We start from the raw sequence: 72,089 nt of genomic DNA on the forward strand, positions 1-72,089 counted from the left end.
AAGTCTACTAGACCCCCTCCCATGCTCATTTTTTTTCCCAAAGTCACCCGATAAAATTTTTGGGATAGTCATTTTGTTCAGCATGGTCGAAAAATACAATAACTATGTCTTTGAGGATTGCTTAATCCCCCACAGCTCCCGGGGGAAGGTCTGCAAGCTATTAACTTTACCCAATGTTTACACATAGTGGGAGGATCTTCCCATGGAGGAAGTTTTCATGGGGGAAGGGCATTGCTACGAACGGGGTTCTGGATTCCCCAGCATTATTTTAAAAAACGATCAGAAATTAAATAAAAAAAAACAATTTTTCAACTGAAAGTAAGGAGCAACATCAAAACTTAAAACGAACAACAATTATTACGTATATTTTTATTTTCTTCAGATGTACCTATTCTAATTAACTGCCTTTGTGATTGAGGGATCATTCTTAAAGAATCGGAACAAAATTTGAATTTAGCATACAGAGCGAGGTATTGACTACGGGGCGAACCCTTAATATATGTAATAAAAATAAACAAATATAGAAGTTCGTTACGTAAGTTAATTCGTAAGTTACGTCAGAACAAAATTTTGAAAAAGCCATTTAGCCAAAAAAAGTAAAATTAATATGCAAATATCGTTTTAATTATTCATGTACGGTGAGCCAAAATCAAAGCTGCATTAATTCAAAAACCTTCAGAAATTAAATAGAAAAAACAAGCTTTTTTAAACTGAAAGCTTAAACATTAAAACTTAAAACGAAAAGAAATTATTCCATATATGAAAGGGGCTGTCCCCTCCTCAACGCCTTGCTCTTTACTCTGAAGTTTGACACTGTCACAGAATTTTATGTCTTAAAACAATAAAAAACTTCAGCGTAGAGAGCGAGGCGTTGAGAAAGGGACAGTCTCTTTCATATACAGAATAATTTCTGTTCTCTTTAAGTTTCAATGTTGCTCCTTACTTTCAGTTAAAGAACTTGTTTTTTTCATTCAATCACTAAATAGGTAGTAATTCTTGACACTTATAACTGATTTTGCATTGTAAATCATTTAGGATTACGAGTTCCAGTTGCCTTTGCGAGTTTGAGTTGTGAGTTTGAAACCCCTATGCCTTGGGAAGGCATAGGTGTTTTGAGCCCAACTTATGTTAATTTCTGCTCGTTTTGAGTTTGACTCGGTTATTTATTGTAATATCTGTTCGTTTTGGGTTTTATTTATTTATCGATCCTGATTTGCGGTAGTTTCACGCTTGGTAGATTATTATTTTTCATTTTTGCTCATTTTTTGTTTAATGGAGTTCTTTACTTTTCTTTGAAAAACTTATTTTGTGGAAAAAGTTTCTTGAATTAATTTCTGTTCGGTTTATATTGACATAGTATTTTAAGGGAAAAAGAAAATAATACTTTAAATCTTTTGGTTGTTTTAAGATTTTATTGTTTGGCTTGCTATTTGTATGCTATAGAAAAATTTTCAGCAATTTTTAAAAACATACACCCTTTTAAAAATCTGGACACAAATAGTAGTGTTTAGTTTCGTTTCATACCTCCTCTAGTTGACCTGAATTGGAAAAATTGATACCATTCGGAACAAAATCTGCTTACTTTTTTTGATAGCTTGGATATACTTACGCTATTTTAACTTGGTTAAATTTTAAGAGCAGAAGTAGCCCCGAAAGTTTGAACATAATACCGTCAGTCGTTCTTGGGATAATGCTGAGATGCCTTATTGGGAATTAGCATTAACACAGTGCATTTTGATTTAATCTTAAGCCATTATTTAGTTTTTAAACATAAAGAAAAATGGAAGGGTGTGCGTGGGAGAGCGATTAGTTGCCCTCCAATCACTTTTGACTATTAAAAAGGGAATCAGCCCTATCTATTTTCAATCGAATGAGCCCCTTTCGAAGCTCTTACGACAACTCCTTCGATACGAAGTGACCTGGTCTAAACAACAACAACAACAACAAAAAGAAAATCATGCATTGTACCCACATCGATCTTTACTATAAAAATTTCAAGCCTTTCAATCACTTTCGACTATTAAAAAGGGCACTAGGCCTTTCGATTTCCAGTCGAATGAGCCCTTTTCGAAGTTCTTACGACAACTCCTTCGATACGAACTGCTCTTTTTTGAGTTTCTACGACAACGCTTTCTATAAACACGTTATATGCTCCAAGGGCATAAATTACAACCCTTACCCTAAGGGCTGTGAGGGTGGTTGTCATCCTCTAAGACATAATTTCCAGAACTTTCAACTATCTTAAGCAATCTGGCTATCTAAAAATTTTGATTGGATGTCTTTGGGATAATGGTGGGCGTGGGAGGGGCGTTAGTCGCTCTCCCATCACTTTCAACTATTAAAAAAGGCGCTAGCCCTTTCAATTTCCAATCAACTGAGCCTTTTTGAAGTTTCTACGACAACGCTTTTAATAAAAACCTTATATGACCCCAGGGCATAACTTACAAACCCATGCCATGAGGGCTGAGGGGGGGGGGTTCACCGTCAAAGACCTAATTTCCAGAACTTTCTACTACGTTGAACAAAATGGCTATCTGACAATTTTGGTTGGATGTGTTAGGGGGAACTGTGGGCGTGAGATGGTGGTTAGTTACCCTCCAATCACTTTCGATTATTAAAAAGGGCACTAGCCCTCTCAATTTCCAATTAAATGAGCCCCTTTTGAAGTTTTAGCGACAACTCTATCTATAAAAGCCTTATATGCCCCCAGGGCATAACTTACGACCTTTGTCCTGGGGGCTCTGGGGTTTTTTCATCCTTAAATAAATAATGTCCAGAACTTTCAACTACGTTGAACAAAATGTCTATCTCTAAACTTTAATTGAATGTGTTTGGGGAAATAGAGGACGTTAGAGGGGGTCAATTACTCTCCACTCCCTTTCGACTATTAAAAAGGGCAATTTCAATTTCCGAACAAATGAGCCCTTTTTGAAATTTCTACAAAAATTTATATATAAACCTAATATGCCCCCAGGGCATAACTTAAAACCCTTGCACTGAGGGCTCTGAGGGGGTTATCATCCTAATAAACCTAATTTCCAGAACTTTTGACAACGTTGAACATAATGGATATCTCAAAATTTTGATTGGATGTTTGGGGAAACGGTGGGCGTGAGGAGGGGGGTTAGTTGCCCTTCAATCACTTCCGGCTATTAAAAGGGCACTAGCCCTTTCAGTTTTCAATTGAAAGAACCTTTTTTGATGTTTTTACAACGTTGCTTTCTATAAAAACCTTACATGTCCCATGGCATAACTTACAACCCTTGCCCTGAGGGTTGTGGAAGGGAGGGGCTGTCATCCTTAAAGACCTAATTTCCAAAACTTTCAACTACGTTGAATAAAATGGCTATCTAAAAATTTTGATTGGATTTATTTGGGGAAAAGATGGGCGTGAGAGGGGGGTTAGTTGCCCTCAAATCATTTTGACTATTAAACAGGGCACTAACTCTTTGAATTTCTAATCGAAAGAGCTCTTTTTCAAGTTTTTACAACAAAGATTGTAATAAAAACTTATGTGCCCCCAGGTCATAACTTATAACCCCTGCCCTGAAGAGTGTGGGGAAATTGTCCTGATCAAAGGTATAATTTTTTGAACTATCAACTTCGTGAAACAAAATGGCTATCTCAAAATTTTGATTGGATGTGTTTGGGAAAAGGTGGGCGTGAGAGGGAGTTAGTTGCCCTCAAATCACTTTCGACTATTAAAAAGGGCAGTATCCCTTTGAATTTCCATTCGAGTGAGCCCTCTTTCAAGTTTCTATGACAGAAATCTCAATAAAAACCTTATAAGCCCCCAGGGTATAAGTTATAACCCGTGCCCTGAAGAGTGTGTGTGGGGGGGTGTCCTACTCAAATGTATAATTTTCTGAACTTTAAACTGCGTGGAACAAAATGGCTATCTCGAAATTTTGATTGGATGTGTTTGGGGAAACGGTGGGCATGGAAAGTGTGGTAGTTGCCTTCCAATCACTTTAAACTATTAAAAGGGCACTAGCCATTTCAATTTCCAATCGAATGAGCCCCTTTTGAAGTCTCTACGACAACGCGTTCTATAAAAACCTTATAGGCCCCCAGGGCATAACTTACAACCCTTACCTTAAGGGCTGTGGGGGAGTGTCCTATCCAAAACATAATTTCTATCTGGAAATCAACTACGCTAAACAAAACGGCTATCTAAAAATTTTGATTGGATGTGTTTGGGGAAAAGGTGGGCGTGAGAGGGGGGTTAGTTGCCCTCAAACCATTTTATACAATTAAAAAGGGCATTAGACCTTTGAACTTCCAATCGAATGAGCCCTTTTTCAAGTTTCTACAGCATAGATTTCAATAAAAACTTATATGCCCCCAGGGCATAATTTATAACCCTTGCCCTGAAGACTGTGGGGGGGTCTCCTGCTCAAAGGTGTAATTTCCTGAACTTTAAACTCTGTGAAACAAAATGGCTATCTCAAAATTTTGATTGGATGTGTCTGGGAAAATCGTTGGTGTGGAAGGGGTGTTAGTTGCCTTCTAATCACTTTCAACTATTAAAAAGGGCACTAGCCATTTCAATTTGCAATTGAATGAGCCCTTTTTGAAGTTTCTACGACAACGCGTTCTATAAAAACCTTATATGCCCCAAGGGCATAACTTACAACCCTTACCCTGAGCGCTGTGGAAGGGGGGGGGTTGTCTTCCTCAAAGACCTAATTTCCGGAACTAAAAACTACGATGAGTAAAATGGCTATCTCAAAATTTTGATTGAATGTGTTTGGGGAAGTTGGGCGTGAGAGGGGGGTTAGTTGCCCTCCAATCACTTTTGACTATTAAAAAGGGCACTTTGAATTTCCAATCGAATGAGCATTTTTTGAAGTTTCTACGACAACACCTTTCTATAAAAACCTTATATGCCACCAGGGCATAACTTACAACCCTTGCCCTGAAGGCTGTGGGGGAGTGTCCTCCTCAAAAACATAATTTCTCTCAGAAAATCAACTACGCTGAACAAAATGGCTATCTCAAAATTTTGATTGGATATGTTTCGGGAAATGGTGGTCGTGGAAACGGCGTTAGTCGCTATCCAATCACTTTCAACTATTAAAAAGGGCACAAGGCACTCCAATTTCCAATTGAATGAGCCCTTTTCGAAGTTTCTACGACAAATTCGATACGAAGTGCCCTGGTATGGAAACCAAAAAAAAAAAAATATAATACATTGTGCCTACATTGTTCTTATATGCCCCCAGGGCATGACTTAAAACCCTTGCCCTGAGGGTTGTGGGGGAGTGTCCTCCTCAAAAAAAATTTTCTATTTAGTAATTAACTTCGCTGAACAAAATGGCTGCCTCAAAATTTTGATTGGATGTGTTTGGTGGAATGATGTTTTTTTGGGGGGTGGCTAGTTGCCTTCTAATCACTATTGACTATTAAATAGGGCACTAGCCACTCCAATTTCCAATTGAATCAGCCCTTTTTGAAATTTCTACGACAACTTCGATGCGAAGTGCCCTGGTATGGAAACCAAAAAAAAAAAAAATAATAATAATACATTGTGCCAACATCATTCTTTACTTAGGCAGCGCTAATGCACTGCCTGTGATATCAAGGCACTTCGTATGGAAGGAATTATCATACAAACTTCGGAAGGGGCTTATTCGATTGGAAATTAAAAGTTCTATTGCCATTATTAAGAGTCAAAAATGATTCAAGGGCAAGCGGTCCCACACACATCATTTCCTCCTAGACATCAGTTATAAATTTCGAGATAGCCATTTTGCTCAGCATAGTTGGAAGGTCCAATTAATGTGCCTCTAGGGATAAACCTCCTCCCCGCATTGCTCTTTGAGATAGGACTGTAAGTTATGCAATTCGCTCATTGTATAGATATACCATTTATTATTGAGATTAATTAAAAAACAAATTTGACAAAATAAGTTTTTCAAAAAAATTCCCTTGAACCAAACAAAAAGAATTCCCTTGAACCAAACAAAAATTTAAATAAATAATCTACCAAACATACAACTACCACAAATCAGTATCAATAAATAAATGAAACCCGAAACAAACCGAAAGCAAAATAAATAACAGAGTCAACCTCAAAACAAGCAGAAATTACAACGAGTAGGGTTGTAAAACCCTATACTTTCTAAAAGTCAGAATATAATTTGTACTTTACTGAAAAAAATTCTTTTAAATATTTTTCCTCTTATAACTTTGAGAAATCAAAAATTAGCTAAGCTTCTGAGGAATAGATATCAATGTATGTATATTAAATGGACAATGCACATTTTTTTCAGTAAATTCATTTAATTTTTTTTCAGTAGAGTACAAATTATATTCTGGCTTTTAGAAGGCATAGGGGTTAGAAAAAATTCTTGTAAATGTTTTCATTTTCATAACTTTAAGAACTCAAAATTAATTAAGATTTTAACGAATAAATATTAGCAAATGTATATTAAACTGACAATGTACATTTTTTTCAGTAAATTCACTTGATTTTTTTTCAGCAAAGTACAAATTGTATTCTGGCTTATACAAAGCATAGGGGTTTAAAAACCCTACTCATATTAATTTCTGCTCGTTTTTTAGTTTGACTCTATTATTTTTTTTAATTTCTGTTTGTTTTGGGTTTCATTGATACTGATTTGTGGTAGTGGTATGCTTGGTAGATTATTTGAATCTATTTTTATTCATTTTTGGTTTAATGGAGTTCTTTACTTTTTTTTGAAAAACAATTTTTGTGGAAAAAGTTTTTTTTTAACCAATTTCTGTTCGTTTTATATTGATATGGTCTTTTCAAACAGTTTGTGGTAACAAACTGTAAGTAAGGAGCGACCCGGCTCAATGGTAACCGAAAGTCTAAAAAACGGAACTTTAATACCAATAGATACATCAAAAGAATCAGATTTTAATTCTGATTTCATATATATAAGTTTCAAAAGTTACGCGCCTGAGGAAATTTGGCTGATTTTCGAAAAAAGGAGGAAAGACCCCATAAAATTATAGAACCTTAATAAAAATGACACCATCAGATTCAGCGTATCAGAGAACCATACTGAAGAGGTTTCAAGCTCCTATCTGCAAAAACGTGGAATTTTGTATTTTTTGCCAGAAATAAGATCACGGATGCGCGTTTATTTGTTTGTTTATTGTTTTTTTTTTCCCAGGGGTGATCGTATGGACCCAGTAGTCCTAGAATATCGCGGGAGGGCTCACTCAAGTGGAAATTAAAAGTTCTAGTGCCCTTTTTAAGTGACCAAACAAATGGAGGGCAACTAGGCCCCCTCCTACGCTCATTTTATTCCCAAAGTCACCCGATCAAAATTTTGAGATAGCCATTTTGTTCAGCATAGTCGAAAATATTATAACTATGTCTTTTAGGATGACTTAATCCCTCAAAGCCCCCAGGGGGAGGGCTGAAAGTTATGAACTTTACCCAATGTTAACATATAGTATTGGTTATTAGAAAGTATACAGACATTTTCAGGGGGAATTTTTTCTGGTAGTGGGTGGTGGGGGGGGGGTCCGGGGGTTATATGGGAGGATCTTTTCATGAAGGAAGTTTTCATGGGGGAAGGGACATTGCTATGAAGGGGCCTCAGATTTCCCATCATTATTTTAAAAAAAATCACAAATTAAATATAAAAAACAAGTTTTTCAACTGAAAGTAAGTAGCAACATCAAAACTTAAAACGAACAAAAAAATATTAGCTATATGATTGGGTTCATCTTCTAGTCAATGCCTCGCTCTTTAAGCCAGAGATTTTTTAGTACTTTCATAAGAGCTATTTATTCTAATTAACGGCCTTTATGATTAAGGGGTCATTTTTAAAGAATTGGAACAAAATTCGAACTTTAGCGTAAAGAGCAAGGTATTGACTAGGGGGCAAACCCCCTAAGATACGTATTAAATATATATGTATATAGAAGTTCGTTACGTAATTTAATTCGTAAGTTACGTATATTTATACTAATAAAAACGTTCGTAAATAAAATTCAGCAAGTTTCGAGAAAGCCATTTAACCAAATAAAAGTAAAATGAATATGCAAATTTCGTTTTAATTATTCATGCACGGTGAGCCAAAATCAAAACCTGCATTAATTCAAAAACGTTCACAAATGAAATAAAAAAAAGTTTTTTTTAATTGAGAGTAAGGAACGACGTTAAAACTTAAAACGAACAGAAATTATTCCGTATATGAAAGGGGCTGTCCCCTCCTCAACGCATCGCTTTTTACGCTAAGGTTTGACTTTCTCAAAACTCAATTTTTTTTAAACAATAAAATTTTGTTTTAATTGCAAATTTTTTAATTAACTTTAACGAAAATCACACCATCAGATTCAGCTTATCAAAGAACGCTATTAAAGAAGCTTCAAACTCCTATCTGCAAAAATGTGGAATTTTGCATTTTAAATTAACTTTAACGAAAATTACACCATCACATTCAGCTTATCAGAGAACCCTATTAAAGAAGTTTCACGCTCCTATCTGCAATTAAATAAAAAAAACAAGTTTTTTTAACTGAAAGTAAGGAACGACGTTAAAACTTAAAACGAACAGAAATTATTCCGTATATGAAGGGGGCTGTCCCCTCCTCAACGCCTCGCTCTTTACGCTAAAGTTTTTTTATTGTTTAAAAAAATAGAGTTGTGAGAAAGTCAAACTTTAGCGTAAAGAGCGAGGCGTTGAGGAGGGAAAGCCCCTTCATATACGGAATAATTTCTGTTCGTTTTAAGTTTTAACGTCGTTCCTTACTTTCAGTTAAAAAAACTTGTTTTTTTTATTTAATTTTTGAACGTTTTTGAATTAATGAAGGTTTTGATTTTGTCTAAAAGTAAATTAAAAATTAAAAAAAAATTTTAATATTATATTTGGTTAAATTGATTTAACGAAAATTGTTTAATTTTATTTACGAACGTTTTTATTAGTAATAAATATACGTAACTTAGAATTAACTTACGTAACGAACTTCTATATTCATAAATTTTTAACACGTATATTAGGGGGTTCGCCCCCTAGTCAATACCCTGCTCTTTAAACTATAGTTCGAATTTTTTTTCCAGTTCTTTAAAAATGACCTCTTAATCACAATCAGTTGATCAGTTGAAAAACTTGTTTTTTTTTATTTAATTCCTGATTTTTTTTTTTTTAATAATGCTGGGAAATCCGGCGCCCCCTTCATAGCAATGTCCCTTCCCCCATGAAAACTTCCATCATGGAAAGATCCTTCCATATAGCCCCCCACCCTCTCCTTCCCCCACCTACCAGAAAAAATCTCCTCTGAAAAAGTCTGTATACTTCCCAATAACCAATACTATATGTTAACATTGAGTAAAGTTCATAACTTTCAGCCCTCCCCCTGGAGACTTTGGGGGATCAAGTCATCCTAAAAGACATTTTTATCATATTTTCGACCTTGCTGAACAAAATGGCTATCTCAAAATTTTGATCGGGTGACTGGGAAAAAAATGAGCGTGGGAGGGGGCCTTGTTGCCCTCCGTTTTTTTTGGTCAATTAAAAAAGTCAATATAACTTTTAATTTCCATTCCAATGAGCCCTCTAATGTTTTTCTATGACCAATTGGTCGATACGATCACCCATGGGGAAAAAAAAACAAAAAAAAAACAAAAACACAAACACACACGCACCCGTGATCTTTCTTCTGGCAAAAAATGCAAAATTCCACATTTTTGTAGATAGGAGCTTGAAACCTCTACAGTAGGGTTCTCTGATACGCTGAATATGATGGTGTGATTTTCATTAAGGTTCTATAACTTTTAGGGGGTCTTTCCTCCTTTTTTCGAAAATCAGCCAAATTTTCTCAGGCATGTAACTTTTGATTGGTAAGCTTAAACTTAATGAAACTTATATATTTGAAATCAGAATTAAAATCTGATTCTTTTGATGTATCTATTGGTATCAAAATCCTGTTTTTTAGAGTTTCGGTTACCATTGAGCCGGGTCGCTCCTTACTTACAGTTCGTTACCACGAACTGTTTGATCAAATAAAAAAACAAACAAGTTTTTTAAACTGAAAGTAAGGAGCGACATTAAAACTTAAAACGAACAGAAATTATTCCGTAAATGAAAGGGGCTGTCCCCTCCTCAGCACCTCGCTCTTTACGCTAAAGTTTTTTTGTTTAAAAAACGATCAGAAATTAAATAAAAAAACAAGTTTTTTAAACTGAAAGTAAAGAGCGACATTAAAACTTAAAACGAACAAAAATTAGTCAGTATATGAAAGGGGCTGTCCCCTCCTCAACGCCTCGCTCTTTACGCTAAAGTTTTTCATTGTTTAAAAAAATAGAGTCGTGAGAAAGTCAAACTTTAGCGTAAAGAGCGAGGCTTCGAGGAGGGGACAGCCCCTTTCATATACGGAATAATTTCTGTTCGTTTTTAGTTTTAATGTCGCTCCTTACTTTCAGTTTAAAAAACTTGTTTTTTTTATTTAATTCAGGGAAAGAGACAGAGCCACTTCTGTCTTAGGGAAAGAGACAGAGCCACATAAAAACCTTAAATACCCCCTGGGCGTAAATAATTTCTTGCTTAATTTTTGTACCCCCTGGGAATAACTTACAACCCTTGCCCCTAATATCTGGGGTTTGTTTCAACTCCAAAAGTCTTGTTGTATGATATTTAGACTATTTTGGATAGAATGGTTATCTCAAAATTTCTATTAGATTCATTTCGGGACAATACGACGTGTTTGTGTTGAGGGGGGGGGTAGCTGCCCTCCTATTACTTTGAATATTAAAAAGAGCATTAGAGTGTCTTATTACCAATCCGATGAGCCCCCTCCAAAGTTCATATGACCATGCTTTCTATAACAACCTTACATGCCCCCAGGGCATAACTTACAACCCTTCCCCTGAGGGCTGAGGGATTTTTATCCTCAAAGACATAATTTCAAGACCTTTCAAATACTTTGAACATAACGGCTATCTCAAATTTTGATTGGAAATGTTTGGGGAAATGATGGGCGTGAGGGGCATTTCCCCTCTGATCACTTTCGACTAATAAAAAAGCACTAGTCCTCTCAATTTCCAATCAAATGAGCGCGTTTTGAAGCTTCTACGTTAACACCTTCTATAAAAACCATATATGCCCAAGGGCATATTTTACGACCCTTTTCCGGAGGGCTGTGGGGGGAGGGTTGTCATCCTCAAAGACATATTTTCCATGCCTTTCAACTATGTTGAGCAAAATGTCCATATGAAAATGTTGATCGTAAGTGCTTTGGGAAATGATGAGCGTGGGGATGGGAGGTTGATTCCCCTTCCGATTACATTCGACTAATAAAAAAGGCACTAGTCCTCTCAATCCTAGACAGCGCGCTAGCACTGCCTAAGTAAAGAACGATGTGGGCACAATGTGTTTTTTCTCCACCCGGGCACTTCGTATTGAAGGAGTTATTGCAGAAACTTCGAAAAGGGCTCATTCGATTGGAAATTGGAGTGGTAAGTTTCCTTTTTAATAGTCGAAAGTGATTGGAGGGCAACTAACCCCCCCCCCCCCCACGCCAATCATTCTCCCAAACACATCCAATGAAAATTTTGAGATAGCCATTTTGTTCAGCATAGTTGATTTCCAGATAGAAAATAGGTTTTTGAAGAGGACACTCCCCCACAACCCAGGGCAAGGGTTTTAAATTATGCCCTGTGGGCATATAAGGTTTTTATAAAAAGTGTTGTCGTAGAAACTTCAAAACAGGCTCATTCAATTGGAAATTTAAAGGGCTAGTGGCCTTTTTAATAGTCAAAAGTGATTGGAGGGTAATTAGCCCCCCCCCCACGCCCATCATTCCCCCAAAACACAACCAAACAAAATTTGAGATAGCCATTTTGTTAAGCGTAATTGATTTCCAGATAGAAAATATATGTTTTTGAGGAGGACACTCCCCCAGAGCCCTCAGGGCAAGGGTTTTAAGTTATGCCCTGGGGGCCTATAAGGTTTTTATAGAAGGCGTTGTCGTAAAAACCTCAAAACAGGCTCCTTCAATTGGAAATTCAAAAGGCTAGTCCCCTTTTTAATAGTCGAAAGTGATTGGAGGGAAAGTACCTCACCCTCCCACGCCCATCATTCCCCCAAACACATCCAATCAAAATTTTGAGATAGCCATTTTGTTCAGCGTAGTTGATTTCCAGATAGAAAATATGTTTTTGAGGAGGATACTCCCCCACAACCCTCAGGGCAAGGGTTTTAAGTTATGCCCTGGGGGCATATATGGTTTTTATAGAAGGCGTTGTCGTAGAAAATTCAAAACAGGCTCATTCGATTGAAAATTCAAAGGGCTAGTGCCCTTTTTAATTGTTGAAAGTGATTGGAGGGCAACTACCTCCCCCCCCACGCCCATCATTCCCCCAAACAGATCCAATCAAAATTTTTAGATAGCCTTTTTGTTCAGCGTAGTTGATTTTCAGATAGAAAATATGTTTATATGTTTTTGAGGAGTAAACTCCCGCACAACCCTCAGGGCAAGAGTTTTAAGTTATGCCCTGGGGGCATATAAGGTTTTTATAGAAGTCTTTGTTGTAGAAACTTAAAAACAGGCTCATTCAATGGGAAATTCAAAGGGCTAGTACCCTTTTTAATAGTCGAAAGTAATTGGAGGGCAACTAGCTTCCCCCCCCACACCCATCATTCCCCCAAACACATCCAATCAAAATTTTGAGATAGCCATTTTGTTCAGCGTAGTTAATTTCCTGATAGAAAAAAATGATTTTGAGGATGATACTCCCCCACAACCCTAAGGGCAAGGGTTTTAAGTTATGCTGTGGAGGCATTTAAGATTTCTATAGAAGGTGTTGTCGTAGAAACTTCAAAACAGGCTCATTCGATTGGAAATTCAAAGGGCTAGTGCCTTTTTTAATAGTCGAAAGTGATTGGAGGGCCACTAGCCCCCCATGCCCATCATTCCCCCAAACACATCCAATCAAAATTTTGAGATAGTCATTTTGTTCAGCGTAGTTGATTTCCAGATAGAAAATGTTTTTTTGAGGAGGACACTCTTCCACATCCCTCAGGGCAAGGGTTTTAAGTTATGCACTGGGGGTATATAAGGTTTTTAAAGAAGGCGTTGTCGTAGAAACTTCAATAAAAGCTCATTCGACTGGAAATTCAAAGGACTAGTACCTTTTTTAATAGTCGCAAGTGATTGGAGGGCGACTAGCGCCCCCCGCACCCATCAGTCCCCCAAACACATCCAATAAAAATTTTGAGATAACCATTTTGTTCAGGGTAGTTGATTTACAGATAGAAAACATATTTTCCAGGAGGACACTCCCCCACAACCCTAAGGGCAATGATTATAAGTTATGCCCTGTGGGCACATAAGGATTTTATTGAAATCTTTGTCGTAGAAACTTGAAAAAGGGCTCATTCGATTGGAAATTCAAAGGAATAGTACGCTTTTTAATAGTCAAAAGTGATTTGAGGGCAACTAACCCGCCTCTCACGCCCATCTTTTCCCCAAACACATCCAATCAAAGTTTTTAGATTGCCATTTTATTCAACGTAGTTAAAAGTTTTGGAAATTAGGTCTTTAAGGATGACAACCCCTCCACCCACAGCCCTCAGGGCAAGGGTTGTAAGTTATGCCCTGGGGGCATATAGTTCTGGAAATTTTGTCTTATAGGATGATAACCCCCTCAGAGCCCTTAGTGCAAGGGTTGTCAGTTATGCCCTGGGGGCATATAAAGTATTTATTGAAAGTGTTGTCGTAGAAACTTCAAAAGGGCTCATTCAATTGGAAATTAAAAGGGCTAGTGCCTTTTTTAATAGTTGAAAGTGATTGGATGGCGACTAACGCCCCTCTCACGCCCTCCATTTTCCCAAACACAAATCCAATCAAAATTTTGAGATATCCATTTTATTCAACGTAGTCGAAAGTTCTTGAAATTAGGTCTTTTAGGATGATAACCCCCTCAGAGCCCTCAGTGCAAGTGTTGTAAGTTATCCCCTGGGGGCATATAAGGTTTATATAGAAAATTGTTGTATATGATTTATAGAATGGATTTTAGTCTTCCTCAAATTTAATTTTTATTTACAAGATATTCTACCTATTCATCATGTAGAAACTTTGCGAGTCGCTGGCTGGACGCTGGTCGTATTCATTATTCATCAAGAGAAGTAGAAATCTGGTAAAAACGAAATATATACCTTTGAGCAGGACACTCCCCCCCCCCCACAGTCTTCAGGGCAAGGGTTATAAGTTATGCCCTGGGGGCATATAAGTTTGTATTGAAATCTTTGTCGTAGAAAATTGAAAAAGGGCTCATTCGATTGGAAATTCAAAGGTGTAGTGCCCTTTTTAATAGTCGAAAGTGATTCGAGGGCAGCTAGCCCCCCTCTCTTGCCCACCTTTCCCCCAAACACATCCAATTAAAATTTTTGGATAGCCATTTTATTCTGTGTTTTGGAGTTCCAGATAGGAATTATGTTTTTGAGGAGGAAACTCCCCCACAGCCCTCAGGGCAAGAGTTGTAAGTTATGCCCTAGGGGCATATAAGGCTTTTACTTTTTTTTGGAAATTGAAATGGCTACTGTCCTTTTTAATAGTCGAAAGTGATTGGAAGGCAACAAACATCCCTTCCACCCCCTCCATCTTCCGAAACGAATCCGATCAAAATTACTTTATAGCCATTTTGTTCAACGTACTATAAAGTTCAGGAAGTTATACCTTTAAGCAAGACACTCCCCACAGTCTTCAGGGCAAGAGTTATAAGTTATGCCCTGGGGGAATATAAGGTTTTTATTGAAATGGGCAACTAAACCCCCTCTCACGCCCACCATTTCCCCAAACACATCCAATCAAAATTTTGAGATATCCATTTTGTATCACTTAAGTTCTGGAAATTAGGTCTTTTAGGATAAAAACCCCATCAGCGCTTTCAGTGCAAGGGTTGTAATTTGTGCACTGGGGGCATATAAGGTTTATATAGAAAGTTGTTGTAGAAATTTGAAAAGGGGCTCATTTGATTGGAAATTGAAATTTCCCTTTTTAATAGTCCAAATGGAATGTAGAGTAATTAACCTCTCTTTTTCGTCTTTTACTTCCTCAAAGACGTTCAATCAAAGCTTAGAGATAGCCATTTTGTTCAACGTAGTTGAAAGTTCTCGAAATTATGTATTTAAGGATGACAAACCCCCGAGAGTCCCCAGGGCAAAGGTTGTACAATTCTATCATTAAAAACCTTATATACCCCCTGGGCATAACTATGCCCAGGGGGCATATAAGGTTTTTAATGATAGAGTTGTCGTAAAAACTTCAAAAAGGGCTCAGTCAATTGGAAATTGAGAGGGATAGTGCCTTTTTTAATAGTTGAAAGTTATTGGATGGTAACTAACCCCTCTCTCACGCCCACCATTCCCCAAACACATCGTATCAAAATTTTCAGATAGCAATTTTGTTCAACGTAGTAGAAAAGTCTTGAAATTAGGTCTGTGAGGATGACAACTCCCCCACCCGGCCCTCAGGGTCAATCAACGGTGTTAACTGTTTGAAGGCGAAGAATCAATATGTGTCCAATAAGGTTCTGGTGATAAGGAAGCTAGATTTGGCTGATGATCTAATGTTAACATTTTCCTGTGATAAGGATTATCGTGTCCCAAATTCACAAAAATTACAAGAAAATCCCCCCAAGGGCTACATGCCTGAGGGGCTTGTTTTTTTGATAATATACCCGCAGTAAAATTTGTCTTGTACGCAAATGACTTAGCCATTTGGACCAAGGGCACTTGTCCTGAAATTCACAAACCCAAGCTTCAGGGAGCTATTGATAAACTGTCGATATGGCTTAATCCAAAAAGTCTGATTTTTTCTATCCCTAAAACTACTGGCACAGTTTTCTATAAGAAAAGTGACCATAGGCAAGTTTGTCCCTCAACCAGTTTGACTCTGTATAATCAGGTCATTCACTTTGACAGGAATATGAAGTTCCTTGGAGTTTGGATCGATAATAAGTTAAATTGGAATGTTCATATTTCTTATCTGACTAATGCACTTGAAAGACGGCTAAATTTTATGTGTGCTGTTGCAGGGCAAAAGTGGGGTGCCAACCGAGATGGGCTTCAAAAACTACTCATTTCCATAATATATGGGAAAATTGAATATTGTCTTCCTGTGTACTTCTCAGCTTCAAAAAAGTACTTTCTAAAATAGAATCATAAGTACATTAGAGTATGAGACTTATCACTGGTGCTCTTAAAAGTACACCCACTGCAGCACTGTACAAGAAGGTGAATATTCCTTTTTAGAAGAAAGGTTCTTGAAATTATCCTCTAACTACTTTATGAAAGTTAACAAAAATCATTACCACCCCGTTTTTCAAGGAGTGTTCTGCAAATTTATCATTCTCATGCGAAAATTCGAAGACATATAGTAGTCCAGCCATTGTCAAGTTGAGCTCCTTACTGAATAGTATTGGTGTTCCTGAAAATTTAATATTTTGTTGCAAGACTCAGACCTCCTCCAACCCTCCCAATTGTATTGATAATGCCATAGACACTAATATCCCTGGCATGGATTGTCCTAAGACTAAGATGAACACTAAAATCCTTCGTCAACTAATATTAGCTAAAATGGCAGAATTTTGCTGTCGGAAAAAGATTTTTACTAATCGATCAGTTTCCAATGATGGAAGGGCTTCCATAGGTATTTTTTCTGAATGGAATGGTTCATCGATCGGAATTAGAGTTTCGATGGATCCTCAATTTTCCTTGTGGAATGCTTTTCTTTCCAGAAAGCTCTGGATGCTATGGTGGAAGCTGGATCAGGTTCCTTTGTTATCTTCTTTGATTTTAAAAGTGTTCTTTCTTATCTCAAAAATAGGCAAGGAAATGTAATTCCATTTTTGTTCGTCTAGAGAAAAAGAATAAAAAAATCAAGTTTTCCTAGGCTCTTCAACTGAAAATGATTTGGGTTCCTTCTCACATAATGATGAAGGGTAACAAAATTGCTGATAGTCTTGCTAAACAGGCAATTCACCGCCCAATTACTCACAAGGTCACTCTCTTGGTAAATTAATCCTCAAAGTTAATAACCTCGACTGGAAATGTTTTTAGAAGTAATAAAACCAGAATTGCAGCTACAAATACATATGTTTTGTCTTTTGCCGGGCAATGTATCCCCAATTCACATTATCCACCCAAATAGAAAACCAAAAAATAGCGTATTCTCTCTACAACAACAGGTGAAAAGGCTAGTTTTACATTAATTTAAGTCTTTGTGGGCTCAATTGCCAAATTGGAGAACTGATTCCACGGATGTAAAAGTGTACATTTAAGCTCATTTGGTAAGAAGAGTGTTGTGACAGAATTGAAAGATGCTTGATACTCTTAATTAGGTTTTAAACTAGTTTTCAACACTACCTTTTTTCCAGGCAATATGGATCGCAGAACCAGGCGAAAACTTGATCTTTCGAAACCTTCTGATCTAAATGCAATTGACGAAATTTTGATGGAGAGTGACCCAGAGGAGAATCTTTCTTCTGCAGAGTCGATGATTTCTGAGTTTGTTCCTTCCAGTAGTAGCAGCGACGAAGAAGACTCCATTGCTCTTGTTCTTAATCCTCCAAAGGTATATAAAAGCCTTCAGCCAGCTGAGGAAGTGGACTATGATGGCGAGACAACCCAGTCAGTTAGTGTTTTACAAACAGAAGAGAGTACTAGTGAAATTAATAATAATACAAGCCAACAAGAACAGAATGTGCCATCCCTTGAGTCAGGGAGTGTTGTTGAAGACCCGGTGACAGATTCTTTGCCTGACCAAGACATTGAAGTTACTGCGGAAGAAGCACATTCCGGACGAAAGCGTAGCCGAAGTGCGAAGTACATGACACGGAGAGAACGGACGGAAAGTAAATACAAAGGCGAAGAATATGTGAGCGCCAAAAGTATTGTTCACCCTGCTAGAAGACAGAATGAAGCTTTTAGAAGTTGCAGGCTGAGCTGTTCTGAAAAACTTTGTAGTGAAACGAAACCCAGTCTGTTTGAATCGTACTGGGCTACAGGTGAAAAGAAACAGCAGCAGCAATTTCTTCTGTACTGCATGAACAGAACTCGACCGAAACGAACCAGGAAGAGAAAAGATGATAGTAACAAGGAGCGCTATGCCTGGTACTATTATGTGACTGTTGAATCGGAGAAAGTTAAAATATGCAAGTCCTGTTTTATGTCTGTCTTTGCTCTAACCAAAGCAGAGCTTGCAACGGTTCAAGGAAAACATGGGATGTTCTCTATTATTAGCACTCCTGAGAGACGTCAAGCTTTCAACAGATCAGTCCCGGCTGACATTGAGCTCATAAAGCAGCACATTGAATCATTTCCTGCTTATAAATCCCACTATGGAAGGTCACAAACTTCCAGGAAATATCTTTCTTCTAATCTTAGCCTTCAGAAGATGTACGATCTTTACAAAGATTTTGCTGCAGAAAAGGGGTTGCCAGCAAAATCGATTGCAATATACAAGAAAGTTTTCCATCAAGAATACAATCTTGGATTTAAACCTCCTGTTAGGGACTCCTGTGGAACGTGTGAGAAGCTTAAGCAACAGATTAATTGTGCTGATCCTGAAGATTCCAAAAGAGTCTTATAAGCTGAGCTTGAGGCCCATGAGACAGCCTATAGATCGGTTTACAAGTCTAAACAGAAGGAAAAAGAGGTTGTAAAGAACGACCATTCTACTCTGTTGTGGGTTTTTGATCTTCAGCAGTGTCTTCCTACGCCCTTTGTACAGACTAAAATAGCTTTCTACAAAAGGCAACTGTGGATCTACAACCTTACCATTCACATAATAAGCAATTTGAAAGAGGGAAAGTCATACAATTACCTTTGGCACGAAGGAATGGGTGACAAGAGAGCCTCTGAGGTAGCCTCTTGTCTGTTTAAGCATCTGAATGCACTGCCGTCAAGAATAGCACAGTTAGTCTTGTACTCAGACACATGTGGTTCTCAGAATCGAAATATGTTTGTGACCGGAATGTTTTCGTATTCTGTTTCTAAAATTGCATCGGAGGATTTTGAATTGATAGATCAAAAGTTTCTCGAACCCGGACATACTCATCTCAAGTGCGACAGCGATAATGCCGGATTGAGAAGGCCAAAAAGTATAGAGACTTTGAAATCCGAGTTCCAGCTAACTGGACGAACTTAATGCGTCTTGCAAGGAAAAAAACTCCCAGGACCGCCACTGAGATGCTGAAGTAAGAAATGTTTGACTTTAACGAATTTTTCAGGAAAAGATGTTTCAAAAGGACACCGAAAATCAGCCATTCTCTTGGTTAGCTGTCCGTTGGTTGAGGTACAAAAAAGAATTTGGTATCATCAAGTTCAAAACTTGTCTAGATGAAGATGCACCGTTCAGAATAATGAATTTTAGAAAGAGACGATCCCACATTTGCAGGCATGAAGACAAAGTATCCCAATGGGAAGACGATTTCCAAAGCGAAATACGACAACTTGATGTCACTTCTTCCGTTTGTGCCTGAGGACTATCATGCCTTCTACAAAAATTTGCTTTATAACAATACAGCGGTGGAGTACCTGGAAAATGAAAATGAAGAAGAATGATCTATTATTCTCATGTTTTACGAAATTTTTTTTTACCATTTCTTACATAAACGAAGTTGACTTGGCTTGAATTTGCAATTTGTTTTTTGAAAGATTTTGAGAAAATTCAATTTGCAAAGACTGATTAAGTCCATTATCTCTAAATATACTCCATTTTAGCAAAATCTAATGGCAAATTTCAATTCCTTGATGTTTTTTTTCTGCATATATCATTTTTCCCCAGCAGTGTTCGTTCATAATCGGATTCAGGAGACGCTTTCAACCAGAAAAATCTCTCTCCTGTAAAATTTGGAAAATGTGACTTAGACGGTGAATTACAGTGAATTACAACCCGTGACTTGAGGGGTGTTGGGGGGTTTATCATCCTAAAAGACCTAATTTCTAGAACTTCCAACTACATTGAACAAAATGTCTATCTCAAACTTTTGATTGGATGTATTTGGGGAAATGGCGGGCGTGAGAGGAGGGTTAGTTGCCCTCCAATCAATTTCGACTATTAAAAAGGGCAATATCCCTTTCAATTTCCAATCATATGAGCTTTTTTGAAGTTTCTACGGCAATACTTTCTATAAAAACCCTATATGCCCCCAGGGCATAAGTTACAACCCTTGCCCTTAGGGCTGTGGGTGGGGGGGGGGGTTGTCATCCTCAAAGACCTAATTTTACAGAACTGTTTACTACGTTGAACAAAATGGCTATCTCAAAATTTTGATTGAATGTGTTTTGGGAAATGGTGGGTGTGAGAGGGGGATTAGATGTCCTCCAATCACTTTTGACTATTAAAAAGGGCACTAGCCCTTTAAATTTCCAATCGAATGAGCAGTTTTTGAAGTTTCTACGACAATTCTTTCTATAAGACCCTTATATGCCCCCAGGGCATAACTCACAACCCTTGCTCTGAGGGCTTTGGAGGAGGAGGTTAGCATCCTCTAATACATATTTTACAGGTCTTTCAACTACGCTGAATAAAATGGCTATTTCAAAATTTTGATTGGTTGTCTTTGGGGAAATAGTGGGCGTGGAAGTTTTTGTTAGTTGCCTTCCAATCACTTTTGGCTATGCACAATCCCTTCCAATTTCCAATTGAATAAGTCATTTTCGAAGTTTCTACCACAACTCCTTCGATATGAAGTGTCCTTGCCTAAAACAAAGAAAGAAAAAAACAAATAAATAATACATTGTGCCAACATCGTTCCTTACTTAGGCAGCACTATTGCGCTGCCTATGAAAAGGGGTATGTTTGACGCTTGATGACCAATTGAGGCTAATGATGCTAAGGTAAAGCTTTTAGGGAATGTTGGGAAGAGTCCTGAACTAGATCAAAATACACTATATCCATAAAAGGTGTTAAAAAGGTTTACCTCAGGAACGGCTGAGGGTTTTAAGTTTGAACTTTCAGGGAATGAGGAGGGGGGTGATTAATTGACTAAAAGGCAATATGTACACGCTGCTGCTATTGCTACTTTTACTACTACTAATATTACTTCTGCTTCTACTGCGACTACTACTAAAGCTGTGGGTATTAAGCTGAAATTTTCAGGGAATACTGAGGATGAAGTTGAACTAAATCGAAACACAAGATGTGCATACAGGTTGTCGAAAGAATTTATCAGCAATATTTTAGGAATGGCTTAGAATAATAAGTTGAAACTTTCATTGTGTGATGAAGGGGATTTCAGCAAATCAAAAGGCAAAATATGCAGCTAGGGTGAATGGTATTAAATATTTATGTGAAGGATACTAAGACGGAACTTTTAGGGATTGAGAAGGGGGATGTTGATTTAAATCATATCACAGTATTTGCTTACTGGCTATCAAAGGAGTGTATCAGCAATATCTCAGATACGGCCTAGATTATTTAGTTGAAACTATCAGCACATTTTAAGAGTATAACTAACTAAACGAAAGACGCTATGTGAACACTACTACTACTATTAGTATCATTACTGCTACTACCACTGCTACTACAATACCTGCTACCAGTGTCGTTACTAGCCATATTTTTTTTAGGGGGGGGGAGGGAGCACGAGATTTTACCGACTGGCTGATCATTTTTACCGACTGTTTTTTTGTCAATATAATTAGCATAATGTCCGTTTCGAATACAATACTTAAAATCAACGCACGAGTCAGTAAAACCGCTGCATTTACCAACCGAGATTTAGATTTCGGTAAATATCATGTCACTATTTTAATGCTGATTATTTAAGCAAATAGAAAGTTTTGGCACCATATGTTAAATCACGGCAGAAGCCGGTAAAACTGCTGCTTTTACCGATCGAGTTCGAAATTTCTGTAGATGACATGTCAGTATTTTCGCGGTCTTTGTTGAACTGAATAAAGAATTTTAGCGGTGTCGGAAAAATCAATTTTACCTATTTTTTTTACCGAGTGACCAAAAACATTGGGGGAGGGGGCGTCCTCCCCAATCGTAACAGCCTTGCCTGCTACTACGACTATTACTAGGGATGGTGTTTTTGACTATTACTAGGTAGGATTGGTTTTAGGGGATGTTGAGTGCGGTTTGAATTGTACCAAAACTAACCATGTGCATGCAGGCTGTCAAAAGGGCGTAGCATTATCACGGAACCAAGCTGCATGAGCTAAACACAGCTATGCACGCCCTTCGTCCATCCCAAACTTTTTAAAGCATTCCTCTTTACACCCTCTTAAGAAGTTCTAGCTTCCCTTAAATCCTTCCTTATGACCTCCCTCAACCCAATTTGGGGACAACCTGCTGTTTGTTCGGTCCTAGGTGGTTGGTCAAAAGGGAAGATGTTTGGTAATCCGTCATTTTTCATCTGCAGAACGTGTCCTATCCATCTCAATCTTTCTCTCATTTTAGCCATGGAAAAAGGGATAGATACTCATTTTTCGTACAGCATGACTGACGAAATGTGCTAGCCCTAAGAACCTTATAATTTTCAAACAAGCGACAGAAAAACAAGAAAATCCCGATTCTCAGGTATGAATAGGTCTAATATTGATCTAAAAGGGGGGAATATTTGCATTTTCATGTTCTTTTTGCTTCAAAGATATAACTGCTGGTATATTTTGTTGGCACGCCATGGGCAACCGGACTATCCTTCCGTATGATAAGAACGCTGAACCAAAAAATGAGAACTGAGCAAAAAAAGCTTACTATGGACCAATGTTTGATTCTTCATGTTTGCCTAAGGCAATAAAGATATGCCTAGCATATTCATGTGCAGCAGACTGTTTATCTCCTTGTCCTCTTGAAAAACTGCCCATTCAATTGCCCATCCTAGTCTTTCTATGAAGGTCTAGACTCCTAAAGAAAAATTTCTTTTGCATTTGGTGGTAACATAGAAGATGACAAAAGTATCCCAGAGTACAAAGACAAGGTTGAACTGAAAATAGTGATTGAACAGAGGAGCTTAGGGTTTATCACTAATACCATTCATAGTTGTGTCGCTTGTTAAGAATTATAGGTTGCATCAGACTCTTTATTTATCAACTATCACAAAACATGCTAAGTAAATATACTTAATTCAACATTATGCTTCAATGAAAACAACAAAAACTGTACCAGCTGATTCTCCATGGTATTCAAGAGAATCAGATGTTCCAAAAGACCAAATGATAGCTGTTGGGCCTGGTAAGATTGGCAGGTCAAAAGCTGCATCATCAGTTACCAATCTCCTTGAGAAAGTTGTGATTGTGTGAGTTTCGTCTTCGCTAGCATCTACAAGAACCCAATCAGAAGTACCTCCAAGTTCTGTGTCGAGGAAAGGGGCACCAAACTTCACTGCGTAGTAGTCCTAACATGAAAAATGATAATAAATGTGTCTGGTGTTCGAATAATACTCAGCTCTAAGACAGAAACATATTTCCTTGTCTTATTTCTTAGAAATTTAGAAATGTTGTAGGTATTTAAATTTGTTTGCCGTCATAGCAAATTTTCTGCAGCAGTCTGTTCAAACCTCTAAGGATTTGAAATGTGAACAGTAGCTTGTTAATTTTAGCACAAAAACTTCAAATCAGATTAGATTATTGTAAATACAAATAACTATTAATTATATACTTCTCTATGCTAAAACTCATGTTGAGACCCTTAAACTTAACAATTCCTCCTAATCATGTGTCCTGACGCTCGCTTCACTCTACAATTCAACCACGTCCCTCATCAAAACAATTCGACATGTAGAAAATTCCCCATTCCTCCCCGAAAGCATAGCCACCTTAACCTTAATTATTATAATAATAATAATAATAGTAATAGTGATAATAATAACAAAGACGGAGAAAATAATAATAATAATAATTGAATAAATAATGAAAAATCTTTTAATTTTTAATTGCCTCTGTTTAAGTAAAGTCAATCAGATATTTTGTTTTAATCATTTTTAAAAGACTGAAGGAAGCTTTCACATCTCAGCTCTTGCGGAAGTGTGTTCCTTACTCTCACTTATGTTAGATCCGGGGTCAAATCCGTCTGTAGACTAGGTGTTCATCTCACTAAAACGTTTGATCCAGATCTTGTATTGCTAGGATGTTGTTCTGATACCAGCTCGAACAGATTGTGGAATGCTGACAGAAGTAATCCGAGAAAAATTTTGGGGACGTTTTAAAAATTTTCAGAGCACGTTTATGGATTGAATCAAGCCTTTTCAGGGGATGTGAATGTGGACTGCAGAATTAACACATTATGGACTGCAGAATTGACAGCAGTAAAGAAAATTTGTGTGACTCGCTGCTATTTCCGTCTGGAGGATATAACATCATGAATGAAACTTGCACGTTCTACGTGACCAGTCTATTAAAAATATCTTCCCAATCTAAACAAAACTTAACAGCATTCATTATTTGTTGTGAACATTACTTCCTTCCTATGCACCCTTTCCTGTATAAGTAAATAAATTTTGCGTCTCAGAATCCCATTTTTCCAACCCCTTGGGTAAGGGTTCTGGAATTATTCACAAGTCTCGTCGTGCTGAATTTGGCACATGCTGAACTAAGCACCTGATCCAAAAGATTTCAGTGATAGTTGTTATTTAGTGTAGTGACCTTCTAAGTTATTGTTTTCATATTACTTAAATATAAAAAATATAATGGCCACAGAAAAATTATTAGGTCTAAACCCATGGCTGAACTTGGAAAAAAAACATCGTCAAGTTTACACGAAGCGTTTAAGCCGGCTTAAAACCGGACAGCAAGAAGTCCCTGGGACCTACGGTATTAATGAAGCCTCTGTGTAATCCAGGGTCCATCCTGGTCACAATTTTCCTTTTTTACACCGACAATACTCTTGTATCAATAAGAGTCAAAATCCTAAGCAAAGAATTTTAAATCTGCTATTTCTGACTCAGTATATATTTATGCCTACAAACATAATGCCATTATGGCGAGGTAGACCATAATAGACAGCTTAGTCAAGACGAGCGTTTTCACTCCAAATACACACACTAAAACAATCGAAACCCAGAAGAATTATCAAGTGATCAGAATCAAGAGAAAATGATGTTTCTTTAACTAGTCTATATTTTCCTCGAGGGGCATGGCTCCTCAAGTTCACCCTTCAAATCTGCAATACCGTTTGCAGTCACCGTTCTGGTTAGAAAAATTCGTGAAAGGTGTGCCCTTACGTCACTATGAGGTTATGCAAGCAGGAATTCCTTTTCGGAGACAGAGACAGAGGAAGGAGCTCATAGCAGAAGGGAGACTCCTAATCCCCAGACGACACTGGAATAACTTCAATCTTTATGGCAAACACATCTTCGTCATGGCTTTTGCCATACCAAACAAAGAAAATACTGATTTGATATTTTAATGATGCACTTTCAAAGACAGCCGGAATTTGGGCATAATTTTGAGGTTCAATGTTTTCTAAGGTTAAAAAAGCTTTAAGCTCAAACAACTATTTTAATTCAATTTCTTTGACTTGTCAAATCTTATTAGCACAATTTTCGGGCTGGTTTTTAAATTTTTGAATAAACCACGTATAATATAATGTTGCTGAATAAATCAACATCAAACCTTTGTAGGTGTTGAAAGAAACTGCTTTTAGTATGGAACAGCATTGTCAATCAATCACATTTGTTATATAACACCTGATATTTTTACCTTAATTACAAATATCTAAATCGTGAAAGAGGGGTGGATCAATTGTCTTGTGGAAAAAATTGTCTTATATTTCCTTGTAATTACTTTATAATGTTCATATAGAGGACTGTCAAGAAATTTTACCCATAAGCCTGAGAATAACTTGTATTTATTAACAAAGATAACTATAGGGTAGCTGAAATATAAGAATGATCTCACTTACATCAAGACAAATGAAACTCAGAGTGGAAAGAAAATAACAAAATGAAAAATAAAATAAAAGAAGGTGAAAAAACGTGGATTTTCTCAGCCAGTGACAAAATCAGTCAGTGAGGATTTTGTCAGTCAGTCTTAGAATGTATTTACTTACATCAAGGTATCCTACACCATCAAGAACCCCAAAAACAGCCATGTCTGTTTTAAATACATCAGTCCCATTCCAAACGCTGAAGTCCCATACAATTCCGAATCCAACATATCCTGTAGTGGCAGCCTAAAATAAAATATATAAGGGTGAATTTTTTTTTACGAAAAATAGCAACCAGGGAGGTGGACAAGGATTGGACAATGCAATGGATCTTGTTAATGGGGCTGTTAATCATAAGAATCGTGCACTTCTGGGATAAAACACGGAAATTGGTGGAAATATAGGTTAAAGTAGGGGAAATTTAACGGTGACGGGAAGCACAACGAGCGGGCGCTCTAAAGCACCTTTACGAGCACCCGAAGTGCTAAAAATGCGCAAGTTTACCAGCCTCTCACAGAAGCATCAAAACCTCTGGATATAAATTTTAAGATATGGCGATTCCAATGGCAGCTATATAAAAAGTAAAGGATGGCTCTGAAGCGCACAATAGAGTGCAAAAAAAGGCGCGTAAGGTACAAAGTAGGAGTGCCTTTACCATGTAATACCAAAACAGGCAAAATTATAGTTTAGAAGGTCTGTTTTTTCCCTCATCAATGTGCTAAGATCTTACATCTTTTGTCAGAAAACGCTTAACAGTGAAATCTTTGAACAAAGATCTTACATCTTTGGTCGTTTTTGTGCAAACGTCTTTCATCATTCTGCTCTGATCAGCGGTCTGAGAACAATGATGAGTAGATCATCAAAGTTCTCTCGTCATTGTTCTATATGGCAAAACTGTGGCGGTCTTCACACTTTTTGCTAACAGCAGTGAGCTGTAAGATCTTAGAGCAAAGATGAGCTAAAAAACGATAATCTTTGCAAAAAGATGTAAGATCTTACATCTTTCAAGAAACGTTTCAAGAAAGTCCGGGAAAAGTAGTAGTGTAGTACAAAGTATGGGGAACCCAGGAATCACAGGTAGAAAGTCGAATGATCGCTTTATAGCACCTTTGCAATCACTGAAAAGTGCGCTAGAAGCGCAACACTCATCTGGTTGTTATAGAAAGTTCAGATTTGGTAGAAACACGGTTTGAAATACCGCTAGTCAAGTGGTGCTCAGAAGAAAGTGAATCTGTAAGCCAGAATCTGGTCCTGGTATGTCTTAATGCCCGCTTCAAGCCCGAAAATATAAAAATAGTCTCTTAAAACAAGCGATAATTCGAAATGACATCGAACATGCGATACGAAGCACGATTTAGAGTGTCCTGCAGAGCCTACGACGCTTAATGACACGAAAAGAATGAAGGATTTCGAACACACATAGAGACATGGCACTTTTTCTGAGATGCGCAACCAAAAAAGCCATTTCTGTTTGCTAGTTTAGCTAACCTTTCTTGATTGTCATTGTCAGTTGAGAATGGAATACAAAATAAGGCAATAATTATCACAGAAAATAGTACTTCGCTGAGATATCAGATTACATGTTGAGCAACCGAGATTCTAAGTTTGGCTTGAGCCTTAAAAGGGACATCAAAATACATACTATATAAAAATTCATCATACTTGGCTGGACCCGTGGGAAGAACATAACTCGGTGCACTCAAGTGAGCTGCTCTTGCTGTTGCAGCGCCCAGAGCATTGCTTTTTGTAACTATATCGTATCATCTCTCGACAGGCGAAAGAAGCTTGGGGCAGGGTTGACTATCGGGGATCCCAAAGCCCATTGCTAGTCTTCCCATGATAATCGTTGGGGTTCTTTTCAGGAATGGTGCTAAGATAAGAACTGGACGATATCTGGGCTTGAAGGTAAGCGTGCCGAATGTGCTGGCTTAGCGCATCCTGAGTTGGTAGAAGTCTATTCATGGATGATCCTTTTTTTGTGAACAGATACTTCCTCAACCTGTTTACCGACTCTTTGCCACTGGATCTGTGATATATAAGGACAATGAACTTTACAATCGGTGGAAAGTTACTTACAGTGAGCTCTTGAAGAGAAAAAGACAGGCGGGTGAAGATCGGTATTATGGCAATGTGCGCTTCCCATGCTTTCTAAAACCCTTCCTTTGCCATGCCGCAGGAATACGGACACAGTATCGCAGCCACTTAGAGCATGGAAAAACGCCGTGACTGCACCTTTTCTGCACCAAGTGCAGTTGATATGTCATGAACAGGAATGTAGTGGAAACTCTTCCCTCGGCCGTATGTTAAGTGCAGTTGATCAACCCGAATAAGAAATTACTTTGTGATGAGCAGAACAACTACATATGAATCAACCGTTCTCACAGTGATGAATTTCATGTTGCAGCGTGCTTGATGAAGGACGTATAGGAATATCCTGCTATATCCCTCCTCGTGGTTGCTAGGATGAATTTCAGCCAAATGGAAATTGTACTTCTTGCACTGTCACTAGAAGTCACGACAACCAAATGATTGGTACCAGTGTCGCAATTCTTTTTCTGGCATGAACTCAAATAGGCTCTGCTTGTTGTCTGAACACTGAAGGAAACTAGTCCAGTTTTTTGGAATTGACGTTCTTTCTTCAATTTTTGTCAGATACACAGCCTTGCCACGTTTTTCTTATAGAAGTTTTCAAACTGTCGGACTTATAAACGTCAAAGACGACGTCAACTCGCTGTGTTTTATCTGTGAACTGCTAACGAAGGTGTTGACAGATTTCTTCTGTAACATATTCGCCAAACGTCTTACTTTTTGTCTTTACAAGGAGGACTGGACAGCACCATCAAAAACCTTGGAATTGGGGTGAGGTTTCTTGGTCAGAACTTCAGAAGAATAAGCTGTGAGCAGAGTTACAATATCAGACTTCGTGCCAAATCTCAGATTATCCTGATCATAGATTGAAGGAGGGAAAGGCAGGTTCTCGTGTTTGAAAAACTCTTCCAAGTCAGTGCCTCTGGTGTTGCAGCCAATATAGAGTTTTGCAAATGGGGCCGAACCTGACTTGGCCATCTGAAGGATCGATTTTGGCTTCGGTATCGATGATGGATGGGGAGTTGAAAATGCTGGAATCTTGTTTTGGCGTATCGATGAATCAACAGCCTTTGTACGTTTTACAAAACACTCTTCCACAAAAGCAGCATACTGGTATTAGCCAACAATTTCCAGACTGCGGTAACTATTGATGGCACTACAATAGGGTACTCTCCCGGAGTCGATGGAAACGAGACTGCCATACTTTCGAAAGGATTATCCTATTCTATTAGGGTATTCACAAGGTTTTTAGTGTTTGTCTGGAACATCTTCTGAAATACCGAGCCCATTTCGTGATCTTTTGCAGTCTGCTGTTCCTTCACATTTCGGAATTTCAGTTCGTTCGGAAAACAGAAGTTTTTATGCTGTTGTAGCGAGGCTGGTAAACTTACACTTTTTTAGCACTTTGGGTGCTGTATAAGACGCTAAAAACCAATTGCTCGACTTCTTACCGATCACCATTGGATTCCCCATATTTCATACTAAATTTCAACTTTTTCCAGGGTTTTTCAAAAGGTTCCATCAGTTTTACGCTTTTTGCGTGCTTTTCATCGCACAAATACGCGCTTGGACAGACAAACTGGATCTGTTTTTTTGTAATAGTGTAATTCTATTGAATAAACGCTTCCATTTTGCGCCTTATACCTTTTTTAGCGCTCTATTGCGCACTTCAGAGCAATCTGTTGCTTTTTATTTAGCTGCCATTGAAATCTCCATATCTTAAAACGTATTGTCAGGAGTTTTGATGCGTCTGTAGAGAAGCTGGTAAACTTGCGCTTTTTTAGCGTTTCGGATGCTCGTAAGGGCAGCTTTTGAGCCACCGCTCGATGTGCTTCTTGTCACCATTGAATTTTTCGTGCTTTAATTTATATCTTCACCAATTTTGGTGCTTTTTGACTGATGTGCACGATTCTACTGATGATTTCCGTTTAACAGCCCCACGATATGGAGAGCATAAGTTAAAGAATTTTTCTTAAGTTAATAGAAGAAATTAAGTTAAAGAAGAGAGTAAAAAAATGATGATAGGGAAATGCAACAACTATTAGAAAGAATAATTAAATCTTGATGTTATAGCATAATGTCATAAGCAGCGCAATAGAGCTGCCTAAATAAAGATTGATGTGGGCACAACGTATTATTATTTTTTTTTCATTTGTTTTAGACCAGGGCACTTCCTTTAGAAGGAGTTGTCGAGAAGCTTTGAAAGGAGCTCATTCGATTGGAAGTTAAATGTTCTAATGCCATTTTTAATAGTCTAAAGTTAAGTGGAGGGCAACCACCCCCCACGTCCATCATTTCCCCAGACACATCCAATCACCCTTCAGTCCTCGGGGTAAGGGTTATAAGTTAATTCCCAGGGCATATAATGTTTTTATGGAAAAGGTGGTCGTATAAACTTCGGAGGGGGATAATTGATTTCGAAATAAGAATTTCTAGTGACCTTTTTAAGATTCAAAGTGAATGGAGAGTAACTAGCCCCTTCCCCTTACGTCCTATTTTCCCCAGATGCATCTGATAGAAATTTTGATATATCTATTTGTTTTCAAAAGGACAAAGAGCCTTTCAGAGAAATATCATTAAAACTTTTAAAGGAGCTAATTTGATTTAAAATTAAAAGTTCAAGTTACGTTATTAAGCATAAAAAATTGTGAGACAGCCATTTTATTCAGCATAGTAGAATGGTCCAGCAGCTATGTCTCTAGGGATATTGGGTATGTCTACCCCCCACAATTATGCAATTGGCCCATTATCCTTTAAAAATAAGTGTTGTTTTAAAACTAAATCAAAAGGGCACTGTGCGTATGGTTGTCAATAAGAAACCTCAGCAATGTACGGATAACGACTGGGGGTATTAAGCTGAAAATGTCGGGGCTATTACTATTACTATTTTTGTTCTTAATTTTTAAACAAATCAAAAGAGTGTAAGCGTATCCAGGTTATCAAAGAGCATATATTTTTTTGGGAATGGCAGTAAGTCTTATTTTTCAGGTCAACTTGATAAGGTATGGAATTAATTTAAAAAATACAATTTGTGCCAGGATTAAAAATTATTCAGAAAGTTCTCAACACACAAAATAGCAAGCAAAACAATAGATTCTTATAGAAAAAAAAATATATGGTTTCTAATAAGAAACCTTAGCAATATATCGAGAATGGCTGGGAGTATTAAGCTGAAACTTTCGGGGCTATTACTATTACTACTTTTTATTACTACTATGTCTGCTTCTGTTTTCACAATTTAAACAAAACAAAAGAGGGTAAGTGGATCCAGGTTGTCAAAGAGCATAATTTTGTTTTGGAATGACAGTTAGTTTTATTTTTCAGGTCAACTTGATAGTAGGGAGGGGGTTCCAGGATCAATGATAGCCATCCCAGGATTCCCATGAGAGCCCCTGTTTCCATGACACAGCTGGCAAAAATCCCATGAGAGCCCCTGTGTCCGTGATTAGGTGCAATATGGATAACACAATCATGCGTAACTTAATAGATTTATTTAGGGTAATGTAATCATACATGGATTTATGCATGCCCACCTTATGCACTGACAGCGCACATCTTACGTAATGACAGCACACAAATCACTGTCACATAATACTTTTTTGAGATTTTTTTTTCTTCGACCTTTTGTAATGATGGCTTAAACGTTGCATAATGACAGCGCAAACGTGGGTAATGCATAATGACAGCGCACATCTTACGTAATGGCAGTTCACACATCACTGTCAAATAGTGCTTTTTGAGGTTTTATATTTTGTCAAGATGTTCAAAGCGTTTCTTTTTTTCTTTCAAAGCGTTTCTTTTTCTTTGTTTCAAGACGTTTTTTCTTTAGTTCTTTGTCCCTCGTTAGGACTCGAAAGATCAATTTATATTTAATAGAACAACGCCCAAGACACCAGGTCCGACAGGCTATTTCCAATATTTTGTTCTGGCTAATATATTCTAGAAATAGCCTATTGCGCGCAAGGAGAGTTCCCAAGTTTCACTTACTAGAATGACGTGTTTCGTACACCTGCGATAATTAACGCACAAAAGGAGAATATCCATTTTTAGAAATGAAATATCACCTGGTCATTTAGTAATAAAGGTGAAACGGGACCACAAGATGCTTAAATTGTGTAAATGCTTAGGTATTGAAGATTCGTCCTAAACAATAAATCTAAAAAACTCATACCTTTGTAAACAAAATTTCTATTAATTAAAACAAATTTATAACATTATTATACAAAGAAAGAGCAGTTGAAAACACGACAATCAAAAATCAAAACGTGAAAAAGCTTATAAAGAATAAAGTAAAAGCTAAAAGAACCATGTATTAAAGAAAAATACATCCTAGCAATAATTTCCAGAGGGGCAAGGTTGATATTAGAGCTAAATATAGGCCATATTGAGCTATTTCTGAAAGCTATTGACAAAAACACCACGTTTTCTTTTAGCTAAGAATATGCATATTCACCGACCATGACATTTCGCAAGCCAAGCCTTTCATGATACTCCACAAAACGCCTCACACCACCATGGCTTTATGCGCCTGCCCCCTGCCATCCACGTGGCAAACCCCGCATCACCTAGAGGTTTTTCAACCTTTTTCTCTCAAAAATGAATTTTGTAACTTAAAAAATGACCATTGTTTTTAATTGGACAGCAGAAACTTGCCATTAAAATAAAATAAAAGTTCAAAATAGGGATAAAATCAAGATTCAAGAAATCAAGAATCTTGCTTTGAAGCTGAAGAAATAGAATCTTTATGTTGTAATAATCTCATTTCCAAACTCTGGTTAGTACGTCCCATATATGAGCTTCCGCAAGTACATGGGATCTAAAGCTACCCTTAGACCATTACTCTGTAAAATTCTTTTAAGTTTTTCACTTAGCCCGGGTACATATGGTAAGGAACAAAAAAACATCCTTCTCCCGTGTTGTCTCCAAGACTTCCTTAGAAGTCCCTAGAAACCATTTTCTTCTTTTTGAGAAAGTCTGGTTAATTAGTCACTCTGGATACATGTTGCTTATTAGTATTTTCCTTAGAAAAGACAACTCCTCCTCAAAAAATTTTGGAGAGCAAATACTAAATATCCGGTCAGTTAAAGAAAATTAACTGACCGGTCAGTTTGTAATTACCATTACAAAAGCAGATAAGAGTAACACTTTAGTTGTCTTGAATACTGAGGACTACGAATCAAAATTAAGAAGTCTACTAAATGATGAAAAAACATACAAAAAGCTATCGTATAATCCGACAAACTCTTTTACAAATAAGTTTAAGAACGAATTAAAGTGTTTAAAGGATGACGGAAAAATAACACCTCAACTTTATTACAAAAGTCTGCCACGCAGTTCCTTGTGCCCTAAATTATATGGACTTCCCGAAATTCATAAGCCTAACCTACCATTACGACCAATTGTGTCAAGTACAAGGTCAGTACAAGGTCACCAACAAGTGTTTTGAGCAAGTGGTTAGTGTCAATCTGTAAACCACTTTTGTCTACACAAATTTCATACATTAAGAATTCTTCGAATTTGGTTGAAAAACTGAAAAAGTAGAAATTTTCTTCAAGTTCTTTGCTTTTAAGTTTCGACTTTGTATCAATGTACACAAATAGTGTTATAATATCAGCCGAAACTCTCCTAGAAAGAAAGCTGTTAAGAAATTTTGATTTGACTAGTGGCAAAAACAAACTTTGAAGTTTCTGTTATTATGTGTTTAGTATGGTTGTGCAATGAGTTCTCTTGTTTGTTTTTTTTCAATTCAGAGGGGAATATTCTGAACAAATAAATGTTTACCTGTGGGGGCCCCTTTATCCCCTTTATTAGCTAATATTTTTGTGGAGAATATTGAAAAAATTGCGTTGGATTCATATTTTTTAAAAGATATTTTTTGGGGCCGGTATATGGATGACATAATTTCAGTATGGGATTATGGGGAGGAGGAATTAAAAGGATTTTTGAAACATCTTAATTGTTTGGGTGGGGGATTAAAAGTTGACTGTCGAATTGGAAGAGCATGGAGAACGTCATCTTTTTGATGTTCTTCTATAGAAAAATGAAAATAGTCAGGATTAAAAAACTCACTGAAAACCGACAAAGAACAAAAGATTTTTGTCTCTTAGTACCGGTCATGCTCACAAATTAAAAATTTGTTTGATCATTTCTTTAACTGACCAGATATTTAGTATTTGCTCTCCAAAATTTTTTGAGGAGAAGTTGTCTTTTCTAAGGAAAATACTAATAAGCAACATGTATCCACAGTGGCTAATTAACCAGACTTTCTCAAAAAGAAGAAAACGGTTTCTAGAGATTTCTAAGGAAGTCTTGGAGACAACTCGGCAGAAGGATGTTTTTTGTTCCTTGCCATATGTACCCGGGCTAAGTGAAAGACTTAAAAGAATTTTACAGAGTAATGGTCTAAGGGTAGCTTTCAAGAGTAATAATGCTTTGGGTAGTTTTCTAAATTCTGGGAAGGATCTAACTTCATTGGGGCAACAAAGTGGGGTCTATAAGATCCCACGTACTTGCGGAAGCTCATATATGGGACGTACTAACCAGAGTTTGGAAATGAGATTATTACAACATAAATATTCTATTTCTTCGGCTTTAAAGCAAGATTCTAAGTCAGAAGATTTTACAGCCCTTTCAGAACATTCAGCCCTTTTTTTTCAGCCCTTTCAGAACATATTTGAAATTTTCCAGACCATTTTATTTTGTTCGAGAATGTCTCTCTGATTTCTAGGGATCGGGGTTTAAAGCAAAATTTTCGTGAAACTCTTGAAATAAAGAAAATCTTATTCAAGAATATTGCTTTGAATCGGGATACAGGTGAAATTGGGCTGAACTCTATCTATAATAATTTATTAAAATCTGAAAGAGTAAAGTTCAATTCACCCAATGTAGTTGACCTCTGTCCAAATGTTATAGCATTGAACGCTAATGAATCGAATCCAGGAAGGTCAAAGAGGCTAGCTTCCGCCTTTACTTTGAAAAGAATTAGAGAATCAAACAATATGTTGTTTTATTTGATTTCGTATATAAACTTTTGTTTTAAATTGTTTTTGCTTAGTTTTACTACTGATGACGGCCACTGTATATGTAACCGAAATATCTAGTATTTTTGTGAATTTCTGTACACTGTCTATCAAAAAGGATTTTATTCCTATTTTGAACTTTTATTTTATCGTCATGGAAAGGCAGTGTGGTCTCCGAAATTATCAACTTGCCATTTCGTTGGTAGATTGCGATATTCCATGCTAATTCTGAGCCCATGACACTGAATGGTTGACAAACGGCACCCTCTAGCATTCATTATGGCACATATGACATTTTTCGAGGGGGGGGGGCATTTTCTAAGCAAAAATATTCACTTACGCTAGAATTAATCGTTTAAACATAATGAAAAAGCCGCCACTAGCATTTCTTTTGGTGATTTGATCAAAAAAACTTTTTGCACAAAATAAGTTTTTCAATAAAAAATAAAGAGCTCCATTAAACCCAAAATAAACAAATATAGAATAAAATAATCTACCAAGCATACAACTACCACAAATCAGTATTAATAAAAAAAAAAAAAAAAAAAAAAAAGAAATTAAAATAAGCCAAACTCAAAACGAGCAGAAATTAATCTGAGTAGGGTTCTAAAACCTACTATTTCTAAGAGCCAGAATATAATTTGTACTTTACTGAAAAAATTCAAATGAATTTACTGAAAAAAATGTGCACTGTCAGTTTCATATACATATGCTGATATTTATTCCTTAAAATCTTAATTAATTTTTGATTTCTTAAAGTTATAAAGTGAAAATATTTGAAAGAATCTTTTCAGTAAAGTACAAATTATATTCTGGCTTTGAGAAATCATGACGGAGGACGGGAGCGTCCTCCAAAAAACCATAATTTCTATCTGGAAATCAACTACGCTGAGCAAAATGGTTATCTCTAAATTTTGATTGGAAGTGTTTGGGGAAATGGCAGGCATAAAAGGGGTGTTAGCTGCCTTCCAATCACTTTCGACTATTAAAAAGGGCGCAAGCCACTCCAATTTCCAATCGAATGAGCCCTTTTCGAAGCTTCTAAGACAACTCTTTCGATACGAAGTGCCCTGGTCTAAAGAAAAAAAAATAATAGATCGCGTCAACATCGTTCTTTACTTAGGCAGCGCTATTGCGCTGCCTATGATTCAAATAATTGAGGCCGACGTCACACAATCTACCACCCCCGACAACACTCTCTGGGGGGAAATTATCACACGTATGTATTTTTCAACTTTTTCTCTCAAAAATAAATTTTGTAAGATAAAATTGACCATTGTTTTTAATTGGCAGCCAAAACTTGCCATTCATTGGTAGAAAGCGATGTTCCATGCTAATTCCGAGCCTGTGACACTGAATGGTTGACACACGGCACTCTCTAGCAGGCATTGTCGCACATTTGGAGTTGTTGGGGGCATTTTCCAGCAAAATTGTCAATTTCACTAGAATTGGTCGTTTAAACTTAATGAAAAACCGCCATTAGCGTTTCTTCTGACGAATCCTAGGAATGGAGGCCGGCGTGGAATAATATCCACCCCCTCCCACACACAAACAAGACCCTCTGGGGAGCAAATTATCACACATATGGATTTTTCAACCTTTTTATCTCAACAATTAATTTTGTAAACTAAAAATTGCTAGATTGCGAGTTTCCATGCTAATTCCGAGCCTGTGACACTGAATGGTTGACACTCGGCACCCTCTAGCATTCATTATCGAACATATGGCATTTTTCGTGGGGGGGGGGGGGCATTTTTACAGCAAAAATATTCACTTACACTAGGAATGATTACTTAAACTTAATGAAAAAAAATCTGATTTTTATGCTGATTTCAAATATATTGTTTCATCAAACTTGAACAAAAGCGAACAGAAATTATTACGAATATGAGGGGGTTTGTCCCTTAGTCAGTACATCGCTCTTTACGCTAAAGTTCGTTAAGTACTTTCAAAAGAACTATTTATTCTAATTAAACGGCCTTTGCGATTCAGAGGTCATTCTTAAAGAATTGGAACAAAATTCGAAACTTTAGCGTAAAGAGTGAGGTATTGACTAGGGGGTGAACCCTTTCATATAGTATTAATTTCTGTTCGTTTTCAGCTTTAATGTCACTCCTCACTTTCAATTAAAAAAAAACTTGTTTCTTTAATTTAATTTCTGAACGTTTTTCAACTAATACAGGTTCGATTTTGGCTCACCATAGATGAAAAACTAAAATACAATTTGAATATTAATTTTGGCAGATTCATCCCGGATATCAAGGGTCGCCCCCTCCACAATACCTTGCTCTTTACGCTAAAGCTATTAGCACTGTTAAAAAAGCTTCCTATTCTAATTAAACGGTCCCTGTGTTTAAATTTTAGTAAACAGTCAAACTTTTGCATAAAGAGTAAGGTATTGAGGAGGGGACAACCTTTCATATATGGCATAATTTCTGTCCTTTTTTTCAAATAATGCCGGAAATCTGGCTCACCCTCTATGAAATATACCCCTCCTCGTCGCGGAAAACTGCTCAATGAAAATTTCATCCAACGCAAAGTGCACCCCCCTTCAAATTCACTTCAGACAGTTCATTCCTCGCTGAGAATCCCCCTCTCTGTAAAATTGCTTGTGGACGATTCACCTTGAAAATTCTCCTTAATATATTTTCATTGGAATAAGACTTTAATCTCTAATCAGTTTCTCGATCACTCCAGAAATCCCCTTCTGAGGAAACTATTTCCCAGAAAACAAAACGCGTTGAAAAAAGCCCCTGGATAATTCCCCCGGAACATCTCCATATAAAAAGTTTGGCAAATATAATGTAAGACAATTAAAAAGAAATTCGTATAGTAATTCTGTCAAAACCCCCCAGTATAATATTTCCCCTAGAATATTCACTCCCCAGAAATGTCCCTCCCCAAGAAAGATTCTCCCCTTAGAAATCCAACCCAAGAACACCCCCCCCCCCCAAAAAAATGGCTGTATTCTTCTCAGTAACAAATACTATATATAAACAATGGACAAAGTTCACAACTTGCAGCCCTTCCCCCTGGGACTGTAGGGTGTTATTTTACACATGGGTCGATACGATCACCCCTGGGACGTACAACCACTGGGTCGATACGATCACCCCTGGAAAGAAAAAACAAAAACAAAAAACAAATAAACACGTACGGTATCCGTGATATTTCTTTTGGCAAAAAATACAAAATTCCACATTTTTGCATATAGGAGCTTGAAACCTCTACAACACGGTTATCTGATACGCTGAATGTGATGGTGTGATTTTCATTCAGATTCTATGGCTTTTAGGGGGTCTTTCCCCCCTTTTTCAAAAATAAGGCGAATATTCTGAGGCTTTTAACTTTTTTTGTGTAGCACTAAACTTAATGAAACTTAAATATTCGAAATCAGAATAAAAGATTCAATTCTTTTGATTTATTTATTGGTAACAAAATTCCGTTTTTTGGAGTTCGGTTACTATTGAGCCGGGTCGCTCCTTACTTACAGTTCGTTACCACGAACTGTTTGATGATTGTTTAATTAATTTCCGTTTGTTTTGGGTTTCATTTATACTTTAGTAGCAAAAATTTTTTTGTTTAACCTTGAAATATCCAATGTAGGAGGAGCAAGCGGTCAGTTTTTAGAAAGAATTAATTTCAAGCTGACCTAATGCCTCGCTAAACAAACAAACAAAATAAACCCTTGATTTTTCTTCTGGCAAAAAAAAAAAATACAAATTCCACGTTTTGGCAGATGGAAACTTGAAACTTGTAAATAGAGTTGTGAGATACGCTGACTCTGACGAAATCATTTTCATTAAGATTCCTCGACTCATAGGGGCTGTTTCTTCCTTTTTTTTTTAAATCAGGCAGATTTTCTCCGGCTCTTAGCTCTTGATGGGTTACATTAAATTTAATGAATCTTATACATTTGGACTTATAAGCATAATAAGCCGATTGTTTTGATGTATCTCCGTTCTTTAGATTTTCGGTTCATAAGGATCAGCGTCGCTCCTTACTTACAGTTCGGTACCATGAGCTGTTCGATCTAAGTTGTCAAAATTCCACTGCTTAGATGTTTAGACTGCTTAGACTGCAAAATTCCCCTTTTGGTTACCCGACTATTGAGCTACCACTCAATGTTTGATATATTTATGTTAGCATTAGTGTGATCAATTTAGGTTCAGAAAAATTTCCTAATTTTACTTTTTACTTTTATGTTTTTACCTTTAAGTAAGTATTTCTTCAGGTTTTTTTTAGGAAGAAAATGAAAACAATGAGAGATACAAAGAAAATTAATTGTAATAGTTCTTAGATTAATTAACGATATTCATAAGTCTACTGGGACTATATATACAGTTACTGGAACTCCTCGAGAGCAGAAGCAGATTAGAAACATTAGAAAAATGTGGTAGCATCTTCGGTTCCTTGTGTTTTGGTTTATCATCTGTTCTGAGTCGAAATCATTTGTATTTTTGTTTCTTTGGTTTTTACTTAAAAGGTAATCACTTCTTTATTTTTCGTTTGTTAAATCTTTAAGAATATATACATAAATGCACCATCAAATACTACTTTGCTATGAAAGGCCAGAAATACATTTAAGTGTGTTTTAAGCTTTTAAAAGAAAACAGATGATCTGGTTTAAATTTAAGAAGTTCTTTGCTTTCCTTTAATTTTTTTAATGTATGCACTATTGTTCTAGAACCTTCTTTTTAGAAAACTGATAAATACTCAGGAAATTAAAATAGCTTACCGTTACAGTAACTGTAATAACATTGTTCTCGATTGTCCATACAAACTCATATTGATCGTTAACAACAACTTTTTGGTTCTTTGGAATAGCAGCGCCAAGGACAGCGTAGAACAGAGCGGCACTTAGTAGACACACTTTAATCCTGTAATAGAAAGAAATACTTTGTCTTTAAGATATTTTGTTATTTCTATCACAAATACCGAAGGCGAAAAGGAACTGATAATTTTTCAAAAATCAGAGCTAAATCAGTTTCAGAAAGCACAGTCTCTAGATAACCCACTGTAATTGTGAGTTGAGGCTTATTATTTGACACCTAAAAAGTCCCCACAATAGTGAAGCCTAGTTGGAATTGTGCTTACTAATATTTAAGTATTTTTTTTTTGTTCTTCTCTGTTTCGTTTATTTCTTTTTGTTCTGTGTATTTCTTTGTTCTTCTGTAGAGACGCAAGGTCCATGAACTTAAGTCAAGGATAATCAACGGATTCTGCATGTTAAATAAACATCACCACAGTAAAAATATATATAAATTTATTTATTATCCTTTTCTTTTTTTTTCTCTCTTCAAAATGAAACGTAAAAAACCATCAATATTTAGTTATAGCTGTTTAATATTTACTGTTTTGTCTTCTATTGTGTCTTTTATGTTTTTCAGCCTGATGATTTTACTTTTGGATAATATTTGAGATTGATTTCGCTTTTCCGAAAAAAATTTAATAATTCTAAATCTATTTGTTATGATTCCAAAATTTAAATATCATTATTATCTTTCAAATGGTCAACAAAGATATTTTGGCAATGAACACACAAAAGTCTTTTGTATAGCCCCGCTTGGAGTCTGATCCCTTCAAGCGTCAATTAGGATCATCAACGAATCTTCTTCTTGACCTGATAGCTTGAAAAACAGCACAGTGTTAGAATTAGAGATCAGTTCGTAAACTACAATTCTGTCAAAAAGAGCCTTTGCCAGAGACACCTCATAAACAATCTACTTCTTATTTGTAAAAATAAAAAAAACAAGTTTTTTTAACTGAAAGTAAGGAGCAACATTAAAACTTAAAACGAACAGAAGTTATTCCGTATATGAAAGGGCTGTCCCCTCCTCAACGCCTCGCTCTTTACACTAAATTTTCTTATTGTTTTAAAAAATAGCGTTGTGAGAAAGAGTCTAACCTTAGCGTAAAGAGCGATGCGTTGAAGAGGGGACAGCCCATTTCATATACGGAATAATTTCTGTTCTTTTTAAGTTTTAATGTTGCTCCTTACTTTCAGTTAAAAAAAACTTATTTTTTTATTTAAGTTTTTAGTGTTTTTGAATTAATGCAGGTTTTGATTTTCGCTCACCGTACATGAATAATTAAAACAAAATTTATATATTAATTCTACTTTTATTTGGTTAAATGGCTTTCTCGAAAATTGTTTAATTTTATTTACGAACGTTTTTATTAGTAATAAATATACGTAAATTACGAATTAATTTACCTAACGAACTTCTATATTCATATATTTTTAATACGTATACTATGGGGTTCACCCCCTAGTCAATACCTCACTCTTTACGCTAAAGTTCGAGTTTTGTTCCAATTCTTTAAAAATGACCCCTTAATCACAAAGGCCGTTAATTAGAATAAATAGCTCTTATGAAAGTACAAAAAAAAATCTTTAGCTTTAAGAGCGAGGAATTGGCTAGGGGTTGAACCAAATCATATACGTAATAATTTCTGTCCGTTTTAAGTTTTGATGTTGCTCCTTACTTTCAGTTGAAAAACTAGTTGTTTTTTTTATTTAATTTATGATCGTTTTTTTTTAAATAATGCTGGGAAATCCGGGACCCCCTTCATAGAAACGTCCCTACCCCCAAGAAAACTTCCTCCGTGGAAAGATCCTCACACATAACCTCCGATACCCCCACCCCCCACTACGAGAAAAAATTACCCCTGAAAACGGTGTTTACTTGCCAATAACCAATACTATATGTAAACATTGCATAAAGTTCATAACTTTCAGCCCTCCCCCCGGGGACTTTCGGGGATTAAGTCATCCTAAAAGACATATTTATTATGTTTTCAACCATGCTGAACAAAATGGCGATCTCAAAATTTTGATAGGGTGAATTTGGGAAAAAATGAGCGTGGGAGGGGGCCTTGTTGGCCTCCTTTTTTGGTCACTTAAAAGGGCACTAGAACTTTTAATTTCCGTTTGAATGAGCCTTCTCATGATATTCTAAGACCACTGGGTCGATACGGTCACCCCTGGGAAAAAAAAGCTCAAATAAACACGCATCCGTGATCTTTCTTCTGGCAAAAAATACAAATTTCCACATTTTTGCAGATAGGAGCTTGAAAACTCTACAGTAGGGTTCTTTGATACGCTGAATCAGATGGTGTGATTTTTATTATGGTTCTATAGCTTTTAGGGGGGGGGGTGTTTTTCGACAATTCTATTTTTCAAAAATCAGGCAAAAAATTCTGGCAAAAAACACCAATTTCGACCATTTTTGTATATAGGAGCTTGAAACTTCTGCAGTAAGATTCGTTACCAAGTATTGTTTGAAAAAAAAAATGTGCCTGTTGAATCCAACTCTAGATTTGGAAATCAAAATACGAGAATATATGGTGTTTTTAGATCGTCTATATCACGTTAGTGTGAAAAATTAAGATCTCCAAAGAACCAAAAAGTGATAGTTAGAAAGAGAAAATTTAGAGAGAAATGGCTTAAGCATGAAGACCTTAAAGTTAAAGTTAAATGGTGTCCCTCCAGCAAGAATGTTACTTACTGTAAAAACTGTCAGAAAAGGGTTTTTGTGTGTCACTTGTGTCCAGATATCAAGTGACACAAGCATGGGGGCTGGGAGGGGGGCAGCTGCCCCCTCCTAGACCTTCAAATTTATATTAGATATGGCTGAAAAAGCAGATGGTTTGGAAAAAGCAGTTGATAAAACTCCATCACACTATCGACTGCCCCCCCCCCTAGACAATATGCTGCCTAATGCTGCCTACGCCCATGGACACAAGTTGTGTCACTTGATATCTGGAAAATCTATTCACTTAAAATTGATTTTCCAGATCCTCAAAACTTGAGGGATATAGAAGTGTATTTATCAGCTATTGTATAGTATATTTGGCAAAAATAACCCCACAGGGCCACGGTCGCAAAAAAAAGAGAACAACATACAAGTGCAAATAAACTATAAAACGATTAAAGCACAAAAAACATTCAAAACCCCAATACAAACAATTAAACTAAGTCACCGCGTAACATCCTCGCGCTGACTGCTCACATCGGACAACTGTAAGGACCAATTTTTGTTCTAACTCTCCCCAAATACCTTCTTCTTGCCCCAAGCTGCATAAAAGTACACTCCTACAAGAAATTGCTCGCTTAATATCCTCCCTACATAGCCCATTTCTTAAATACACCTCCTCTGCCCATCCCTCTTTTACTCTAGAATAAAAACCAAGAGAGTCAGATGCTCAGATCTGGCACCCCAGTTCTGAATTTCCTGATAGACTAAAATATAATATAACTGTTTGGACACCTCTCTGCCTCTACCATACCCTCAATTCTATTCACCCGAAATTCCATAGGAATCCAAAATTGCCTTAATCTGCCCCGTCCACAAAAATCTTCTTCCGTCTAACAGAGACTCTACTAATGGTTTCCTCACTAATCTATGCTTATCTATACTTACTTCTCTTTCCCAATACTCCACAATTTTTACTAGCCTCCTAATTCTTATTGACAGAATTCCCACATCACCTTTTCAACTATAAAAGCGCAGAACCTCAACTGTACGAGGTTGAAAGTATCAAATATTTCGTGGTCGAGAAACCACTATACAAGGATAGGATTTCAACTATACAAGGCTGAAAGCGTCGAATAGATCGTGGTTGAGGATCACAGAGTACAAGAAGGGGGAAAAGCTTCTTAGTGTTTTATGTAAATACATTCTAAGACCGCATTGGCTATACTCAGTATGGTCTGAGAATTTAGTCGTCCTTAGTGAAAAAAAAAAAAAAAAAAAATCTAACCTTTTGAAGTAGACTTCACGAGAGACAAATGGACACTGAGTGTCTATTTGTCTCTCGTGAAGTCTACTTCAAAAGTTTAGTTTTTTTTTGGCACTAAGAAGGACTTGGTGGAGGTCATGGTCGAAATATTTGCCTATTTTCTCTTCGTGTTGTTCCACTGGATGACACTACCCTCGTTTTTCTCTGCAATTTTATTTTGTTTATTAATTATGTTTTCTCTTCTTTGTTTCATAGCGTATTATTTCAAGCTCCAAACAGAGATAACATTTTGAATCAATCCAATATAGCCTATCCTTAATTGGAGTCAGTAAAGCCAATTGTATCTCTGTTTATGATGTTTTTAGAATGTTTCTCTCATGTTAATCTTGAGAAATTAAACACCGAGTAGAGGCATCTTTCTTTTATAATAAGGGATACAGTTTTAGATGCCGTTCATTTTATAGCTAGTTTTTGGAAGCGTATGGCAAATTTGACTAATTGATCTAATGATCCGTCCTTGTAATCCGTCTTTATGCTTATTAAATAAAAAAAACAAGTTTTTTAAACTGAAAGTAAGGAGCGACATTAAAACTTAAAACGAACAGAAATTATTCTGTATATGAAAGAGACTATCCCCTCCTCAACGCCTCGCTCTTTACGCTAAAGTTTTTTTTGTTTTAAAAAATAAAGTTGTGAGACAGAGTCAAACTTTAGCGTAAAGAGTGAGGCATTGAGGAGGGGACAGTCTCTTTCATATACAGAATAATTTCTGTTCGTTTTAAGTTTTAATGTCGCTCCTTACTTTCAGTTTAAAAAACTTGTTTTTTTTATTTAATTTTTGAACGTTTTTGAATAAATGCTTGTTTTTATCATGGCTCACCGTACATGAATAATTAAAACAAAATTTTCATATTAATTTAATTTTATTTAGTTAAATGGCTTTCTCGAAACTTGTTTAATTTTATTTACGAACGTTTTTATTAGTAATAAATAAACGTAACTTACGAATTAACTTACGTAACGAATTTCTATATTCATACATTTTTAATACGTTTATTAGGGGGTTCGCCCCCTAGTCAATACCTTGCTCTTTAAGCGAAAGTTCAAATTTTGTTCCAATTCTTTAGAAATGACCGCTTAATCGCAAAGGCCGTTAATTAGAATAAATAGCTCTTATGAAAGTACTAAAAAATCTTTGGCTTAAAGAGCGAGGCATTGACAACGGGGTGAACCCAATTATATATGTAATATTTTCTGTTCGTTTAAAGTTTCGATGTTGCTGCTGTTGCAGTTGAAATTATTGTTTTTTTATATTAAATTTATGATCTTTTTTTAAATAATGCTGGGAAGTCCGGCGTCCCCTTCATAGCAATGTCCCTTCCCCCATGAAAACTTCCTTCATGGAAAGATCCTCCCACATAACCCCTGACCCACCCACCCCCCACTACCAGGAAAAATCTCCCCTGAAAAAGTCTGTGTACTTCCAAATAACCAATACTATATGTTAACATTTGGTAAAGTTCATAACTTTCAGCCCTCCCCCCGGGACCCTCGGGGGATTAAGTCATCCTAACAGACATACTTATAATATTCTCGAACATGCTGAACAAAATTGTCATCTCAAAGTTTTGATCAGGTGACTTTGGGAAAAAAATGAGCGTGGGAGGGGGCCTAGTTGCCCTCCATTTTTTTTGGTTACCTAAAAAGACCACTAGAACTTTCAATTTACATTCCAATGAGCCCTCCCACGATATTCTAGGACAACTGGTTCGATACGATCACCCCTGGGGAAAAAAAAACAAAAAAACAAACAAACAAATAGACACGCACCCGTGATCTTTCTTCTGGCAAAAAATGCAAAATTCCACATTTTTGTAGATGGGAGCTTGAAACCTCTACAGTAGGGTTCTCTGATATGCGGAATATTATGGTGTTATTTTCACTAATAGTCAACAGCTCTGCAGGAGCAGGACCTTACTATTTCGGCAATTAGCAACATTTTCTCAGTAATCCAAATGCTTTCAGGTAGGATTAATCTTGATGAAACTTAGACGAACAGCTCCGACATTAAAATGAGATTCATCCGGTGCGTCGTTAAGTATCAAAATGTCTTTTTATATATCTTTGGTTACAATTGATACGGGCCGCTCCTGACTTACATTTCGTTACCCCGAACTGTTTGATATTGACGTATTAACCAGTGGAGCAGCAGTTTTCTGAGTTAACACAACAAAGACTCCCCTGCACTGTAGAATCAGTCCCAAAACTGTTTCTGGTCTTGTGCATGTGGTTTCTGACCCAAGTTCTTGGGAAATAACGTGTACCCTTGAAAGAAAAGCCCGAAAGTGGAGAGACAAAACTCCCCTGTCAACTGTTGTCATAAATTATTTATTTTTGCTTCACTATTTAGTAATCAAACATGTTGTGTTCTCACCTGAGCAAAAACGTTAATTTCAAATTAATCCCAGAATCAGAATCTCTTGTGGATATTATACAGAAATAAAATCTTTATTTTCCATTTTCTTATAAAACGTAACATACAAAAATACTCAAAATCAATGACAATTTAAAGCCCAATTAAGGCTTACATCACAATCTTGGTAAATTTTTTTTTAAGAGGATGAATGAAGATCAATTTATTCAGAGAGGCTATTGATTTTGTTTGTGTTGAGTGGGAACAAACTGTCATTCGAAATTTTTCAAGAAAAAAAGTTGAGATTACACCCTAATCGGCTCGGATTTTTGTAAAGCCTGACTCTTTCTTCTGCAAAAGCAAAGAGGGGTTCTAATTCATAAAACTGTACAAGGAAGGAGGGGAGGAATTTTTGAATTTTTAATGAAGATACAACAAAGGTAGTGCTTAAATTTTGGATGGGCGTAAAACCGTATTTTCTAGTATAATATATATTTATGGAATACCACTGTACCCCTCCCCCTCACTAAGTGTCACGCTTATAGAATAGAAAAAGGAGATGAATCCATTTTAGAGGGATATAAATTCATCTCACCCTAAAAAAATATTTTTCTATCAAAAGATACAGGAAATTTACGTTTATTCGGGTTCTGGAAGTAAAAAAAAAGGTTTATCCTGCGGCAGTTCTTCTCTCTGTTTCTTTTTGATGTATCATGAAAACACTGAGGAGGGGGAAGAATACAAAATTAACTTACATTATTTCTGATATTGTCGTTTCAGATTTATAGAATAGTGTAAAAGGAATGATTAGAATGATTTTATACTAATTACATGTTTGGAAGTTGGACCTAAATCGATAACATAATAAATAAATATTGTTATCTAAGCTTCAATATTTCATCTAGAATATTATATGATTCATTTGCTGATAAAATAATGACGTTAGCGAGAGAATCAATTCCATCGATAACAAAAATTAAATTAAATTAAAAAAAAGTGATTACTCTCCCATTTCGCGCAAGCTGTATCTTAAACTATTATAATTTCTCAATTTCCTTATTTGTACTAACAGAAGACAAGCCTGTTGCTAGATCTTTCCTCTCGAGGAACCATGGCCCTTAATGTAAATAACAAGAAAAACTTTCCGAAAAAGGAGTTTTTCAAAAAAAAGTTAAGAGCCCTATTAGACTTAAGAAAAGAACAAAAAAAAATTCTAAAATAATTCAAACTCAAAAACCACAAGAAATTACTATCAAAGAACTAATGAAACCCAAAACGAACAGAAATAAAATAAAAAATCATAGTAAATATACAGATAACAGGTACCAATATAAATGAATAAACAAGTCTTAAAACGAACAAAAATAATTGATTATTCAAGGCAAACTTGGATCCAACAAAAATTACTACAAATGGGAGTTTGGCTATTGCCCTATTCCCCCTCCTTTAATCGTAAAAGCCAAAAGTCTATTGCGTCATTTGTTTTATTTTTTTTAAATACGTGTCTTTAACATTCCTTGAAAAGAGTTAATTAGAGAAATTAATGTTTGATCATAAGCAGCGCATTAGCGCTGCCTAAGTAAACAACGTTGTTGGCACAATGTATTATTATTTTTTCGTTGTCTTAGACCAGGGCACTTCGTATCGAAGGAGTTGTCGTATAAACTTCAAAAAGGGCTCATTCGATTGGATATTGGAGTGACTAGTGTCCTTTCTAATAGTCGAAAGTGATTGGAGGGCAGCTAGCCCTCCCCCCCCCACGCCAATATTTTCCCCAAACACATCCAATCAAAATTTTTGACATAGCCATTTTGTTCAGCGTAGTTGATTTCCAGGTAGAAAATATGTTTTTGAGGAGGTCACTCCCCCACAACCCTCAGGGCAAGGGTTTTAAGTTACGCTCTAGGGGCATATAAGAACGATGTTGACATAATGTATTATTTATTATTTTTTTCCAGTAGACCAGAGTACTTTGTATCTAAGAAGTTGTTGTAGAAACTTCGAAAAGGGCTCATTCAATTGGATATCGGAGTGGCTTGTGCCCTTTTTAATAGTCGAAAGTGACTGGAAGGCAACTAACACACCCACCGTTTCCCGAAACACATCCAATCAAAATTTTTAGATAGCCATTTTATTCAGCGTAGTTGATTTCCAGATAGAAATTATGTTTTTGAGGAGGACACTCTCCCACAGCTCTCAGGGCAAGAGTTGTAATTTCTGCCCTGAGGGCATATAAGGTTTTTACTGAAAGCGCTGTTGTAGAAACTTTATAAAAGGCTCATTCGATTGGAAATTCAAAGGGACAATCCTCTATGTATTAGTCGAAAGTAATTAGAGGGCAATTAACCCCCCTTCAGGGCAAGGGTTATAAGCTATACCCTGGGAACATATAAGTTTTTATTGAAATATTTGTCGTAGAAACTTGAAAAAGGGCTCATTCGATTGGAAATTCAAATGTCGAGCGCCCTTTTTAATAGTCGAATGTGATTTGAGGGCAACTAACCCCCCTCTCACGCCCACCTTTTCCCCAAACACATCCAATCAAAATTTTAAGTTAGCCATTTTGCTCAACGTAGTTGAAATTTCTTGAATTGGAAATTCAAAAAGCTAGTGCCCTTTTTAAAAGTCGAAAGTGATTGGAAGCCAACTAATCCCCCCCCCCTTCCCGCCCACCGTTTCCCCAAAGACATTCAATCAAAATTTTAAGATAGCCAATTTGATCAACGTAGTTGAAAGTTTTGGAAATTAGGTCTTTAGGGATGACAACTCCCCTATAGCCCTCAGGGTAATGGTTGTAAGTTATACCCATGGGCCATATAAGGTTTTTATAGAACTCGTTGTCGTAGAAACTTAAAAAGGGCTCATTCGCTTCGAAATTGAAATGGTTAGTGCCCTTTTTAATAGTCAAAAGTGATTGGAAGGCAACTAACACCCCTTCCACGCCCACCATTTCCCCAAAAATATCCAATTGAAATTTAGAGATAGCCATTTTGTTCCACGCAGTTTAAAGTTTAGGAAATTATACCTTTGTTAAGAACACTCCCCTCAGAGTCTTCAGGGCAAGGGTTTTAAGTTATGCCCTGGGGGCACATAAGGTTTTTATAGACCGCGTTGTCGTAGAAACTTCAAAAAGGGCTCATTCGGTTGGAAATTGAAATGGCTAGGGCCCTTTTTAATAGTCGAAAGCGATTGGAAGACAACTAATATCCCTTCCACGCCCACCATTTCCCCAAACTCATCCAATCTAAATTTTGAGATAGCCTTTTTATTTCACGCAGTTGAAAGTTCAGAAAATTATACCTTTGAGCAGGACTCTCCCCCAACAGTCTTCAGGGCAAGGGTTATAATTTTTTATTGATTTCTTTGTCGTAGAAAATTGAAAAAGGGCTCATTTGATTGGAAATTCAAAGGTCTAGTGCCCTTTTTAATAGTTTACTTGATTTGAGGGCAACTAACCCCCCTATCACGCCCACCTTTTCCCCAAACACATCCAATCAAAATTTATAGATAGCCAGTTTGTTCAACGTAGTTGAAAGTTCTGGAAATTAAATCTTTGGGGATGACAACTCCCCTATAGCCCTCGGGCAATGGTTGTAAATTATACCCTTGGGGCATATAAGATTTTTATAGAACGTGTTGTTGTAGAAACTTGAAAAGGGCTCATTCGATTGGAAATTGAAATGGCTAGTGCCCTTTTTAATAGTCAAAAGCGATTGGAAGGCAACTAACACCCCTTCCACCTCCACCATTTCCCCAAAAACATCCAATTGAAATTTAGAGATAGCCATTTTGTTCCACGCAGTTTAAAGTTTAGGAAATTATACCTTTGTTAAGAACACTCCCCTCAGAGTCTTCAGGGCAAGGGTTGTAAGTTATACCCTGGGGGCATATAAGGTTTTTATAGAACGCGTTGTCGTAGAAGCTTCAAAAAGGGCTCATTCGGTTGGAAATTGAAATGGCTAGGGCCCCTTTTAATAGTCGAAAGTGATTGGAAGAAAACTAACATCCCTTCCACTCCCACCATTTCCCCAAAACACATCTAATCAAAACTTTGAGATAGCCTTTTTGTTTCACGCAGTTTAAAGTTCAGGAAATTATACCTTTAAGCAGGACACTCCCCCAACAGTCGTCAGGGCAAGGGTCATAAGTTTTTATTGATATCTTTGTCGTAGAAACTTGAAAAAGGGCTCATTTGATTGGAAATTCAAAGGTCTAGTGCCCTTTTTAATAGTTTAACTTGATTTGAGGGCAACTAACCCCCCTCTCTCGCCGACCTTTTCCCACAACACATCCGATCAAAGTTTTGAGATTTCTATCTTGATCAGCCTAGTTGTTTTCGAAATAGAAATTATGTTTTTGAGTACGACCCTCCCCCCCAAACTTCAGGGCAAGGTTTGAAGGGTATGCCCTGGTGGCATATATGGTTCTTATAGAAAGAGTTTTCGAAGTAACTTCAAAAAAGGCTTATTCGATTGGAAATTCAAAGGGTTTTTGCCCTTTTTAATAGTCGAAAGTGATTGGAAGGCAACTAACCCCCCTCTCACGCCCACCTTTTCCCCAAACACATCCAATCAAAATTTTGAGATGGCCATTTTGTTCAACGTAGTTGAAAGTTCTGGAAATTAGGTGTTTGAGGATGACAACCCCCCCCCACAGCCCTCAGGGCAAGGGGTGTAAGTTATCCCCTTGGAACATATACGGTTTTTATGGAACGTGTTGTTGTAGAAACTTCAAAAAGGCCTCATTTGATTGGATATTGAAATGGCTAGTTCCCTTTTTAATTTTCGAAAGTGATTGGAAGGCAACTAACACCCCATCCACGCCCACCATTTCCCCAAAAACATCCAATCAAAATTTTGAGATAGCCATTTTGTTCCACGCAGTTTAAAGTTCAGGAAATTATGCCTTTGATTAGAACACTCCCCTCACAGTCTTCAGGGCAAGGGATATAATTTATGCCCTGGGGGCATTAAGTTTTTATTGAAATCTTTGTCATAGAAACTTGAAAAAGGGCTTATTTGATTGGAAATTAAAAGGGCTAGTGCCCTTTTTAATAGTCTCGAAAGTGATTTGAGGGCAACTAACACCCCCCCCCTCTCACGCCCACCTTTTCCCCAAACACATCCAATACATTTTTTTAGACAGCCATTTTGTTCAGCGTAGTTGATTTCTACATAGAAATTATGGTTTTGAGGAGGACACTCCCTCACAGCCCTCAGGGCAAGGGTTGTAAATCATGCCCTGGGGGCATATAAGGTTTATATAGAAAGCGTTGTAGTAGAAACTTCAAAAAGGACTTATTCGATTGGAAATTGAAATGGCTAGTGCCCTTTTAATGGTCGAAAGTGATTGGAAGGCAAGTAACACCCCTTCCATGCCCGCAATTTCCCCAAACTCATCCAATCAAAATTTTGAGATAGCATTTTTGTTCCAAGCAGTTTAAAGTTCAGGAAATTATACTTTTGAGCAGGACACTTCCCCCACAGTCTTCAGGGCAAGGGTTATATGTTTTTATTGATATCTTTGTCGTAGTAACTTGAAAAAGGGCTCAGTCGATTGGAAATTCAAAGGTCTATTTTCCTTTTTAACAGTCGAACGTGATTTGAGGGCAACCAACCCCCCTCTCACGCCCACCTTTTCCCAAACACATCCAATCAAAATTATCTATCAAGCCACATACAGATCTTTTCACGGGTAGACAAGTCAGATTTCTCTTGGACGCGAAACTTGGCTTCAACGTTGGAACACTAATTTTGAAGAAACTAATTTTAAATTAATTTATTCCAATACATACATGAAAATCGGTAGTTAGTAGAGTAATTTTATTATTAGATGTTTTTAGGAATTAAAAATAGGTTTCGAAGTCTCAAGTTGGTTTCAATGGCATTTTGAGAAAGTTTCTGCCAAAATACGTGTTCCAGGGTAATTGGACCGCTGATGGCAGATCAAATGAGAGGAGCTGTCAGTACGCGCAGGAAAACTTTACGAAAAAGAAAGTTTTTTTTAAAGAAAAGTAAAGGCCATATTAAACTTAAGATCAGTAGAAATAGAAGCCTACAATAATTCAAACTCAAAACGACCAGAAATTATTATTAAAGAATAAAAAAGGAAAGGAGAATAATTGGTATGGCGGTAACACTGCATATAAATTTATATGAATGTATATATAGTGGGCTTATTATAATCACATGGGCTTATTATAATACTTATTATATGTGATAATTATAATCACAGTTTATAATTATATAATTAAGTTTATTTTTGGACTAAATAAAACAAAACTAGTTTTATCTAGGCTCTCCGCCAAAACAGGAAACTAGATTTTTAAAATATCACAGGAACTACAAACTGATAAAATAAATATCACGACGTAAAAACAAAATCATAAACGATCCAGGGGCGGATCCCGCGGGGGGGGGGCGAGGGTTACCCCCGTAAAGTAGTCTAAAGTAGTGTAATTTACCTAATTAACCCAAGTTTCCACTAATTAAACTTGCTCCTAACGTAAGTTTGTCGGATCAACCTACTTTGCACCCCCTCCCCTAAAAAAATCCTGGATCCGCCCCTGAAACCATTACACCTCCTCCGTCAGTTATTAGAAGAAAAAAAAAATCCTTATTTTTACTAATTTCATCAACCCCCCGCCTCCTTTTTTACAAAATCCTAAATAGGCCAATCCTTTGAGTCCACTGTATGTAAATAATAGATTAAGTCATAATTTGTGTATAAATTAAGTCATACCTGTGAGATGGGACAGTTGCAAACCATTTGGCCGGCTCACCAAGTTTCTTTCTGCTTTTGCAATTTTGAATAATGCACTTTCTAAACATTTCTCATTGATTGACGCAAACACACTGATCCATAACTGCACGAAGAAGTGGGAGGAGCCTTTTGTTCGCACCGAGAACGAAGACCAGAAATGATCTGCGATAAGCTTACTGGATAATGATATGAACTGTGGTTTTGGGTTTCATTTATTTATCGATGCTGATTTGTGGTAGTTTCACGCTTAGTAGATTATTTGATTTTATTTTTGTTCATTTTTTCTTTAATGGAGTTCTTTACTTTTCTTTGAAAAACTTATTTTGTGGAAATTTTTTTTTTAATTAATTTCTGCTCGTTTTATATTGACATATCTTTTAAGGGAAAAAGAAAATAATACTTTAAATCTTTTCGTTTTTTTAAGAATTTATAGTTTGGCCTGCTAGAGCATTTGTATGCTAGAGGAAAACTTTCAGCAATTTTTAACAACATACACCCTTTTAAAAATCTGGACACACATGTTAGTGTTTAATTTAGTTTCATACCTCCTCTAGTTGACCTGAAATGGAAAACTTGATACCATTCGCAGAATAACCTATTTACTTTCTTTGATAGCTTGGACACTCTTATGCTATTTTGATTAGGTTAAATTTTAAGAGCAGAAGCAGCCCCGAAATTTTGAACATAATAGCCTCAGTCGTTCTTGGGATACTGCTGAGATGCCTTATTGTGAATTAGCATTAACACAGTGCATTTTGATTTAATCTTAAGGCAACATTTAGTTTTTTAACATAAAGACAAATAAGAGGGTGGGCGTAGGAGGGGGATTAGTTTCCCTCCTATCACTTTAGGCTATTAAAAAGGCCATCAGCCCTTTCTGTTTTCAATCGAATGAGCCCTTTTCGAAGTTCCTACGACAACTCCTTCGATACGAAGTGCCCTGGTCAAAACAACAACAACAACAAAAAAATAATACATGATACCCACATCGATCTTTACTATAAAAATATCAAGCTTTCCAATCACTTTCGACTATTAAAAAGGGAACCAGACCTTTGAATTTCCAGTCGAATGAGCCCTGTTTCAAGTTTTCTACGACAAAGATTTCAATAAAACTTATATACCCCCAGGGTATAACTTATAACCTTTGCCCTGAAGACTGTCGGAGAAGTGTCCTGCTCAAAGATATAATTTCCTGAACTTTAAACTGCGTGGAACAAAATGGCTAAAAAGGGCACTAGACATCTCAATTTCCAATCGAATGAGCCCTTTTGAATTTTCTACGACAACGCGTTCCATAAAAACCTTATATGCCCCCAGGTTAAGACTTACAACCCTTGCTTTGAGAGCTGTGGGGGGGGGGTTGTCATCCTCAAACACCTATTTTCCATAATTTTCAACTACATTGAACAAAATGGCTATCTAAAAATTTTGATTGGTTGTGTTTGGGGAAAAGGTGGGTGTGAGAGGGGGGTTATTTGCCCTCTAATCATTTTTGACTATTGAAAAAGGCACTAACCCTTTTAATTTCTAATCGAATGTGTCCTTTTTGAAGTTTCTACGACCAAGCTTTCTATAAAAAAAACCTTATATGCTCCCAGGGCATAACTTATAACCCTTGCCCTGAGGGCTGTGCGGGGGTTGTCATCCTCACATACCCTGTGTCCAAAACTTTTAACTGCGGTCAACTGAATGGCTGTTTAAAATTTTGATTGTATGTATTTGGCGAAGGAGTGGGCAAGAGAGGAGGAATAGTTTCTCTCCGGTCACTTTCGACAGTTAAAAAGAACACTAGCCCTTTGAATTTCCAATCGAATGAGACTTGTTTGAATTTTCTACGACAACACTTTCTATAAAAACCTTATATGCCCCCAGGGCATAGCTTAAAACCCTTGGCCTGAGGTTGCTGGGGGAGTGTCCCCCTCAAAAACATAATTTCTAGCTGGAAATCAACTACGCTGAACAAAAGGGCTATCACAAAATTTTGATTGGAAATTTTTTGGGAAATGGTGGGCGTGGAAGGGGTATTAGTTGCCATCCAATCATTTTCGACTATTAAAAAGGGCACAAGCCACTCCGATTTCCAATTGAATGAGCCCTTTAAGAAGTTTCTACGACAATTTCTTCGATACGAAGTGGCCTGGTCTAAAGGAAAAAATTATAAATAATACATTGTGCCAGTATCGTCATTGCCCTCAAATTTTTTGGTCACTTAAAAAGGGCACTAGAACTGTTAATTTCTATTCTAATGAGCAAAATTATGATATTCTAGGACCACTGTTTCGATACTTTCACTCTGAAAAAAAAAACAAAAAAAACGTATACGTCAGTGATTTATCTTCTGGCAAAAAACACAAAGTTTCACATTTTTGCATATATAAGATTAGAAACCTCTAAAGTAGGGTTTTCTTATACGCCTAATTTGATGATAAAGGGGGCACGCTTGTGCCTCTTTAAAGAGGTTACCCACCACAATGTTAAGCGATTTCCGGTCCTAGTGGCCGCAGAGAGACGGTGGTGATCGCATTTTGTAGCCTAAGCTCAAACTAAGAAACATGCAAAATTTCACCCCCTTCCGACTTTATCTTCATGGGGGAAAGTGGGCCGGAAGTTTCGACCCTCCCACCACAGCTCCCCTTTAAAGTTGTCCGATCGGGCTGAAACTTAGAGGATAAGCTTTCCTAGGGTCTGGGAGCTTATCCTCAAAATTTCAGCTCAATCCGATCACTTCTTCCCTGTTTTCCAAAAACCAAATATACCCACTTAATGTTCATCAAATTATTTTTTTTGTTAGCCACGCCTACAAGCCACAGTTGGCAACGGATCTGGGTGAATGAGGAATCATTCGAAGCGGAATTCGACTTGTTAGGGCCTCTTGATATTTTCAGACCGAAAAAATTATCCCCCGAATTTACATTTACGAAAAACCTCGTTTTCCTATAAGAGCCCATGTTAATTTTTGAAATTCCTAAAAGCATAGTATATCATTATTAAATTAGATCAAAATAGTCATCTTAACCTGAAAGACCGACTGCAAGCTTCCAAAAATTCCAGCTCTTTCCCAGAAGTTTTCTTTGTCGAAAAACAAAAATCTTACTTTCTATTTGCTTGCGTCGATTAAATCCAATCTATTAAATCCTTCGGCTCAACAGGCGTCTCCAGAAGAATACCAAAGTCGGCCTTCCGCTTACAGGTAAGTCTCCACTGCTTTGATAACATGCCGTATACCTGCATGCTCGAAGAAAAGTTGAAAAAAGAAAATCTTACTGTGCATTTGATTTGAGTATTCAGGAACTAAAAGCCTTAACAAAAGAATCTTCAAAAGCGGGGGGTTTGGGGGGCGGCCGCCCCCCAACTTTAACTTCTGACATGATCAGCTAACAGTTAGTCAAGAAATAATAAGTAATAAACTGTACAAAACCGTACATTTGAAAAAAACTAAGTTTTCTAAAGAGTTAAAGAGGCTGAGTCACAAGTTCGAACCTTAAAACGTACAGGGATTAGGAGGTACAGTTGGGGGGCTGCCACCCCCCAAACCCCCTGCTTTTGCAGCCTCTTTTCTTAAGGTTTTTTAAGTCCTGTAGCCTGAAATCAGTTCGTCGTACCGAGTTCATCACATTAAAGCTTGTTATCGGTTAGGGAAAAATCTCCTGTAAATCCAGCAAACAGGCTCAGTACTGTTTCTAATCAAAGAGATGCAATAGGATGTTCTTACGGTAAAAAATTCCAGCAGACTTCGTTCGTGTTGCAAAGCATTTCTTTGCAAGGGAAAAAGCGGGGGTTAAGGGGAGCGGAAAACCCCCAAAATAAAAACCTTAACAAAAGAGGCTGCAAAAGCGGGAGGTTTGGGGGGAGGCAGCCCCCCAACTGTACCTCCTAATCCCTCTACGTTTTAAGGTTCTAACTTGTGACTCAGCCTCTTTAATTCTTTAGAAAACGTAGTTTTTTTCAAATAAAGTTCGTTAAGATTATATAACTTTTAAGGGGTGTTTCCTCCTTTGTTTGAAAATCAGGCAAAGCTTCTCAGGCTCGTAACCTTTGATGGGTAAGACTAAACTTAATGAAACTTATATATTTGAAATTACCATAAGAATCCAATTCTTTTGATATATCTATTGGCGTCAAATTTTGTTTGTTAGAATCATTGTTACTATTGAGCCGGGTCATTCCTTACTTATAGTTGACTACCACGAACTGTTTGGTCAAAAGATGCATCAGTAAAAAATAGTTTCAATCGTAAAACTGTTATCGAAATTCTCGCTCTCAGTCGCTGATAACTATCTGTGCCAGTTTGATGGACCTATAAAAGTCCTCCTTCTATTTACTAGTTCATATCTATGTGAGGCCAGATTTCCAGATTTAGTTTCATTTGAGACAGCCATTTTGTTCAGCGTTACAGAACGGTGCCGTAACTATGTCTCTAGGAAAATTGGAATGTTGTTATGTGAACAACAGAGTCATCTCGACTATTTCAGAAGAGCTTGGCACAACCCATGCCGACATATCATCGTAGGCTGCGGCAGAAATGTTGAAGTCGAGAGAGTTTCTAAGTTAAGCTTAAGCAGTTTCCCTTTCGACATCATGTAAAAGAAAAAAAATGAAACTAATACGCAGGGCAGGTTGTATTCAGGGACCAAGAGCTCTGAACCATGACACCTATATCTGTTATTGTTGATACAGTCTATGTTTGTAAGTGAAAATATTCTTCTTCAAGTAAGAAATTTAAGGACTCAGTTGTGTTATTGTTGCTTCATATAGTATATATATTTTTTTATTTCCACCTTCTTGAAAACAATATGTATTTTTGACAGCGTACTTTAGTTTTTTTTTTGAAAATTGACGACAAATGAAAATAATTCACTATAACATTAAAGATGACTTGAAAGAAATATAAATAACTTGAATATTTGATATATAATCGTATAAACTCCTGGAAATCTCAACCGTCCAAGATTATTTTCCACTTTAATATTTTTATTTTTCAATATTATAAATACAAAAATATGTGTAATATATTTTATTTTAAGTAAAGTGGAAATGACACAATAGGCTTTGAACTATTATGGCTAGGGTGGAGGGGGAGAGACCAGTAGCCAAACTGCTGTTTTAATGGTTTTAATTTGTTTTAATTTCAACTTTAATGTTCAAATGAATTTTTACTCGTTATATGATTAGTTTATTTACCTATATGTGTTTTCTGTATCTTTGATATGACAATTTATTTGAGTTTGTGTTAGTATTGGGTATACTTTATGAATGAATAGTGATTTCTTGTCGTTTTTTGTTTGAATTATTACACGGATTTAATTTTTCAGCTCTTAAGTTTGATTAGCTCTTTAGTTTTCTTTGAAAAATTTCTTTTTCGGATAGTTTTCTTTGAATCAACGAACTGTAAGCAAGGACTGATTTGGTTCAATAGTAACCGAGTTTCTAAGTTATGCTTAAGCAGTTTCCCTTTCGACATCATGTAAAAGAAAAAAATGAAACTAATACGCAGGGCAGGTGGTATTCAGAGACCAAGAGCTCTGAACCATGACACCTATATCTGTCATTGTTGATACAGTCTATGTTTGTAAGTGAAAATATTCTTCTTCAAGTAAGAAATTTAAGGACTCAGTTGTGTTATTGTTGCTTCATATAGTATATATTTTTTTTTATTTCCACCTTCTTGAAAACAATATGTATTTTTAACAGCGAACTTTAGTTTTTTGAAAATTGACGACAAATAAAAATAATTCACTAAGACATTAAAGATGACTTGAAAGAAATATAAATAACTTGAATATTTGATATATAATCGTATAAACTCCTGGAAATCTCAACCGTCCAAGATTATTTTCCACTTTAATATTTTTATTTTTCAATATTATAGATACAAAAATATGGGTAATAAATTTTATTTTAAGTAAAGTGGAAATGACACAATAGGCTTTGAACTATAATGGCTAGGGAGGAGGGGGAGAGACCAGTAGCCAAACTGCGGTTTTAGTGGTTTTAATTTGTTTTAATTTTGACTTTAATATTCAAATGAATTTTTGCTCGTTATATGATTAGTTTATTTACCTATATGTGTTATCTGTATCTTTGATATGACAATTTATTTGAGTTTGTGTTCGTATTGGGTATCATTTATGAATGAATAGTAATTTCTTGTCGTTTTTTGTTTGAATTATTGCACGGATTTAATTTTTCAGCTCTTAAGTTTGATTAGCTCTTTAGTTTTCTTTGAAAAAATTTTCTTTTTCGGATAGTTTTCTTTGAATCAACGAACTGTAAGCAAGGACTGATTCGGTTCAATAGTAACCGAAACTAAAAAAAGGAACATATTTTCGGTATAAGTTAATCCATCCAATAGCTGGCTTTTTATGTTGGGTCTAATTATATAAAATTCATCAAGTTAATTGTTACCACCAACAGCTACAAACCTGAGAAAATTTGCCGGTTTTTACGAAAGGAGGAAACTTCTCAAAAAGTCAAGAAATCCTTATGAAAATGACACCATACGACTTGCCACATCAGAGAATCCTGCTTGACATGTTTTAGTTCCTATCTTAGAACATTGAAATTTTGCGTTGTTTTGCGAGAAGAAAGACACGGATGTTTGTTTTCCAGGAGTGATCGTTGAGCTAATGGTCCTACAAATTCAGAAGAAGGAACATTCGATTGGAAATCCCATCTAAAAAATTGGAATTTTGCATTTTGTTTTGTGAGAAGAAAGATACGGAGGTTTTTTTCTGTTTTTTTTTCCTGGGGTGATCGTGTTCAGCACGATCACGGTTTGACACGTGTTCAACACAACCCCAAAAAAAATCCTTGGTATGGCCTTGTCGTGTTGAGCCAATGGTCCTAAAAAATTAGAAGAAGGGACATTCGAAAGGAAATTAAAAGTTCTAGTGCTCTTTTCAAAAGATTAGAGAGTGACTTGGGTACCGGCACTTCTTACAGATTGTGTTAGCTGTACCTCGCCAGCATTCATTCTGTGTAGTCGCAAAATTATGCCAAGCGGATTAAACGGTTGTGACGTCATCGTCTCTGTGTGAAAATAGACTGGCCAAGTGCATCTAGTGTCTGCTGTAATAGATTGAATTATTTGGCGTTTCAAATTAAGATAATTGGATACGACTTGTGGACGGTGTTCTGGGTGTCAGAGTATGGTGGTTAATTGTCAGCAGGTCTCCACGGTCCATCAGGCCACCGACCAATAAGGTGATAGCCAATGCCATCCGTGGGCCTGCCCACTGAAAGATAAGTTTCTTTTCATCATCTTTATCATCTCCTTAGCCTTGTGGCTGCTACAGAGAGTGAACTTGCGGCTATTAAGCATAATCTGAAACTAAGCAATCTCTGACTTTGCTACTAAGCAAGTTCACTCTCTGTAGCAACCACAAGGCTAAGGAGATCAGCAGTGGGATCCGATAACTGACTATCTGCTGCCGAACCTTGCCCTTTCTTTAAAAACTGCCGGTAAACATCGGGATGATTGTTTAGTTCATCAAACGCATGATTTACGCCCTTAGTTTTCTTCGTTGACGCTTCCTTCATATTCTCATCAAAACTAAGTAAACTAGCGACTGGTATAAGCTGAAGATCGTGTTTTTTACCGTAGCAGAAAACAACAAATTTGCAGTCACCGGGATTCATCTTCATTTCCTCTACGATTCGAACCGGCCAGAGGGGATAACCAGCAAACTTGGCAAGGAATAAATCACTGATTTACATTCGCAGGATCCATGATGGCAGTAAGAAGTATCAGGAAGCAGCAGAAAGTATCAGGAAGCAGCAAAATTTGATTAGCAACAGATAAAGATGATGAAAAGAAACTTATCTTTCAGTGGGCAGGCCCACGGGTGGCATTCGCTATCACCTTATTGGTCCTTCTTCTAATTTTTTAGGACCATTGGCTCAGCACGACAAAGCCATACCAAGGATTTTTTTTTGTGGGGGGGGGGTCGTGTTGAACACGTGTCAAACCGTGATCGTGCTGAACACGATCACCCCAGGAAAAAAAAACAGAAAAAAACCTCCGTATCTTTCTTCTCACAAAACAAAATGCAAAATTCCAATTTTTTAGATGGGATTTCCAATCGAATGTTCCTTCTTCTGAATTTGTAGGACCATTAGCTCAACGATCACTCCTGGAAAACAAACATCCGTGTCTTTCTTCTCGCAAAACAACGCAAAATTTCAATGTTCTAAGATAGGAACTAAAACATGTCAAGCAGGATTCTCTGATGTGGCAAGTCGTATGGTGTCATTTTCATAAGGATTTCTTGACTTTTTGAGAAGTTTCCTCCTTTCGTAAAAACCGGCAAATTTTCTCAGGTTTGTAGCTGTTGGTGGTAACAATTAACTTGATGAATTTTATATAATTAGACCCAACATAAAAAGCCAGCTATTGGATGGATTAACTTATACCGAAAATATGTTCCTTTTTTTAGTTTCGGTTACTATTGAACCGAATCAGTCCTTGCTTACAGTTCGTTGATTCAAAGAAAACTATCCGAAAAAGAAAATTTTTTCAAAGAAAACTAAAGAGATAATCAAACTTAAGAGCTGAAAAATTAAATCCGTGCAATAATTCAAAAAAAAAACGACAAGAAATTACTATTCATTCATAAATGATACCCAATACGAACACAAACTCAAATAAATTGTCATATCAAAGATACAGATAACACATATAGGTAAATAAACTAATCATATAACGAGCAAAAATTCATTTGAATATTAAAGTCAAAATTAAAACAAATTAAAACCACTAAAACCGCAGTTTGGCTACTGGTCTCTCCCCCTCCTCCCTAGCCATTATAGTTCAAAGCCTATTGTGTCATTTCCACTTTACTTAAAATAAAATATATTACCCATATTTTTTTATCTATAATATTGAAAAATAAAAATATTAAAGTGGAAAATAATCTTGGACGGTTGAGATTTCCAGGAGTTTATACGATTATATATCAAATATTCAAGTTATTTATATTTCTTTCAAGTCATCTTTAATGTTATAGTGAATTATTTTTATTTGTCGTCAATTTTCAAAAAACTAAAGTTCGCTGTTAAAAATACATATTGTTTTCAAGAAGGTGGAAATAAAAAAAAATATATACTATATGAAGCAACAATAACACAACTGAGTCCTTAAATTTCTTACTTGAAGAAGAATATTTTCACTTACAAACATAGACTGTATCAACAATGACAGATATAGGTGTCATGGTTCAGAGCTCTTGGTCTCTGAATACCACCTGCCCTGCGTATTAGTTTCATTTTTTTCTTTTACATGATGTCGAAAGGGAAACTGCTTAAGCATAACTTAGAAACTCGGTTACTATTGAACCAAATCAGTCCTTGCTTACAGTTCGTTGATTCAAAGAAAACTATCCGAAAAAGAAATTTTTCAAAGAAAACTAAAGAGCTAATCAAACTTAAGAGCTGAAAAATTAAATCCGTGTAATAATTCAAACAAAAAACGACAAGAAATCACTATTCATTCATAAAGTATACCCAATACTAACACAAACTCAAATAAATTGTCATATCAAAGATACAGATAACACATATAGGTAAATAAACTAATCATATAACGAGTAAAAATTCATTTGAACATTAAAGTTGAAATTAAAACAAATTAAAACCATTAAAACAGCAGTTTGGCTACTGGTCTCTCCCCCTCCACCCTAGCCATAATAGTTCAAAGCCTATTGTGTCATTTCCACTTTACTTAAAATAAAATATATTACACATATTTTTGTATTTATAATATTGAAAAATAAAAATATTAAAGTGGAAAATAATCTTGGACGGTTGATATATACGATTATATATCAAATATTCAAGTTATTTATATTTCTTTCAAGTCATCTTTAATGTTATAGTGAATTATTTTCATTTGTCGTCAATTTTCAAAAAAAAAACTAAAGTACGCTGTCAAAAATACATATTGTTTTCAAGAAGGTGGAAATAAAAAAATATATATACTATATGAAGCAACAATAACACAACTGAGTCCTTAAATTTCTTACTTGAAGAAGAATATTTTCACTTACAAACATAGACTGTATCAACAATAACAGATATAGGTGTCATGGTTCAGAGCTCTTGGTCCCTGAATACAACCTGCCCTGCGTATTAGTTTCATTTTTTTTCTTTTACATGATGTCGAAAGGGAAACTGCTTAAGCTTAACTTAGAAACTCTCTCGACTTCAACATTTCTGCCGCAGCCTACGATGATATGTCGGCATGGGTTGTGCCAAGCTCTTCTGAAATAGTCGAGATGACTCTGTTGTTCACATAACAACATTCCAATTTTCCTAGAGACATAGTTACGGCACCGTTCTGTAACGCTGAACAAAATGGCTGTCTCAAATGAAACTAAATCTGGAAATCTGGCCTCACATAGATATGAACTAGTAAATAGAAGGAGGACTTTTATAGGTCCATCAAACTGGCACAGATAGTTATCAGCAACTGAGAGCGAGAATTTCGATAACAGTTTTACGATTAAAACTATTTTTTACTGACGCACCTTTTGACCAAACAGTTCGTGGTAGTCAACTATAAGTAAGGAGCGACCCGGCTCAATAGTAACAATGACTTTAACAAACGAAATTTGATGCCAATAGATATATCAAAAGAATTGGAGTTTTATGGTGATTTCAAATATATAGGTTTCATTAAGTTTAGTCTTACCCATCAAAGGTTACGAGCCTGAGAAACTTTGCCTGATTTTCAAAAAAAGGAGGAAACACCCCCTAAAAGTAATATAATCTTAATGAAAATCACATCATCAAATTAGGCGTATAAAAAAACCCTACTTTAGAGGTTTCAATCCTATATCTGCAAAAATGTGAAACTTTGTGTTTTTTGCCAGAAGATACATCACTGACGGATGCGTTTTTTTTTTTTTTTTTTTTTTTTCAGAGTGATCGTATCGACCCAGTGGTCCTAGAATATCATAATATTGCTCATTAGAACCGAAATTAACAGTTCTGGTGCCCTTTTTAAGTGACCAAAAAATTGGAGGGCAACGAGGCGCCCTCCCATGCCCTCTTTTCTTCTCAAAATTGTCTGATCAAAATTTTGAGATAGCCATTTTGTTTAGCTTAGTTGAAAGGCCGAATAACTCTGCCTTAGGAGATATTATGACTCTCATAAATCCTGAGGAAAGATCTTAAAGTTACAAAATTTGCCAATTTTTTACGTATAGTATTTGTTATTATGAAGTATGCATACATTTTTCGCGAAAAGGGGGCGAATTTTCTATTGGTGAGATTTTCCACGGGAGAGAAGTTTTTAGGGGGCAAATTTTTCAGAGTAAATTTTACACTGGAGGCATTTGCCAGAATTCCTATGTGAAACTCTTCTTCTGTCTTGCTTTCTCTTTGCCGATTCAATTTTACGCTTGGAGATGTTAAGAATAAGCATCCAGGGTAAATTTTCACCAGGATTGAATTATCTAGAATATATATCCGTGGGGAGGAGGGATTTTTCTGTGCCGATATAGCCAGATTTCCTGGCATTACTTAATAATGATCAGGAATTAAATTAATTAAAACAAGTTTTTTGAACTGAAAGGAAGGAGCAACGGTAAAACTTAAAACGAACAGAAATTAATACGTCTGTGAGCGATATTTCCTCCTGCTCAACACCTTTCTCTTTACCCTAAATTTCGAATTTTGTCCCAATTCTTTGAGAACGACTCCTGAAACACTATGTTCTTTTAATTAGAACAATTAAAAGCTTTTATTAAAAGTAATAAAAAACTTTAGCGTTAGGAGCAATGAAAAGCTTTTATTAAAAGTAATAAAAAACTTTAGCGTAAAGAGCAAGGTGTCGAGGAGGAGTAAACCCCTCATATATGTAATAGTTTCTTATCCATGTTTTATTCTTCTATCTTTTTTTTCAGTGCTACTTTAATTTTTTGCTTTTTTTGGTCTTTAACAAGTTCTCTTTTAGGATCTTTATTGTTATTGATGTTTGTGTTATGTTTTTATTCGAATAAATTGAATTGAAATTGAATTGAATTAGAACAATGAAAAGCTTTTATTAAAAGTAATAAAAAACTTTAGCGTAAAGAGCAAGGTGTTGAGGAGGAGTAAACCCATCATATATGCAATAGTTTCTGTTTGTTTGAAGTCTTAATGCTGTTCCTTAATTTCAGGTGAAGAAACATGTTTTTTTATTTAATTAATCAAAAAAACTTTTTGCAAAAAATATGTTTTTAAAAAAAAAGTAAAGAACTCCATTAAACCAAAAATGAGCAAAAATTGAATCAAATAACCTACCAAGCATACAACTACCACGAATCAGTATCACTAAATAAATGAAACCCAAAACAAACAGAAATTAAAATAAGTCAAACTCAAAACGAGCAGATATTAATCTGAGTAGGGTTCTAAACCCTATGCTTTCTAAAATCCAGAGTATAATTTATATATTACTGAAAAAAATTCAAATGAATTTACTGAAAAAACTTTGCATTGTCAGTTTAATATACATATGCTGGTTTTTCTTCGTTAAAATCTTAATTAATTTTGGATTTCTTAAAGTTATAAAAGTGAAAACATTGAAATTTTTTTTAAGTAAAGTACAGATTATATTCTGGCTTTTAGAAAGCATAGGGTTTAGAACCCTTCTCAGATTAATTTCTGTATGTTTTGAGTTTGACTCTTTACTTTTTTTTGAAAAACTTTTTTTGTGCAAAAAGTTTTTTTGATTAATTTCTGTTCGCTTTATATTGACCTAGTCTTTTTCATCATCAGGGAGAAAGACTGAGCCTCTTCTGAAGTTAAACAACCATCCCTTTTATAAAAACCTTAAATACCCCCTGGGCATGACTTACAACCCTTGACTCTAATCTCTGGGGTTTGATTCAACCTCAAAAGCCTTTTTATATGATATTTAGACTATTTTGAATAGAACGGCTATGTAAAAATTTCTATTAGACGCATTTCGGGACAATACGACGTGTGTGTATGGGGAAGGGGTAGCTGCCCTCTGATCACTTTGACTCTTAAAAATAGCACTAGAGCGTCTGATTACCAATCCAATGAGCCCCCTCCGAATTTTATATGAATCCACTTTCTATAAAAGCCCTATAAGTTCCCAGAGCATAACTTACAACCCTTTTCCTGAGGGCTGGGGGGATTTATTATACTCAAAGACATAATTTACAAACCTTTCTGATAGGCTGAACAAAATGTCTATATCACGATTTTAATTGGAAGTGTTTGGGGAAAGGATAGGCCAGGGGGGGGGGGGGCATTTGCCCTCTGTTCCCTTTTGACTAATAAAATAGGCACTAGTCCTCTCAATTTCCAATCGAATGAGTCCTTTTTGAAGCTTCTACGAGAAAACTTTCTATAAAAACCTTGTATGCCCCAAGGGTATAACTTACGACCCTTGTCCTGAGGGCTATGATGGGGGTTTTCATCCTCAAAGACATAACTTTTAGACCTTACGACTACGTTTAACAAAATGATCATATCAAAATGTTGATAGGAATGTTTGGGGAATTGATGGGCTTGGGAGAGGGGGGGGGCGATTCTCCCTCCTACTACTAATTATTTGTCATATTGCGGAGATTATAATTATTCCGATCAGAGGTAAAAGATAGCGAAACATTAGGGGCAGGGGGAGGTCACCAAGAAGCTGAGAAAAAGTAAAAAATGCACATGAAAGAATGTTGGGTTACTCAAGATCATATAATAGGATAACTAATGAAGGATGAGTTTCCTGAATAAGGTTTTGAGCTTTATTGTAAACCTTAGAAAGTGGTTTTAACAGTGAAGGAAAAGTTGACATCCACACTATTGGAAGGTAAGAGATGTAAGATTGGGTCAAGAAATGAAAAAGGACATTCAAAATTGATCCAGGAAAAGTAAGTTTAAGTTTCCTTAAAATACCGAGACTCCTGCATATCTTCATTTTAATAAAATCAATATGACGTTTGAAAGATAAGTTTTCATCAAAAAGAATGCTCAAAAAACGAACATATCGGTCTTTAGATCTATGAATTATCCCATTTGGCTGGTGAATTTGTGATAATTGGGGATAAACCTGAAAAGCACGCGAAAAAATAAAAAAAAAATGGACTTAGCAAAATTTAGGGTAAGATAGTTAGCATCAAGCCACTAAATTACCCTTTAAAAAAAAATACCAAATTTAATCGAAGCTCTGATTCGCAGTTTCGCTAAGTGAAAAGTGTGCTGTCATCAGCAAAACAAACAAGGACATCAGAAGAAGGTGAAATGTAGTTGCTATTATGAGCAAGGGAAGACTTAGGATGACAAAATCTAAGCAATTAATAAGTTTCTGATGTTTAACAACATAATAAAGATCTTTTACATAAATCAAAAATAGCAAAGGCCCTAAAACTGATCCCTGGGGGACGCCAAAATTCACTTGTGAGGGTGACCGAAAAAGTGGATCAACAGAAATTAACCTATCCTTCAAATAAGACTGATACCAAGAAATTACATTTCCCCTTATGCCAAAATGAGACACCTTCGATAGAAGAATTTCTTGGCTAAAGGAATCAAAAGCCTTACGAATATCCAGGAATATAACAGCCGGAATCAATCCCGAATCTAACACAGAATGAATAAAATTCAAAAGGGTCATACAGGCATGTTCAGTGGAGTGCTTCATTCGTAAACCAAATTGAAAATCATGGAGAATTTTTCTATATTTTAGGAAAGTAAGGAGACAAGAAAGCATAGCGTTTTCAAAGATTTTACTAAATACTGATAAGATTGAAATTGGGCAATAATTTGCCGGATCACTTCTTAGTCAATCCTTATACAAAACAATAATCCGAGGACGCTTGAGAGCACCCGGAAAAACTCCACATTCAAATGAAAGAATAAAAATTTTGTTAGAGGCATCTTTGCCACACGCAGCAAAATTAATTAAATAATAGAGAGATTTGGGTCTCCTACACAAGGAATTATATATATTCGGTAGATCTTGAATTGACAAAGACGAATAGCATTCGCTGAAAGTGTAGCGCATTTACAAGCTCTCCAGAGATTATTTTTCCTTCTCCAGCTTTTGAGAAGTCCGGATTTCATCCATGGGTTTAGAGGAACAATCCTCTTAGACCTATGATTAGAAGGTGGTACCTTATAAATACTAAGATTAGCCTCTTTTATGGTTCCATAAAAGGGCCAAAATAAACAAGAAAAATTCTTATCATTATCAAACAAGCTCAACGAATTTTCCGCTAATTTAGACCAAAGAAGAGATAACTCTTTCTCACCAAACCTAATAGAATAGGAATCAAACACTTGAGCCCTGTTATACTTCCCCTGTTTGAAGCTGAACCGAGAGTATATTGGAAAATGATCGGAGATATCACTAACTAGAAGCTGTAATATTACAGCTAACTAAGCTGTAACATTAGGTACTCCTGTGGGGATGGATGTAGTTGGTAGAGTTCCTGCAGCAAGCATGGTTGAAAGAAAATCAACTGAAGCCGAAGAGATTGAATCCATCAAATTTATATTAAAGTCACCCATTATAATTAACTGACACGGACATTTAAGTATTATGTCAAGTATTTCCTCGAGACTCCGAAGAAACAACGGAACCACACCACTAGGAGAACGATAAATATTGCCTATGATTAAATCAATACCATTCGATTTAAATTTCTATAAATTGTGACTAAAAAATACCTTCAAAATTCCTTCAAAAAATACCTCATCACGCAAGCAATAATACAAATTACAAGATATATACGTGGCAATACCTCCTTTAGCCATCTTGCGGTGGCTTATACGTTCCATTTTGTAACCATGGATATCCAGTAGCATTCCATTGCCATAATCCAAAAATGTCTCAGATAAACCCACAAAATCAGACTGTTCATCCGAAACAATTTGTCTTAAATTATCTATTGACGAGGAGAAACCCTGAATGTTAAACTGAAGTGCTGTCAGAGAACAATTTCCTTTGGTAACCTCATTCGAAACATATTTACTATTACAAATAGGGTTTTTATTAATCGGATTTTGATTAGCCTCATCCACAGAGTTATTTACGATACTAATTACATCAAAAGGATTATTTTCAAGCTCACAAAGGCGACTCTCATGGCTTAACATATTCACAAAAGCATGTTTTACTTGGAGTCCATTTAAGTAACCAGATGAACCAAAAACACATCTTTACTTAAATCTATTGCAAAAGAAAAACCTGTCAAAGGATTACAAACATATAAATAAGTAATTGCACAGCAGGTATTATTGGAATCAACCATGAGCACGGAAAGAAAAACAAAAATGAAAAGAAAAATGATAAAAATAAATAAATAAAGTAAAAAAATGAAACTAAATGAAAAAGAAATTGTAAAAAAGAAAAAAGAAATGAAAAGTAATGACCTGAGGAAGGCATTTACAAATCAAGAAGAATATTAACAAGTTACATACTAATGTATTTATGCAAATAATTTATTTTACAAATAAGAGTTTCATCCGGAACTTACGCTAGAACTTGTCCATGATCAGACCAAACACTTCTTGGGCCAAAGGTGCTGCGACCCGCGTTTAGTAGATTGCGATACGTTTTAGTTAGGGTTTCAGACACAAATACGCCTTACTTCGCCTTACTTTTCGCTGCAAACATTTTTAGAGCAATTCCAAGTTTGAAAATTTACCAGGATGGGGGCAACTTTCAAATTCTCAGTTTGATTAGCAGGCACACGGAATCGATTAGCCTTTAAGAGGTCTTTTTTTTTAAATCTTGCAAGCCCATTATTTGTGTTATCATTTCATTAAGATTATCCAGCAATTTTACATTGGGGTTTGGTTTCACACCGTAGACAATTAGGGTGTCAAGTAAGGTATCCTGCTCAAGCTGGTCAACTCTTTCTTCTATTTTAGAAATTTTATTTTTGAGCAAGTTCACAGCATTATAAAGTCTTTGAAGGGTTGTTTCAATTTTTTCAAATTTAGCATTATATTCCATGGAAATATAATTATAAACTTCGTTCATAATATCTTTACTTATAATTCCCAAAGCTCGGTGATCTTTCATTGTGTCTGATACGACACGAAAAATGTCATTCATTAGGTTAGACTTAGTGTTCATTAGTTAATCTTGAGTTTCATTTATTATATCCTTTAAAAATGATGCTGCTGCAGAAGTCGGAGTTGACGGTGCTAGACTGGATTTTGCTTTAGTTTTAGTGGGTAGAGACAAGTAGGTTTTACTCTTAGTCTTGAAAATATCAGGGAATAAGCGCTGCGATTCAAAAGCCTTATTTACATCTTTATCTGTTCTTGTACAAGCTTCTTTACAGTGGTCATTGCGGTTGTGGATACGAGCTTCAGCTATATTATGCTCAGAGTGGGTACCGTAGCAAAAGACTGGATATCTAGCTTGATTTTTCTGGTCTTTGGTGGTTTTAATAACTACTGATGGCCATAAGGGGTATCCCTGAAAGGAACCTTGGACAAGATTGAACGGTTTGTATTTCGCCATTTCACGAGAGGGGAGGGACACTTCAGTTAAAAATGTTCAACAACAAAATGTTCCAATTTTCCACCCAAAAGTACTCACGTATCTAACATGTGCTTGGTTTTTAACACAAGTTCAACAAATTTCAGCAAGGACTATATCCGATTCAATGGAAAACCTGTTTAGTTCTTCACTCTTTAAAACTCTAACAGTGAATTACAAGAGGATCTCGACTAAGCCTTGAATGGGAAAAGGTGTAAGCAAGATCCGTGTTATCATTGAGTAAATTTAAATTGGAGGAACAGTTATGTTTTGCAGTGAATGTCGATTTAGTGCATATACATACACTTCAATCTGCTTTAAATGCCATACTGAAATATATTGAGGAGAATAAGTTATATCAGTAAATGAGTGATATATTATTGTTGTAATTATATTCAGAATAAAAATTTTTCGAAATTGAAAATGTTCTTTTTTTTTGTGAGATTTTTAAACTTCAACCATTTTGACCGCAAACATGTAGTGTAATGTCCGCTATCCTTCTGCATACTAGAGGGTTGTGGTGGCGATTAGTTGATATCAATACGTCTTGGCTTTTTTCTAGCCACTACCACCGGTGTTATCAAATCAACCTTTCTACTACTGCCGCTGCTGCTAGATATGCTAGTGATTTACAAGATTGATTTAAAATCTTCTTCTTATTATTGTAAATTGTGTTAGTGTTAAAAAACTGGCACTATGATCCTTTAATTTCTTTAGAATTTGATTATTGGTTATAAGACTCTTCGGGAAGTTTAATATATTTGAAAAGTTGTATAGATTATTGTCAAATGATAAAAGGCCTTTAAGATTTGTAACCATATCATAATTTAAATCAAGTAGATTATAACTTTTCCATTGAATTATAATTCGTTTCCCAGTACTATCGACTTGAACAGGTTGATCTTGAAGACCATCATTTTTCAACATGAGATATATTAAAACTCTTTTAATTTGTTCACGATATGAGTGTGGCAGTAGGTTTTCAATAGTTGATACTATTGATTCCAATTCCTCCTCCTTTGATTGTGTTGCTGTTGTTGTTCCAGCAGCAGCAGAATCTTGAAAATATATTTCTTTTTTGGGATCAATGATACTTGTATAGACTAATCTCTCACGATAGGGTGTATGATTGTCCACTCGTCGAAGTGCATCTTGAAGTAAAACTAGCTTTTATCTTCGATATTATTTTGATTATTAATGAATTTACTTAGATTGTCCTCAACGTGTTCAACTGGTGAAAGGGCGAGTTCAACTGGGGTCAATTTTTAGGGTTAATTCATCTAGATAAATTCAGAGAAATTCATCTAGAAATTCATCTAGAGAAGTTAATTCATCTAGAGTCCTTCAATTATTGGCAGTAAAGGTGTAAAAAAGCTACCACCCACCTGAAGAAGACGTTTTCTTTTAAAATCTTTTCCTTTGTTTTTGCAAACTAGGGCACGTACAATGGAATGATATTGCTTTGTCTGTTCTCTAATTCCTTCCGGCAACTGTACATTGCCCTCGGTTAAATTTAAACACAGTTCAGATATTAGATTAATAAATTCTTTGTTAATGCCATGTTTGTGTATGGCTTTCCTAAGTATTGGTTTTGAAGTGCTTTAAACGGAAAATAAATGTTTATTTTCATGTAGTTTCTTCAGTGTCAAGATGGCAACTATTAGCCTTTTTTACTGTTCACCTGAAGATATACTGTAATTTCA

At 36.2% G+C, this 72,089-nt stretch overlaps 1 protein-coding gene across 2 annotated transcripts; it reads right to left on the reverse strand.

The window, feature by feature from the left end:
• Nucleotides 1-22,992: 22,992 nt before the first annotated feature.
• Nucleotides 22,993-52,966, reverse strand: LOC148955857 (ferric-chelate reductase fr1C-like). 2 transcript variants are annotated; one of them, XM_089108385.1, is made up of 4 exons: nucleotides 52,863-52,966; nucleotides 39,702-39,843; nucleotides 25,980-26,102; nucleotides 22,993-23,328 (listed from the first exon to the last, which is right to left on the reverse strand). In XM_089108385.1, exons 1-4 carry the CDS (start codon nucleotides 52,949-52,951, stop codon nucleotides 23,065-23,067), a joined length of 618 nt encoding a protein of 205 aa, XP_088964511.1. In that variant the 5' UTR covers nucleotides 52,952-52,966; the 3' UTR covers nucleotides 22,993-23,064. The 2 variants fall into 2 exon arrangements, with proteins under 2 accessions (XP_088964511.1, XP_088964513.1); XM_089108387.1 differs by lacking the exon at nucleotides 52,863-52,966 and adding an exon at nucleotides 46,877-46,955.
• Between the last annotated feature and the right edge of the window lie 19,123 nt (nucleotides 52,967-72,089).

The sequence above is a fragment of the Artemia sp. Qi Xiang Cuo genome, chromosome 2 (assembly GCF_049724085.1).
Source record: "Artemia sp. Qi Xiang Cuo chromosome 2, ASM4972408v1, whole genome shotgun sequence".
NCBI classification, from domain to species: Eukaryota; Metazoa; Arthropoda; class Branchiopoda; order Anostraca; family Artemiidae; genus Artemia; species Artemia sp. Qi Xiang Cuo.

Excerpts from the sequence above, each read along its gene's own strand:
- LOC148955857 (XM_089108385.1), bottom strand. The coding sequence starts at position 52,951 with ATGTTTAGAAAGTGCATTATTCAAAATTGCAAAAGCAGAAAGAAACTT. Across the intron at positions 26,103-39,701 it reads TTATTACAGTTACTGTAACG|GCTGCCACTACAGGATATGT; the intron begins GTAAGCTATTTT and ends ATTTTATTTTAG. Across the intron at positions 23,329-25,979 it reads ATGGTGTAGGATACCTTGAT|GACTACTACGCAGTGAAGTT; the intron begins GTAAGTAAATAC and ends TTTTCATGTTAG.